The 72,089-nt window shown below is 31.9% G+C and overlaps 4 protein-coding genes and 1 long non-coding RNA gene across 7 annotated transcripts in view; 1 reads left to right on the top strand and 4 right to left on the bottom strand.

Annotated features, from left to right (window-relative positions):
* LOC117691337 (uncharacterized) overlaps nt 1-1,431 on the top strand; it is a 4,741-nt gene extending 3,310 nt beyond the window's left edge. Inside the window, exon 2 of the long non-coding RNA XR_010710140.1 lies at nt 1-1,431. This exon is cut by the window's left edge and continues 30 nt beyond it. This is a non-coding gene — a long non-coding RNA (uncharacterized lncRNA).
* An 11,530-nt stretch (nt 1,432-12,961) lies between these two features.
* LOC105331245 (tripartite motif-containing protein 2-like) lies at nt 12,962-31,250 on the bottom strand. Of its 3 annotated transcripts, none has more exons than XM_066073460.1 (2): nt 31,146-31,238; nt 12,962-15,362 (listed from the first exon to the last, which is right to left on the bottom strand). In XM_066073460.1, the coding sequence occupies exon 2, from the start codon at nt 15,326-15,328 to the stop codon at nt 13,667-13,669; it is 1,662 nt and encodes a 553-aa protein (XP_065929532.1). In that variant the 5' UTR covers nt 15,329-15,362; nt 31,146-31,238; the 3' UTR covers nt 12,962-13,666. The 3 variants fall into 3 exon arrangements, with proteins under 3 accessions (XP_065929532.1, XP_065929531.1, XP_034309663.2); XM_066073459.1 differs by lacking the exon at nt 31,146-31,238 and adding an exon at nt 15,581-15,703 and having other exon boundaries at nt 12,963-15,362; XM_034453772.2 differs by lacking the exon at nt 12,962-15,362 and adding an exon at nt 28,297-30,931 and having other exon boundaries at nt 31,146-31,250.
* Nucleotides 31,251-35,088: 3,838 nt separating this feature from the next.
* Nucleotides 35,089-38,353, bottom strand: LOC136272526 (tripartite motif-containing protein 2-like). Its single transcript, XM_066074221.1, has one exon. The coding sequence runs from the start codon at nt 38,264-38,266 to the stop codon at nt 37,070-37,072; it is 1,197 nt and encodes a 398-aa protein (XP_065930293.1). The 5' UTR covers nt 38,267-38,353; the 3' UTR covers nt 35,089-37,069.
* A 5,718-nt stretch (nt 38,354-44,071) lies between these two features.
* On the bottom strand, nt 44,072-47,548 carry LOC136272466 (uncharacterized). Its single transcript, XM_066074074.1, has 2 exons — nt 47,471-47,548; nt 44,072-47,252 (listed from the first exon to the last, which is right to left on the bottom strand). Exon 2 carries the CDS (start codon nt 47,142-47,144, stop codon nt 45,828-45,830), a length of 1,317 nt encoding a protein of 438 aa, XP_065930146.1. The 5' UTR covers nt 47,145-47,252; nt 47,471-47,548; the 3' UTR covers nt 44,072-45,827.
* A 23,715-nt stretch (nt 47,549-71,263) lies between these two features.
* LOC117683833 (B-box type zinc finger protein ncl-1) overlaps nt 71,264-72,089 on the bottom strand; it is a 5,083-nt gene continuing 4,257 nt past the window's right edge. Inside the window, exon 2 of the mRNA XM_066072827.1 lies at nt 71,264-72,089. This exon is cut by the window's right edge and continues 3,392 nt beyond it. The gene's annotated coding sequence lies outside the window, so the exon portion shown is untranslated.

Here is a 72,089-nt window from a genome sequence, read left to right as displayed (position 1 = left end):
TGTGGCACCACCTCCATCTAGAAGCTTGAGGAGGAAAGACACACTTGACTATGCGTATGTCGATAATTCGAGAACTCTTTAAAACATGACCAGAGAGTAGTATCGGTGATTTTCTAAGAGATAATAATCAACGAATTATTGAAATGATGAATAGTGACGGTGACTAGTTTATTTACAACACCTACCATCGGTGGAAATCCTTATAATTTGCACCTAGGAGTTAGTGATGATAATTTTTGCTTTTATCTTTTATAATATAATTCTTTTCTGACATTGATAATCCCGTTAAAAAGGAAAACGTATTTTGACCCACAGAAAGAGTAGACTCCGACAAATCTATATTTTTATTTGACAGTGGTAAACAAAGTGTTTTTTAGAGATTTTTTTTTGTGTGTGCATGCACCAGCTATGTAATCTATTTTGGTTAATAAGACATCGTAGATCCACCAAGTATGTAAATCTAAAGTGAAAGTGCTTGTTTTTGGTGAGTCCAACAAGGTAAATTCATTTTACTTGTCTGCATCAGCGAAAACTAAAAATATGTTAATGTGATCTATCTGGTGGATTCACCAACTTTCTTGTCTTGTATAGAAGCTAAAATTTTCATCTTTTTTTGGTTGCCAAACCTGCTCTATTAAACACAGCGATTTATTAACAGCTTTTAATCTTTTAAAAATTCTTGGTGAGTCCACCAATTTGGAACTCTAGTTTCATTTCACATTTCGCACAATTTTATATTGGTGGATCCACCAAGTATTGAAATAGCGACAACATTTTTCAATTTGGACAAGTTCCTAAAATTTGTTCAGTGTGGTATTTATGTATTGACATATTATTGACATATTAGAAAATTTTACCTCTTTGACTATTGGTGGAATCACCAAACAATGTTTGCAAAATTGCATATTTTTAGGCATTCGAAAGTTTTTGTTTTTGTCATATGTTCTATCATTGCTTTGTTGGTGGGTGCACCAATTCTTTGAATAAAATACAAAACTGTATACAGACAAATTCACAATTGATTTTTAGTGGAACCACCAGGGTCCTGTGTGAATGAGATATTTTATGCTTTTCAAAATAATAGAATCGCCAATATCTTATTATTGGTGGACCCACCAAGTTTATTTGAAAGAGAGATAGTCGATGAATAAAATTGGTGGAATCACCAGGGTCCTGTGTATTTGATATATTTGATGCTGTTTTTAATAACAGAAACGCCATTATCTTATTATTGGTAGACCCACCAAGTTTTTCCATAAGTGAAACAATCGATGAATGAAATTGGTGGAATCACCAATATTATGACTGTCATTGTGGAATATGAAGGTTTAAAGATACTGTAAAATGTGCTTTTGTGTAAAAAAGATGGTGGGTTCACCAATTTATGTTGCGTTCAACGACCAAAATGAATAAAATTCATGTTCATTTCTGTTTTTGCATTGTGTTCATTTTTCATTTTGCACTGAAAAAAAGAGGACACGAATAGAAAATCCTCTTTCTTAATAGAAACAGTTATTTGTAACAATTGGTGTTGCTGTAAAAAAGAAAATAATTCATTGTCCATCTGAATCTTATGTCAGTATATAAGATGTCATCAGTGTGCATAACAGCTCCTTTTGGGGCTTTTTGTTTAGGTTTGAACAATAGAGAATAAATTATACATGTACACAACTCAGAAGTACTACCTAAAAATGATCTTCATAAACTATTAAAAGAAAGATCAAATTACATTTGGATAAAATTCAAGGAGTCTTGAGATTAATACGTTTTTAAAACCTGAATACTATGTTAAAAACGACTGTTTCAGTCTTTACTGTTTATGAAAATTGGTAGTTCTTTTAATTAAATTTCAATAAACAAACATGATCAAATACCATACTAAAAAATGAAATTAAAAGATGTTTCGGTTATTAGTATTGAGATTAAAGTAGACCCCTGATTTTGTGGAACTAAAGAAATTTACAAACATATTTGCTTACAGGTACCAGGATTTCTGGTAATACTTCTTAAATCAAAAAATCCTTTATTAAGTACAATTAACGTAATTAGGGTTTATTTAGGGTTTAAGATCCAGTGAAATTCCTGGTTACGAAAAGACTCTATACATTATCACTTACTATGTGTTGACAAAACAAAATCCTTTCTTTAGAAACAATGATTCCATGTTTTTAATGATTTTTATCTTTTAAAAATCCAACATCTGACATATTTTTTCCAGCATGAAGTATATAGATCAATGAAAAGTTAACAGTACAGGTCACAATTTTTACTCCTATTCATGATTGCTGAGGAAACAGAAATGGGATTTCTAAGCGTAGAATAACTCTGTTTATGTACTGGGTTCTCTAACTTTACATAGCAGTGAGCAAAAGTTAATGACTTCAGATTTTAGATAAGAGCAATGTAGAAATCCCTATGGTTGAAAGATACAGCGAATGGGCAGTGTATCGGCTATTACGTCGCACCGAAGGTTTCCGATCTCAGAGGCTTCAGATATGCATATTGAGTTCACGCGTTTTATCAGCTCAGTAATTCAGCAATAGCTGTGAAACAGATGGGAGTAGTAAGGAAAATTTTGCAGAAATTGTATCCCACTCACAATTCAACTTGTTGGTCAATGTTTTTGTCATTGTGTTACCTGTCCTTTAAGACTTTTCTTATTTAGGATGCCTTATTTTCCCAAAATACAAATGTGAAATAGCTTTGTGAATGCCTATAAAAACACATTTAAATAATTGTTATTGTATGATTATGTTACTAATGTGGTATTTGATCATTCATTGAGGATTGATATGTTTCAATAATCGTGATGATTTCGTATCGTCGATAACATCTTCATACTTCATTAACATGCGTGTCTAAAAATTATTAATATTAAATTTTCTCAAATTCTCAAATCACACATTCTAAATATCAGTGAGCGATGAACACCTTAAATAGAATCAATATTTTTCGGGACCAAGTTTCAAACACTCAAAACATTAGTTATAAGATCAAAATCAAACTATATAACTCCAAGGTAAGGGCAAGAAAAAATACATGAGAATTTTTAAAACTAAAGGAAAAGATACTGTTTCTACGTATATGCCTTTAAAACTGTACTGCCAATGGTATGTACAAGTCATACTGTGTTCATTGATTTAAAATTGCATCTTAGCAACTGCTATTGCTCCCATTTATTTAAAAAAAAACCAGTGTAGGCACGCTTTCCAAAAATAAATAATAAACATTTTCTTTCACAATCACCAATATTTCTATCATTGATTTGGCATTATATTCCAACATTATCCATCGCATATAATTTACGGGATTAAATACAAGCAGAAGCTACAAAAAGTTTAATTGGATTTAGAAATAGTTTATAAAATTGAAAACGGATAATCATATAAATTGTGGGTTTCAAAATTCATGCGCGGATCTAGCAGAGGGTCGGGATGTTACAAACTCAACCTTATTAACTTCACATATAGTAAAGTTACTGATCATAGGCCTTGAATACCATCCTTCGGAGCCACCTCTAAACACCCCCAATCTGGAGCAGCACAGGTTTACACACTTGAAAAATACATTATGTATTGCAGGGCGGCGTTTTATATATGCTGATTTTAATCATATTGGTCAAAATGACAAACGCCAGTCACTGTAACTTTTTTAAGGTTTTTGCGAAAGTACTTTTTGTAATCTACACGCATAGCTTAAGCAATTTAATACAACTTTCAGTTTTTAAAGTGCAACTTACAGAGATATTGCATTTCCTTAAATATTTTTTTCTGAATGAAGCATAGGGCAAAAAACCTTATTTGATAAATAATAAAGGTAAAAAAAAAATTGAATGTTGACTTCTTTGTCCTAATATGACGTAGTTTTCATGCACACGATTTCAACCAGCAATGAAATTAGTTAAAAGTCTCAAATTTTTACTCAAATTATTAAAGACTTGTCGGGAAAATCTTATCAATGAAGAAAAAATTATGAGTCATCTTTAAAAAATCATGTGCAATTTATCAAAAACACTATTTGCTAAATGATAAAAAACTATTTTGTATGTAAAGACCTTTCAAAGTAAAACTGACAAAAAGTTTCCACTGAAAAGCAGAACAAACCTTTACAAGTATAACCGATATACTCACTGACATGTTTCAACAGACATTATACAAACAATATAGGATCACAGGGGTTGTCACAATTCTTTATTGAATTTGTTTATTGATTTAATGCGTGAAAATAAGTTTAAGTTCTATTTGTTTTATCAGTATATACCATATCCCCACTTCTTGTTATCCCCACTTCTTGTTACTGCTATGCCATCTGCTCGGTTCCCTAACTTGGTTTGGATTGACTTTAACAGTCCTCTCTGGATGTTGTACAGTCACAAAATGTTGTCGTTACCATGAATCCAGATGTCGTCATCATTCAGACAAGACACATTTTCAGCACATTTATAATCGGTTTTGATGTCGGTGATGATCTGTGGCACATCAATAAGGAAACTCTTTTCTTGTAGAGTACTCAGTACTCGGATAATCCATTGTGTAGGTGGCAATCTTCTTTATTCCGCACTTCTGGATTAGTAGGCAGAGACAAGGCCCACGTCATCGGAATTTACAAATCTTCTCAAATCTGCAATTGTCCGTGTGATATGAGACAGCATATGTTTGATGTCAATGTCATCTTCATGCTTATTTCTGACAGTCAGGTATTTGGAGTCCATTTCTTCAAGATCAGATTTTAGTTTCTTGATAATTATATCTATTTCTCTGTGCTTTTTTTCTCCGTGCTTGCTGATATCCGAGGCAATTTTCTGTGAAGATGTATTAAGGGTAACTCTCTGAACCTGGATACTTAATGCAATCTCTTGATATTTGCGGAAAAGAAACTTCTCTAATTCTTGTAAATCTTTCTGAAATACTAACCTCTGTTTTTCCAGTATTTTCACTATGTAAACAAATGTATGCCCTTGATGTTGTGTGGAAAAAGTGCACTGCACGCAGATTGGAATTTCGCATTGTTCACAGTAAAGTTCACATATTTCTGAAGAATTATTTGGGCATTCGGTTGTAATATGCTTCTGTGTAAGCTACATGTTTCAAAATATTAGTATGCATAAAAAGGTATTAGATTTAAAAACAAAAGTTTCTTAATTAAAATATTGTAGATACATAATTAATTGTTACGATTGATTATTTTATTGTAATTTGATATTAATGAACATATTTACAATTGTAAATATTAGTTGGAATATGTGGATCAGGAGAATAGTCACCGCTTTTAATTATTCAAATTTAATATTGGTCTATTACATGTATACTGCTTGCAGCGCCCCTCTACTCATATAGCACAATCTACTTCACTAGTTAGTTTATGACATCACATGGTGATGCTTACCTGTCCATATCCAGGTGTAAAACACAGAAAAACTTACCTTTGTTTGCCCATATAAAATAAAAACTTCTATAGCTTTATGAAACAAAAAATATTTCTATAAAAATATTCATTTAGTACGATATATGAGTTTAACAATAAATTGATATTCAGAAAATAGGTATTTATTACTCCATTTCTGAATAAATGCGTTTGTAATTCATATAGAAACAGACACGACTGAAATCTCCACGCCCCTCTTCCATTTTTCACCAGTATATGAACTAAACTTTTGCAGTTATAAAGGTTTGATCGTAAAAATACAATCATTCAGTTTGATGTAAAAATTATATTAGCCCAATACTATCCAGTCCGTAGATTATGAATACTACTCACATTTAAGAAGGTTGTTCGCTGCGTTAAAAAAAATTTAATTGTTTTGGCAAAAGTACTTTTAGTAATCTGCACACATAGCTTAAGCATCTTAATTGACCTTTCTGTTCTCAAAGTGCAACTTACAGAGATATATTATTTTCCTTAATTAGTTTTTCCGAATGAATCATATGGCAAAAAACATTATTAAACTAAAAGAAATGGTAAAAAAAAATGTTGACTTTTTCGTCCTAATACGAGTTAGATTTCATGCACAAGAATTTAACCAGCAACAAAATTTGTTAAAAGACTTCAAATTTTACTCAAATTATTAAAGACGTGTCGGAAAAATCTTATTAATGAAAAAAAAATTAAAGGTTTGAGTCATTATGAAAACGTTGAATATCGCATAAAATTAACTAATTTTGTGCAAATCATTAAAAACACTGTTTGCTAAATGATCCAAAATATGTTGAATGTGCAGACCTTTTAAAGTACAGGTGACCAAAAATGTCTACCGAAAAGCAGAACAACCCTCTACATGTACAACCAATATACTCACTAACATGTTTAAAGCAGACATTGTACGAAAAATATAAAAACACAGGGGTTGACACAATTCTTTATTGAAACTGTTTATTGATGTAATGCGTGAAAATAAGATTTAAAGTAGATCCAGTGTTCTGTGACGTCATACTTTATTGTAAAACTTTGAATTCTTTAAAATTTGTGCAAGATAGTTTTATTTTTTTTATGTGAACATAATCTCATGGATGCATTTAGAATTATTGTCAAGTTCAAGATATTTTTGCAGCTTAATTTTATCCTAAATTTCCAATTTTTTATACATTTTATCTATGCTAAGGGGAAATAACTCTTTTTTCTGACTGTTCTCTCCGTTGTATGTCTAAATGCTGTAAATTTTCTTATCCCAACAACTAATTTTAAAATGTTTTCGTAGTTTTACTTTCCTGACACAGTTGACAATAAAATTAAACAAGATAAACAAATTTCTGCCTACAAATATTTTACTTTTAACAAAAAAAGTAGGGTTTTCTGATGCTAAATTATGCTTTAGTTCGTGTTTATCTGACATCTCAAAAAGTGTGATGACATGTATATTTTTTCTTATAATTGATGAAATTTTAGTCTATTAAACTGAAATCAGTTCTGTTTTCCAACTTTCATCAGAGGGTTTTACGAGTATGGAGTTACCATAAGGCGTACATGAATGTTATAAGCTACATTGTAAATAAAAACATAAATATTCAGTTCATTTACATTTTTCACATAAAGAGTTTAGGCTCAAACAAAATTGGACTTTTAGCGAAAGAGAAGAAATTCTGACTACATTTTTCAACCGTTGTTTCATTGAACTATTTTTGGCAGTACTATAAAATTAACAGGTAAATCAGTTATATTTAATCTTGAAAATATTTGATATGAAATCAAAGCTTTATGTAAAAATAATCATCAAAGTACATGTATTTAAGTTAGAGATAATTAGACTCAGCTTCGTTATTTTTATCTTACTCGAAAAAAAATGTCAGTATGGCTAAAATCATAAAACCACAACTTAGTAATGAAAACAATTTATAACTTTCATAAAACTTTCATATCTCAATATATTATTCATTTTATACGATATGTATACTAGTAATATATCAATTATAAATGGGTGGATAGTTAAGTCAGTTAAATTGATTAATAGAAGTACGTGATAACACATTAATTATTACAACAAGACTGATCATAAGGTATAGTATACTAGTACGTTAACACTAGCATAACTATGTGCTGACATGTTTTAAACATAAACATATTCATTGTCGTATTTTACGTTCCATATGTATATTTCTGGTCATTCAACATGCATTTGGAAAATATGAAAAATATCATTACTTGTAATATTGAATTTTCTTTACTTGACATGTTTTGCTATCAGCCACAAAGAGATTGTCCTTTGTGTCTACACATAGACCGAAAGGTTTCTCCAAATGGCAGTTGTCAATAAAACGGAGAAACTGACCGTCTCTATCGACAATGTGGATACCGTGGTTGACAGGATCTGCTATCAGGATATGACTTTGGCTGTCTGTAGTGATGCCATATGGATCGAATGTTTTCTTTGTATAAAAGGGAAGACCAGTGTACGTAAATCGGAATTTCCCTGCCTGGTTGACCACCACTACTGCACGGGCTTTCCAATCAGAGACACATATGTCTAGGTTTCTGTTCTCACTGATGTGTTTAGAATAACCACCAGATGAATAGAGAGCTTGTCCATTTTCATTGTACTGTATGCTTTGTTTCTCAGTGGAGCCAGAATAACGCACAACTTTTGATGGTGTGTACCAATCATCATTGTACATAGCAACCAGGATATCACCACAGGAGGTACTACAGACACCTAGAGGTGTCCATCCCTGTAATGTGACCAATGTTTCTATTTCTTTATTCTTTACTATGTTCACAGTTATATTTATTTCATCAGTATATACTAGATCCCCTCTTCTTGTGACTGCTAAGTCGGCTGCATGGTTCCCTGACTTGGTTTTGATCGACGTTAATAGTCCTCTCTGGAGGTTGTACAGTTTCAAAATGTTGTCGTTGCCCTGAATCCAGATGTCCTCATCACTCAGACAGGACACATTTGCAGTATATTAATAATCGGTGATTATCTCTGTGACTATCTGTGGAACATCAAAAAGGGATCTCTCCGCTTGAGAGTGCTCAGTTCCTAGTGTGAAGTTGTGTTCTTCTGTTTCGATAGATAATTCTGAAAGAGAGCCAAACTGTTTATATATTTGTTGTTTGTCAATTTTCTGGGGAGAAAAGTTTGGTAAAGTGACCGTCAGGTTAGGTGGCAATCTTCTTAATTCCGCATTTTTGGATTTGTAGGCAGAGACAAGACCCACGTCATCGGAATTTACCAATTTTCTCAAATCTGCAATTGTCTGTGTGATATGAGACAGCATATGTTTGATGTCATCTTCATGCTTATTTAGGACAGTCAGGTATTTGGAGTCTATTTCAGCAAGATCAGATTTTAGTTTCTTGATAATTACATCTATTTCTCTGTGCATTTCTTCTCCATGTTTGCTGATATCCGAGGCAATTTTCTGTGAGGATTTATTAAGGGAAACTCTCTGAACCGGGATACTTGATGCAATCTCTTGATATTTGGGGTAAATAGACTTCTCTAATTCTTGTAAATCTTTCTGTACAACTTACCTCTGTTTTTCCAGAATTTTAACAATGTAGACAAATGTATGACCTTGATGTCGCATTTTTCACAGTAAAGTTCACATACTTTTGAGGAATGTTTTGGGCATTTAGATGTAGATCCCCGCTTTTCAAAGGGTACAATTTTGTGTTCTTTGGCAAACTCGGAGAGATGTTCCCCCACACATGCTTTACATAGATGTAAGTGGCAAATGTCGCAGTACATAGGGGGAACCATTGTCTCGCAGAGATCACACCGTAACACATCCTGGGCGCTACGTCGAGGGTCCATGGTCAAGTACTGTAACGGGTATTTATTGAGAATTCTGCAAAAAAAACAAAAACAGAAATCATGAACAATCGAGTTATGAATTCAGAACATTTTACACAAAAAGGCTGATATAACTTGCAGCAAAAACCAGTAAAAAACGAAAGTAGGACGCAAATATGTTCAAGTTTTCGAGTTTGACCTTTTTCGTCAATAAATTGTTATCTTAACGTGTTATTAACTGATGAAAAGGTCGATTTTGTGATGAATTAATACACAGTTCTTACGTTTCATTTCCTCCACACCAATTCCTGAATCTCAAACATGGCTCCTATCGTTTTCCTGTTACATGATGACTGACGTATCTAACAATAGTATCACGTGTTCAAATTTAAACGCCCAAGATAGGGGTGGATCAATAAGGGCGTCACACCTCCTTTTTTAAAAGGGCCAACTTTACAATATTGGTAGATAAGGCATCCCACTTCTAATAGATTGTTCGATTTTTACATAAGAATAATAGTTATCTTTATTTCTGTAAATTGTTTGCCTTTATTCAACGTCTCAAAATATGTTTTTCACGTAACCCACTGTCTTTTATAATTTTTAAGAAATTTATTCAGTTGCCTTTACAAACATTGTTTGTTAAGTGATATAATATTTTCCTCTAATCAAGTGTGATGATAATGGCTCTCCTCTCTTCATAACAAGTGTTCTCTCTGCGAATATATAGATCTGCTACAACACAACTGAAGGATTGACACTCTGTTGTCAATTCTATAATTTCTTTTGAAAAGAATATGAATTTCTCAATTATGTAAAATTACTTTTGATTTTATTTAATCTCTGTTGTGACTGTTTAATGTTCATACCCTACATATTGAGGGGGCATGGTGTTTTAATTATTAGTGTCTTCTTTGACGTCTCCGTTACTACTTTAATTAGAGAGTTTTTTAAAAATGATATTCGGAGGACAATTCAGCGTCGCAACAACACAGAAGCTTATGACAATAGGAACAACCACGCTTATTTTAATAGTTGTACATGTAATATGCTTTAGTGTACGCTACATGTTTTAAAATATTTGTAGGCAAAATAAGGCATTGAATTTGTAAAAAGTTTCTTTATATATTGTAGATAAATAATTAATTGTTATAATTGAATATCATATTGTAATTTGATATTAATAAACATATTTGCAATTGTAAATAATAGTTGGAATATGTGAATCAGGTAAATGGTCTTTTTTAATGGTTTTTAAGTTATAATGGTGGATAATACTCCGTACGGCGGCCCTCTATTCATATATCCCCATCTACTTCACTACTTATCTTATGACATCACATGGTGATGCCCTACCTGTCCATATCCTGGTGTATAACACAGGAAATATTACCTTTGTTTGCCTTCATAAATTAAAAACTTCTATAGCTTTATGAAAAAAAAAATATTTCTATAAAATATTAATTTAGTGCGATATTACAACTTTTTAATATAACAACAATAAATGGATATTCAGTAGATAAGTATTTATTACTCCATATCCGAAAAAAATGCGTTTGTAATTCATATAGAAACAGACAAGACTGAAATCTCGAGATCCTTCTTTAATATTTCACCAGTATATATATGAAACTTTTGCAGATGAAAATATGCAGTCATTTTAACGTTATAATTTTCATTTATATTATAAAAAATTGGTTCAAATATTATAAAGATTTGATCGTACAAAATACAATAATCCAGTTTGATATAATATATAAAATTTATATGAGCCCAATACTATCCAGTCTGTAGATTATTAATACTACTCACATATAAGAAGGTTATTCCCTGCATTCAAGTTTTTGCGAAAGTACTTTAATTAATTCACACACAGAGGTTAAGCATTTTAATAAAACTTTCTGTTTTTAAAGTGCAACTTACAGAGATATTGCATTTCCTTAAATATTTTTTCCGAATGAAGCATATGGCAAAACAACCTTATTTGATTAATAATAAAGGGAAAAAAATTGAATGTTGACTTCTTTGTCCTAATATGACGTAGTTTTCATGCACACGATTTCAACCAGCAATGAAATTAGTTAAAAGTCTCAAACTTTTACTCAAATTATTAAAGACCTTTCGGGAAAATCTTATCAATGAAGAAAAAATTATGAGTCATCTTCTTAAAATTATGTGCAATTTATTAAAAACACTACTTGGTACAAATATTTGTATGTTCAAACCTTTCAAAGTAAAAGTAACAAAATGTGTCTACCGAAAAGCAGAACAAACCTTTACAAGTATAACAGATATACTCACTGACATGTTTTAAGCAGACATTTTACAAAAATATAAAATCACAGGGGTTATCACAATTCTTTGTTGAATTTGTTTATTGATTTAATACGTGAAAATAAGATTTAAGATATGCATGAATGTTATACAAACCGAAATAAAATATATTCAGTTCATTTACATTCTTCACATAAATGGCTAAAACAAAATTGGACTTTTAGCTAAAGAGAAGAAATTCTGACTAAATGTTTTAAACCTTGTTACATTGAACTATATTTGGCAGTACTATAAAATTAACAGGTAAATTAGTCATATTTAATCTTGAAAATAATTGATATCATATCAAAGCTTCATGTAAAAAAAATCACCAAGGTACATGTACTTCGGTTAGAGATAATAAGGCTCAGCTTCGTTATTTATATCTTACTCAAAAAAAACCCCAAAACAATTCAGTATGGCTAAAAGCATATAACTACAACTTATATAACAAAAACAATAACTTTTTAAAAACTTTCATATTTCAATAATTTCTTCATTTATACGATGTATTAACTAGTGATATATAAATTATTAATGAGTGGATAGTTTAGTCAGTTAAATTGATGAAAAGAACTATACGATAACACATTAGTTATTACAAAAAGCCTGATCATAAAGTATAGGATACTAGTACGTTAACACTTAGCATAACTACTGTAAATTCCTAATATTTCGCGAGTACTTAATTCCGCGATCCCATTGGTTTGTATCATATCGTGGGAACATAAAGTCGCGAACGTGGAACTCTTTTCTCCATTTCTTCTGGTTCTTAAGATCAATTCTATGTAAGAATCAAAATTCGGTGGCCACGCATAGTCACAGATTTTCTTCATACTTGACAATTTGATAGACTTTGGTGAGTAATAAAGCTAAACACCATTTATTTGTTGTTATGTGGTCCCGTTGCCATGGTACATGTAACCAAGGGTAAAGATGTAAAAATGGCATTTTCATGCTTTTTTGAGAACATATTGTTAGTAATGTGCACAACTTGGGGTGTCCAGAGTAGAATTAACTATTTAAAGCAGTTGTGATTTTTCAAAGGAAAGAAAAAAATTCATGGAGAAACGCATATTTTCAGAGCGTTTCCATGGTTACAAAACAGCAATTCTAAAATCTGTTTTCTTCATTTAATTTGAATAAAAAGTGCAAATTTTGGATTTTTTGGTAAACACTATTATGAATGTGCAATTAATAATTTAAATATGAAAATTGAGAACCGTTGCTATGGTAACAAGCTTAAAAATAAGGAAAACTATAATATATATTTATGCATCTTTGAATGGATATTATTCACATAAAATGAATAAATGTAAAAAATCAATTTGTAAGAAAAAATAAAGTATGTCCTTAATTTAATGACACTTGAAAAAAATCTGAAAATTTTTTTTCAAGTGTCATTAAATGTCATTAAGGACAAATTACTGCAGTTGCTATGGACTTTTCAAAAAGTAAGAATTTCTGTGTGATTTTCATGATAAGATATATATTGCATGGACACTGATATTGATGTAAAAATTCAACAGTTTCCCATTTCGGCTTAATAAAAAAACGCAAAAAACTGATTTCAAATACTTTTTACGGTTTCCATGGTAACATTTTAAAAGTTTTGGTTTCTCCGTCAATTGTGTGATATATTTAAAGAATTGAAATCAGGATAAAGGTTGTTTTATGTTATTGATAGTAGCCTATACATTGGTGGGCAAAACCTTCTAATATGGCTTGAAAGTAGGTAAGTTTTGCCATTTTTCCATCTTAAGCCTCGGTTACTTTGGCAACAGTTTCCCCTAGCAACCAACTTATAGTGGTTTTTTGCGTTTTACACCTCTGTGTGTCCATGTATGAAATACAAGGAAAAAGGTGTGGCCAGACCTTTTAAAAATCTTTGATTCTTACATAGAATTGATCTTAACTCTCAGAATATAATGGCGAGATTTTAAAATCTGCCAAGGGAGCTCTCGCAAAATTATGTGGATATTAATTCCTCGCGTTTAATTAGGAATCTACAGTAAATGCTGATATGTTTTAAACATAAACATATTCATTGTCACTTTTTTACATTCAATATGTATATTCCTGGTCATTTAATTGGCATGCAATTGGAAAATATGAACACTTTGTTTATTTTTGATATTGAATTTTCTTTACTATACGTGAATTGTTGTCAGTCACAAAGAGATTGTCTCTTGTGTCTACACATAGACCAACCGGTTTCTCCAAATCGCAATTGTCAATATATCGTAGAAACTGGCCGTTTTTATCGATAATGTGGATACGGTGGTGGTAAAGATCAACTATCAGGATCCGACTTTGGCTGTCTGTACCGATGCCATATGGATCGAATAGTTCCTCTGTAGAAGACGAAAGACCAGTGTACCTAAACCGGAATTTCCCTGCCTGATTGACCACCACTAATGCACGTGCTTCCCAATCAGACACACATATATCTAGATTCCTGTTTTCGCTGATGTATTTAGTATAATCACCTGATGAATACAGAGCTTGTCCATTCTCATTGTACTGTATACTTTGTTTCTCAGTGAAGTCAGAGTAACACACAACTTTTGATGGTGTTTTCAAATTATCATTGTTCATAACAACCAGGATATCACCACAGGATGTACTACAGACACCACGAGGTTTCCATTCCTGTAGTGTGACCACTGTCTCTATTTCTTTATTCTTCACTATGTTCACAGTTCTATTTGTTTTATCAGCATATACCAGATCCCCGTTTCCTGTCACTGCTATGTCCTCTGCACAGTTACCTGACTTGGTTTGGATTGACTTAAGGAGTCCTCTCTGGAGGTTATAAAGTCTAATGATGCTGATATCCTGAATCCAGATGTCTTCATCACTCAGACAGGACATATTTGTAACATATTCACAATCGGTGTTTATCTCTGTGACTATCTGAGGCACATCAATAAGGGACCTCTGTGGTGGAGAGTGCTCAGTGCTCGAAGAATCCATTGTGTAGTTTTGCTCCATTGTTTCGATAGATAATTCTGATAGAGAGCCAAAGTGTGCAGATATTTGTTGTTTGTCAATTTTCTGGGGAGAAAAGCTTGGTAAAGTGACCGTCAGTTTAGGTGGCAATCTTCTGAATTCCGCGTTTCTGGATTTGTAGGCAGAGACAAGGCCGACGTCATCGGAATTTAACATTTTTTTCAGATCTGCAATTGTCTGTGTGATATCCGATAGCATGTGTTTGATTTCTTCTTCATGTTTATTTAAGGCAGCCAAATATTTGGAGTCCATATCATCAAGATCAGATTTTAGTTTCTTGATAATTACATCTATTTCCCGATGCATTTCTTCTCCATGTTTGCTGATATCCGAGGCAATCTTCTGTGAAGATGTTTTAAGGGTACCTTTCTGAACCGGAATACTTGATACAATCTCTTGATATTTGGGAAAAATTAACTTCTCTAATTCTTGTAAATCTTTCTGTAAAACTGACCTATGTTTTTCCAGTATTTTCTCTATGTAGACAAATGTATGACCTTGATGTTTTGTTGAAGAAATGCACTGCGCACAGATTGGAATGTCGCATTGTTCACAGTAATTTTCGCATATTTTTGAAGAATGATTAGGGCATTTAGTTGTAGATCCTCGCTTTTCAAAGGGTACAATTTTGTGTTCTTTGGCAAACTCGGAGAGATGTTCCCCCACACACGCTTTACATAGATGTACGTGGCAAATGTCGCAGTACATAGGAGGAACCGGTGTCTCACAGAGATCACACCGTAACACATCCTGGGCGCTACGTCGAGGGTCCATGGTCAAGTACTGTAACGGGTATTTATTGAGAGTTCTGCAAAACAGAAATCGTAAATTATCAAATTATGATTTTGAAAACTTTTTACACAAAATAACTGATATAACTTCAGTAAAATCCAGTAAACTGAAAGTAGGACACACATATTGTTAACGTTCTTGATTCTAACCTTTACTGTAGATCAGTTTTTTTTACTCGACGACTGATAAAACTGTTAATTTTTATGATACTAAATATATTTACAAATTTCTTACGTTTCATCTCTTTCCCATCAGTTCCTTCATCACAAACATGGCATTACACCTCTGGTGTAACATGGCGACTGTCGAATTTATTCCAGGTCTATCGATACTATCACGTGTTCAAATTTAAATGCCAATGCTAGTGGTGGATCTATGGGAGCGATTTAGTTTTCTTTTAATAAGGACAACTATATCACACCTCTGATAATTTATGTATATCCGATTTTTAAACAAAAATAATAGGTATTTGACTGTGAATTGTTCACCTTTTTTTAACGTCCCATGACAAGTATTTAACACATTTTTTCCTGTTCATTTAACTCAAGATGTCCCCGATTATTCATTTTACTTCGGACAGTTTCTGGGATTTGTTTTTACATATTTTGTTAGATCATATATTATTTTACCATAATCCAGAGTGTTGATACCCCGCAATTTACACCTTTCCCTTCATTGTTATCTGGGCTCTTTCCTCGAATATATAAATGTGCAACACTTCTACATGTACGACTGAAATTATTTACACTTTGTTGTGGAACAAATTATCTGAAAAATATTCATTTGGAAAAATAAATTTCGATTTCTCTATTCAATGAATTAACCCTCGAAACCCTGTACGCTTTTTTATGTGACTGTTTAATGTTTATAAATTTGTACAAAAATGTTTTCAATGCTTCAGACGTTTCTTATGTAGAAAGCCTTATTTTCCCAAAATACAAATGTGAAATAGCTTTGTGAATGCCTATAAAAACATATTTAAATAATTGTTATTGTATGATTATGTTACTTATGTGGTATTTGATCATCCATTGAGGATTGGTATTTTTCAATAATCGTGATGATTTCGTATCGTCGATAACATCTTCATACTTCATTAACATGCGTGTCTAAAAATTATTAATATTGAATTTTTTCATATTCACCGATTCTAAATATCAGTGAGCGATGAAAACCTTTAAAAGAATCAATATTTTTCGGGACAGAGTTTTAAACACTCAAAACATTAGTTATAAGATCAAAATCAAACTATATAACTCCAAGGTAAGGGCAAGAAAAGATACATGAGAATTTTCAAAACTAAAGGAAAAGAAACCGTTTCTACGTATATGCCTTTAAAACTGTACTGCCAATGGTATGTACAAGTCATAATATTTATTTTGTGTTCATTGATTTAAAATTGCATTTTAGCAACTGCTATTGCCCCCATTTATTAAAAAAAACAGTGTAGGCAAAAAAATAAATAATATGCATTTTCTTTCACAATCATTAATATTTCCAACATTGATTTGGCATTATATTCCAATATAATCCACCGCATATAATTTACGGGATTAAATACAAGCAGAAGCTACAAACAGTTCAATTGGATTTAGAAATAGTTTATAATATTGAATACGGATAATCATATAAATCGTGGGTTTCAAAATTCATGCGCGGATCTAGCAGGGGGTCGGGATGTTTGAAACTCAACCTTATTAACTTCACAAGTAGTAAAGTTACCGAACATAGGCCTTGAATATCATTCTTCGGAGCCCCTCTAAACACCCCCAATCTGGAGCAGCACAGGTTTACGCACTTGAAAAATACATTACGTATTGCAGGGCAGCGTTTTATATATGCTGATTTTAATCATACATGTATTGGTAAAAATGACAAACGCCAGTCACTGTGATTTGTTTAAGGTTTTTGCGAATGTACTTTTTGTAATCTACGCGCATAGCTTAAGCATTTTAATAAAACTTTCTTTTTTTAAAGTGCAACTTACAGAGATATTGCATTTCCTTAAATATTTTTTCCGAATGAAGCATATGGCAAAAAAACCTCATTTGATTAACAATTAAGGTAAAAAAAATTGAATGTTGACTTCTTTGTTCTAATATGACGTAGTTTTCATGCACACGATTTCAACCAGGAATGTAATTTGTTAAAAGTCTCAATCCTTTACTCAAATTATTAAAGACCTGTCGGGAAAATCTTATCAATGAAGAAAAAATTATGAGTCATCTTTTTAAAATTATGTGCAATTTATTAAAAACACTATTTACTAAATGATACAAACTATTTTGTATGTTTAACCGATATACTCACTAACATGTTTAAACAGGGGTTGTCACAATTCTTTATTGAATTTGTTTATTGGTTTAATGCGTGAAAATAAGATTTAGGGTATGCATGAATATTATACAAACCTATATAAAACATATTTAGTTCATTTACATTCTTCACATAAAGAGTTTAGGCAAAAACAAAATTAGACTTATAGTGAAAGAGAAGAAATTCTGACTAAATTTTCATCAGTAAAAAAATAATCAAAGTACATGTACTTAGGTTAGAGATAATTATAATTAGCTTCGTTATTTTTATCTGACTCGAAAAGAAATTACAGTATGGCTAAAAGCGTAAAACCACAACCTATGTAAAAAAAACAACTTTTTTAAAACTTTCATATTTCACTCTATTATTCATTTCATACGATATGTTAACTAGTAATATATAGATTATAAATAGGTGAATTGTTTAGTCAGATAAATTGATTAAAAGGAGTACATGATAACATATTACATGTAGTTATTACAACAAGGCTGATCATATGGTATAGTACACTAGTATGTTAACACTAGCATAACTATGTGCTGACATATTTTAAACATAAAAATATTCATTGTCGTTTTTTACGTTCAATATGTATATTCCTGATCATATAACATTCATTTGGAAAATATGAACACTATCATTACTTGTAGTATTGAATTTTCTTTACTTTAAATGTTTTGTTTTCAGCCACAAACAGATTGTCTCTTGTGTCTACACATAGACCGAAAGGTTTCTCTAAATGGCAGTTGTCAATAAATCAGAGAAACTGGCCGTCTTTATCGATAATGTTGATACGGTGGTTGTCAAGATCTGCTATCAGGATCCGACTTTGGCTGTCTGTAGTGATGCCATAAGGATAGAATGATTTCTTTAAAGAAAAGGGAAGACCAGTGTACATCAACTGGAATTTCCCTGTCTGGTTGACCACAAGAACTGCATGGGCTCCATAGTCCGATACACATACATCTAGGTTCCTGTTCTCACTGATGTATTTAGTACAACTAGTTAATGAAAAGAGAGCCTGTCCATTGTCATTGTACTGTATACTTTTTTTTCAATGGAGCCAGAATAACGCACAACTTTTGATGGTGTTTGCCAATCATCAATTCCCATAACAACTAGGATATCACTGTAGGAGGTACTACAGACACCTTGAGGATTCCACCCTGTAGTGTGATCACTGTCTTTATTTCTTTATTCTTCACTATATACTAAATCCCAAGTTCTTTTCACTGATAAGTCCTCTGCACAGTTCCCTGACTTGGTTTTGACTGACTTCGACAGCCCTCTCTGGAGCTTGTACAATCTCAAAATGTTACTGTCACTCTGAATCCAGATGTCTTCATCACTCAGACTGAACACATTTTCAGCATATGTATAATGGGTTTTTATCTCTGTGATAATCTGTGGCACATCACTAAGGGACATCTCTGGGTAAGAGCTCGAAAAATCCATTGTGTAGTTGTGTTCCTTTATTTCGATAGATAATTATGATAGAGAGCCAATGTGTTCGTATAGTTGGTGTTTGTCAAATTTCTGAGGAGAAAAGCGTGGTAAAGTAACCGTCAGTTTAGGTGGCAATCTTCTGAATTCCGCATTTCTGGATTTGTAAGCAGATACAAAGCCCACGTCATTGGAATTTACTAATTTTCTGAGATCTGCAATTGTCTGTGTGATATGGCACATCATGTGTTTGATGTCATTTTCATGCTTTTTAGGACAGTCAGATATTTGGAGTCGATTTCATCAAGATCAGATTATAGTTTCTTGATAATGTGTTGTTGAAACGTCTTCATGTACGTCTCTGTAATCACTTTAATTACAGAGTTTTTTAAAGTGACAAATGAAGGACAATTACAGCGTTGCAACAACAGACCAGCTTATGACAAGAGAAATAAACATGCTTGTTTTAAAGATTTTCATATACTTCAGTCTAAGCTACATGTTTTGAAATGTTATAGTATGCATAATAAGGCATTAAAGAACTATATATGATATTAGTCAGATTTGGCCCCCATAATTCGCTATTTTTAAAGTGATTCAGGTACATTAATATGTTGTGTTATTTTATAAAAGAGTTGACATAAAATATGTTTTTCACCTATTATTTGATTTTTATGCACTCACTGGCAGTATACGACGTCAGAAATGACGCTATTTTCATAATTCAATTAAAATCAGTCAAAAATTGACATTTTTCTTATTATTTTTCGAATGGGAAATATAGAGCGACTCATTGAACAAGAACAAACTTTTTGTCAATTATAAATACTGGGGAGATACATCTTTGTTGAAAATATTTTGTTTGTTCAATCAGTCGCTCAATGTTTCATTGAAGAAAAACTGCTTCAAAACAAGCCGTTTTATGATGAAAATGAGAAAATGGCGGGAAAAGGTGAACTTTTTGATGTCATATTTTTAAATTGTGGGCACTAAAATCAAAATAAAATTAATGAAAAAACTTCAAATGCATATTTGTACAAAAAAATTAAGAATTACAGTAAAATGACAATGTTCATTTTAGGGGGCCATTTTAAGCTCAAACCGTATATAGTCCTTTGTAAAACTTTTTTTTAATATGTATTGTAGTTGTTTTATAAATTGTAGATAAATAATTAAGTGTTATAATTGATTATTATATTGTAATTTGATAATAAACATATTTGCAATTATTACTTTTATTGATACCCTCTGCCAAATCGTACATCTAGTTTTTTTGTTTTAGTACCGGAAACGGACGATCGGAAGTGAATAATGAAAATAAAAGCTGGTATTTCTTGTACGTTTGCTTAGTGTACATGACTGTTTATCAGGATAGATGAAACACCCAAGAAAGTCTGTTAAATTTGTTAAAAACATAAAATGTTTGAACCCTTTTGGTGAGTACTGGAAGTTACGGTTGACAAAATAAAACCCTTTAAACACATCTTCAATCAATTTTCTAACATTCATAAAAGTTTCGTGTCTCAATCACTTACAGTGACTAAAATCTTGCAGGTATAAAATTTGTAAAATGGATAGGTATATATTTGATATAGCTCATGGAAGCAGAATATGGTTGCTTTTTTAACATTGTATAGTTAACATATATAAGATCGTGTAATGATATACCAGTAATCATTCCATGTAAAAAAAAAAAAAGAAAAAGGGAAAAAATATTTTTTTAAGTGCTTCCGGTAACGACTGGAAGTGACGACGAGTCAAACAAAATGCTGTAAACACGGATACATACGTAGGGTTATCATCCAACAAAGTTTGTTTGTTCAACTCATCACTGTTTTTTAGATCTCGTGAAGTCATTGCTTTTTTGTCTCTTGACAGGAAACGGACCAACGGAAATGCTCATTGAAAATAAAAAGTTAGTATTTCTTGAACATTAGACACTCCTGTGCTTTATTGTTTACCAATTTTACTAAAATTGTCAAAGAAAAAGAGTTAAACATTCAAACAGCTTGACGATTGACAAAATGAAAGCGATTAAACGCATTTTCTATCGAATGTCTATTATCTATATAAGTTTCTTGTATTGATCACTTGACCTTCTGGGATTTCGTGGGTAAAACATTTAATTAAAAAAACGCTTTCTGAGTAGATTGTTTTGGCTTTTCTTAAACATCGGATACATGACATATGTCAGGATTATTACTAATATTTCAATTCTATATGTAACAAATTAAATGCAAAAGAAAAAATAATTTTTGAATTGCTTCCGGTGATGACCGGAAGTTATGACGAACCAAACAAAATAGTTTAAAGACAACTAGAACTATAGGTCTATAATCCTACAAAGTCTGAATGCTCAAGTCCTCATCATTTTTGAGATCTCAATGTCACAAGCTTTTTGTTGCGGGACAGGAAACGGACAACAGGAAATGAACTTTTATAAAAATGGAAACTGGATACTCAACACTTAAATTTTTTCTCTAACTCCTGAAATTTCAAAAAAAAAATATCAAGCAATCTCTAAGAAATAGTGTGCACAAAAAAGGGGAACAAAATTCGTACCCAAATTTCGAGCCATAGTGAGCTCTTAAGAATGGCGCCACTGCGTAAAACAAAAAGAACATAGGCACAACTTCAGACTACGGTCTACCTATACTGAAAATTTCATATTCAAATCTCTGACACTTTTCGAAATCAAGCGTGCAAAAAATGGGTCGTAAAAGCTAGAAAATCAGAGATAAATTGGTACCGGAAGTGAAGACGGCAAAAATATTAAAAACAAAATAGATCACTGTGAAAAAATGTTGTAAATCGGTTGGATAGTTTCCGAGAAGTTACGAGCAAAAAATTTGTGAGGAAAAAATAATAACTAGATGCAATCTCGTTACGAGTAACAAGTAGGTCTTCCGTTCAATGTTTTAAACGATACGATTAAAGGGACATGGCCACGATTTTGGTCAAATGTTTCTCTTTTTATTATTTGCAATGCTTTAAGAATGCATTTCTAATGATCAAATGAAATTTGGGTGCCAGTCGATGAGTTTTAAGCAAGATACAGTGCTCACAATTCTTCGTCATGTAAACAAGGCTCGTGCCCCGTTTACATGTGTTCAATATACCAGTAACAAATCATTTTTAAAGCGGATTTGTCTATCTTATTATTCATTTTAAGCAGAAATGAACAGTTCCTTAAGATTAATACATTTATTTTATGTCTAAAACTGGAATTTTCACTTCAACATTCGAAATGTAAACAAACGGTTAGTTTACATAGCGAAGAATTGTAAGTTCTGTAACTCGATTATATCTCATAAAATGACACTCAAATTTTGATTACCAATTAAAAATGCCTTACTGAAACATTGTAAACATTAAAATCGAAAAATAATTTTTGACCAAAATCGTGACCATGCCCTTTAAAATATCAATGAATTTTCAGAATACTCCCTCAGTCCCTCCCTTTCAGATAATGTATACGATTGTCAATATCCTTTAAAATGCTTAACAAAGTGTTTTGCTTTTTCACATACAGCACATTAAAGATTTAAGATTTTAGTCTCCTAAAATCCCTAATTACGTCATCAATGGATGTGGCAATTAGTTTTACAAACTGATATTGTTACGATCAACAACTTTGCTTCTATAATGCATTATAAAATTTTGATTGTTTTTAAGGTATTCGTAAGATAATTTACAAGTGTATTGGTCCCTAATTGAAGGGGGCCAGCCCCTTTTTTGAGATCATTTGAAAGGTTTCACAAATACTAACATTTTTTGTTCTTACACCTATCTAAAATTGTTAATTTTTTTTAGATACAAATGATGAAATATTTTAGGGGCCAGCCCTGTAGATCCTTAATGGGGACAGGCGTTGGTGTTTTGTTTAGTGGAATCGATTAGAATCATCAATGCAAACATTTTCTCTTCTACAATACATAACAAAATATGTCTCCCTCTCTGAATGTATTGCGTCAAAGTTCAAGTACTTTTGCCCCTAAAAATTCCTAATTACGTAATAAATGGGCGAGGCAATAATTTTTTCCTGATATAAATTGCTACGATCAACAACTTTACTTCTATAATGCATTACAAATTTTTTGTTGTTTTTAAGTCATTCGTAATAGAGTTTACGAGTGTCTTGGCCCCTAATTAAAGGGGTGAGCCCCTTTTTCTTGATTTTGTTGGAAAGAACTTTAAATTATCTACTACTTTTGTTTTATATTTCTTAACAAAATATCAACTGATAAGAAGATACAGATGAAAACGTATGAAAATTTTGAATGAAAATTCCTACACAATTTTAGTGCGTGCTCCAAGAAATGGAGCAACAGGCGTAAAGCAACTACATGCTGCACAACTTCAAACTATTGTTTACCTATCCTAAAAATTTCATAGTCATATCTCTCATGGTTTTCGAGTTTATGGCTGCACAAAATGAGTCAAAACTTACAAAATGGACGATAATTCAGTACCGGAAGTGGCTACGAAAAAATAACAAAAAAGTATGAAGTTTAGATCACGTTCAAATTAACATCTGTGAAAAAATGGCTAAAATCAGTCGAATAGATTTCGAGAAAACTCGTGCACAAAATTTGGGGGGAAAATAATAACAAGATTCTCGTTACGAGTTGTTTTATATGATACGATGAAATATCGATACTCTCTGCCAAATCTGAGATCTTGTTGAAACTATTTTTTTTGTCTCGGTACCGGAAATGGACGAACGGAAGTAAATAATGAAAATAATAGCTGGTGTTTCTTGCACGTTTGTTCGTGTACAACATTGTTCACCAGGCTGTTGAATTTGTTAAAAACGTGAATTGTTATAACCCTTCCGGTGAGTACCGGAAGTGAGGCTTGTCAAAATATAACTCGTTAAACATATCTTCAATCAACTGTCTATCATTCAGAAAAGTTTTCTGTCTCAACCACTTACAGTGACTAAAATCTCAAGGGTATCAAATTTGTAAAAAAGAAAGCCACCTAAGATATTTGAGATATCTTGCCGGAAGTAGAATATAAGTTTCCTTCTTTAACATTGTATAGTTTACATATACAAGATTTTATACTGATATATTCATTCCATGTAAAATAAATAAAATAAGAAAAAAATGATAATTTTTAAGCGCTACCGGTGACGACCGGAAGTGACGAAGAATAAAAAAAAATGCGAACACAGATACATACATAGGGTTGTTAACCAAAAAAAGCTTGGTTGTTCAAGTCGTCACTGTTTTTGAGATCTCATGGAGTCAATGTTTTTGTCTCTCGGCAGGAAACTGACAAACGGAAATGCTTAATGAAAATTAAAGTTAGTATTTCTTGAACATTTGACAGTTGTACTTTATTGTTTATTTATTTTACTAAAATTTTCTAAATAAAACCGTGAAACTTTCAAACAACTTGATTTGTTTGAACCCTTCCGGTGAGGACCGGAAGTGACGGTTGACAAAATGGGACCAGTCAAACGATTTTTTTAAATAAATGTTTATCATTCATGTTAGTGTTGTATCTTGATCACATGCACTTTCTGAGATCTTGCGGGTATAACATTTGTTTGAAAAAAGCTACCTGAGATAATTGAGATTTCACCAGAAGCAGAACTTTTTGGTTTATTCAAATCGCATATAATGACATACGTAAAGATTTATACTAATGTATTCATTGTACTATTTAAAATAAATTAAAGACGTAAAAAATAATTTTTAATAACTTCCGGTGACGACCGGAAGCTATGACGAACAAAACAAAATATCTTTTTTTACATTTACAGACAATGGTCCATCATCATATAAAGTTTGGTTGTTCAAGTCATTATCGTTTCTCAAATCTCGAGGAAACAAGGTTTGCGTAAAGAACATTGTATATTTAACATAGATAAGATTTTATACTGATATATTCATTCCATGTTAAATAGATAAAAAAAGGGAACACATTTTTAAGTGCTTTCGGTGACGACAAGAAGTCGCGACAAATCAAACAAGATAATGTAAACACAGATACATACATGGGGCTATCATCCCACAAAGTTTGGTTGTTTAAGTTGTCATCGTTATTGAGATCTCGTAGAGTCAATGTGTTTTGTCTAGGGACAGGAAACGGACAAGCGGAAGTTCTCAGTGAAAATAAAAGTCACCACTTCTTAAACACTTGATAACTAATTATTTGTTTATCAATTTTACTAAAATTGTCAAACAAAAGGAGTTAAAAAATTCAAACAACGTCTGTTTAGATCTGTTAAAACCCTCCCAGTGAGAAACGGAAGTGAAGATTGACAAAATGAAAGCGGTTAAATGCATTTTCTATCAAATGTTTATCATCGATGTAAGTTTGGTATCTAAATCACTTGTACTTTCTGAGATCTCGCGGGAAAATATTTGTTTAAAAAAGGCTATCTGAGATCTTTGAGATATCTCACCGGAAGTAGAATGATTTGGTTTATTTCACATTGCACACTTGACATATGTGTGGATTTATACTTATATCTAAATTCTATAAGAAAATAAATTAATGCGTAAAAAGATTATATTTGAAGTGCTTCCGGTGACGACCGGAAGTTATGACGAACAAAACAAAACAGTTTAAAGACATTTTCAATTATAGCTCTATAATCCTACAAAGCTTGAATGCTGAAGTCCTTATCATTTTTGAGATTTCGATGTCACAAGCTTTTTGTCGCGGGAGAGGAAACGGACAACAGGAAACGAATTTAAAAAAATTGAAAACACATCTTCGAGATATTATCATTTTATATCATTCCTGCAAATTTCAAGAAAATCTATCAAGCCATCTCTGAGAAATCTTGTAGACAGAAACAGGGGGGATTTTAAAAATCCTATCCAATTTTCGCGCCCAGGAGGGCTCCAAGTAATGGCGCCACTGGCTTAAAACAACATAATAGTGCACAACTTCAAGCTATATTCTACCTATCCTGAATATTTTGTATTCATATCTCAGATAGTTTCTGAGATCAGCCCTGCAAAAAAATAGGTCTTAAAAGAATAGCAAATCGGCGGTAAATCGATACCGGATGTGACTATTTCAAAATTTAAAAAAGTCTAGAATTATGACCTCTGGCAATCATCTGTGAAAAAAAATGACTGAAATCGGCTGAATAGTTTTCGAGAAATCGCGTGCACAAAATTTGTGGAAAAAAATAATAAAAAGAAACAGTTTGAAAATAATAAGGTCTTCCGTTGGAAACGGATGATATTAATTATAAGAAACTGTACGAAAACTATAAGGTCGTCCGTTGGAAACGGAAGACATTAAATATAAATATGTTACATTAAAGTTTTAAAATTCAGAGAATTTAAAACTATCTATAACAGTTATAATTTCTGAGTGTTAACTCAGCACAAGTTAATTTTTCTATTTTTAGCATTTTAGAGTTACAATTTTTATTTCAAAATCATTTAAATTTTACTTATTTTAAATGCTTTGTTTTTTCTCACTGTTAAAAGTTAAACTTTATTTCTTAATCGAGGAAATTTATTGGTAGCGTTTTACTTTTTAATTGTATAACCATGGCATCTAAATAATTTGACACTTTTCTGGAAATTATTTAGTTACGACAGATTGTCGGACAATAAGTTAATTTGTTAAATAAACTGACAAATTCCTCGTTCAGGCAAACCTTTGAAGATAAATTCATTGTGTTATCAGAGCGACACTTTAGCGACTCGCGAAGATTATTCTATTTTCATTACGTCAGAAAGCTTATTTACTCGTTTCGGCTTTACTTAATCTTCTCTTTGTTAACATACGTACATCGAAATTCATCTAATTGACTTTATCACCTTTTTGGCCTTTAGTAATCAGTGTCAGCTCGTAGAAGAAATTCTGTGAAAATTAGCCCGCTAGCATTTAAATCAAGTATCCTGATTGGTCAATGAGAGCAATTCCAAATTAAGCCGGATGGTTGGTGAATTTACTTAATTCACTTTCCATCCGACGTTTAAAGAATAAAGAACTTGTTTTAATTTTACGGAATTGTTTCTCTTTTCCATTAGGTAAGCTTGAATGAAATGTTATCTATTTTCAGTATTTAAGGTTTTCATTATATTATTTTATTATTTTTTTTTTCTGTTGCTAATTTTGATAAATTTTAGTTTGTTTTGTTTAAAATACTTAAGAACATTGATTAACTATATATTTCTTATTATTCGGCGGAACTATGAATTTGTCATTCCAGAATTTTAGTTTTCATTTCTATAAAAGATATTTCGCGTCATTGTTTATTATGCCATGATACATAATTTTGCTTCATTTCGTTTAAATGTGTGATTTTTATTATTGAATTTCTATGCTGTTAAATGCTGTTTTTATAAAGTTTGAATTCGCCGCGTAATTATTGTAAACCTGTAGTGATATTTGTAAGTTATTTCCTCTTTAATTATTTAATGACAACAGTTTATATTTTTTTTGTAGTTTTCTTGCATTTTATAAGCGTTATGCATTTTCATACTTATGCGGAATTATCGATCCTTAGATTATAAGCGTAAAAACGATCTCGCTTTCTCGCATTGCGGTATTTTACTACAGGGTGTTTCGAAATATGTTTTTGTTTTAATTCACTTTCCATCCGACGTTTAAAGAATAAAGAACTTGTTTTAATTTTACGGAATTGTTTCTCTTTTCCATTAGCAACCAGTAGAAAGCCGAGTGGCATCCTACCAAGCTATTCCCCAACTTAATCATATTCACAAACAGAGAAAGTCTCTGTGTGAAAAGTATACAAAATACATGTATCTATAAAAATATTTGTTTTCATTATTATAAAGGTTTGGTCGTACAAAATACAAATTAGACTCAGCCTCATTAAAGTTATTCTCGAAAAACAAAATGGCAGTAGAGCTAACAGCATAAAACCATTGCTAATGTAATAAAAAAAAAGTTTTTAATATATATTTTTGATTTTGTAGAGAGTGTTTATAAGTACTATTTGGAGCATAATTGGATGGATAGTTTAGTCAGTTAAACTGATGAAAAGAATGTGCGCGGGGGTGTTAAGGAAGCATATGGGCAATATGCCGTCTTATTTGACTGTTGTATTCAAAATCGTGAAATAAAATAATTATTTTAAATAAGATCAAAAACTTAGTATTATCCTTTAAAATAGATGTCAGTGCAATGAAATCGGGTAGTACATCACTGCCACATTGGTGCATTATTACGTGACACCTATTAATATTTACGTATATTCCTTAACATAAAACGAGATAGAACAATACTACCTCGCGGTTTCCAAAATAAAATAAACATACCAAGTGAAGGCAAAACATCTCAGTTTAATCAAAACCGCTGCTAGAATCCTATGTGTTTCCTTATTAAAAAGTTATTCATCCGGTTCTCGTAAAACCTTCTCAACTTTTATAAAGTTTGCACGGAAAACGGCAAATTGCATTTAAACAATACACACCATGGGATTCTAGCAGCACTTTTCAATTTAAGCATTGATTAAACTAACGATACGTATACAATTTCAAGTTCAATATACACGGGGTAGTGTTGTTCTAATCGGATTTTTATATCGTAAACAACGACAGAGGAAAGCCTGGCAGAGAAATAAAAGAAAATTTACATACCTTTTAGCGAATGATTGATAAAACTAACATCTCCCCCAGTATCCTTATGTTCAATTCTCAATAAATCACACCACAATACTTTATTAGAGTTCTTAGATTAGTTATATTTTGAATATGTTTACAATGCTTTTCGATCAAATTCACACGACATTCAACTTTTAGTCATGACGTCATCAATGTGTAAATCTACGTAATACAAACTAATTTCTGGCAAAAATTGTCTTCAATATTTTTTATTTGTTTTTGGTCTACGTTTCGTTGCTTATATATTTGAATATGTACATAATAACTAAGATTTGTGATTTCACGGAATTACATGTTACTCAGATTCCATATGCTTCCTTAACACCCCCGCGTGCACGATAACACATTAATTATTACAACAAGCCTGATCATAGTGTTTGTAGTATACATACATAATAGAATTATAATGTGTTGACATGTTTTGAAAATATTCATATTCATTAGTGTTGTATTTTACAATTAGTATAATTATTCATGGTTATTTAGTTGACATGCATTTGAAAATTATGAACACTTTGTTTACGTGCAGTATTGAATTTTCTTTATTTCACATCTACTAATTTCACTCACAAAGAGGTTGTCTCTTGTGTCTACACATATACCGAATGGTTTTTTTAAATGACAGTTGTCAATGAATCGGAGGAATTGTCCATCCTGATCCAGGATATGGATACGGTTGTTGTAATTATCTGCTATCAGGATTCGACTTTGGCCGTCCGTAGTGATGCAATGTGGATAGAACAATACCTTGGTAATAGATGGGTTGCCATTGTATGTAAACCGGAGTTTACCAGCCTGATTGACAACCACTACTGCATGGGCTTCCCAATCAGAGACACATATGTCTAGATTTCTGTTCTCACTGATGTATTTTCCACAAGCACCTGATGAATAGAGAGCTTTTCCATTTTCATTGTACTGTATGCTTTGTTTTTCAGTGGAGCCAGAATAACGCACAACTCTTGATTGTGATTGCAAATAATAACTCTCCAAAACAACCAGGATATCACCAGAGGAGGTAGTACAGACACCGGAAGGTGTCCATCCCTGTAGTGTGATCACTGTCTCTATTTCTTTATTCCTCACTATGTTTACAGTTCCATTTGTTTTATCAGTATATACTAGATCCCCGTTTCCTGTCACTGCTATGTCCTCTGCACAGTTACCTGACTTGGTTTGGATTGACTTAAGGAGTCCTCTCTGGAGGTTGAAAAGTCTAATGATGCTGATATCCTGAATCCAGATGTCTTCATCACTCAGACAGGACATATTTGTAACATATTCACAGTCGGTATTTATCTCTGTGACTATCTGAGGCACATCAATAAGGGACCCCTGTGGTGGAGAGTGCTCAGTGCTCGAAGAATCCATTGTGTAGTTTTGTTCTTTTGTTTCGATAGATAATTCTGATAGAGAGCCAAAGTGTGCGGATATTTGTTGTTTGTCAATTTTCTGGGGAGAAAAGCTTGGTAAAGTGACCGTTAGTTTAGGTGGCAATCTTCTGAATTCCGCATTTCTGGATTTGTAGGCAGAGACAAGGCCGACGTCATCGGAATTTAACATTTTTTTCAGATCTGCAATTGTCTGTGTGATATCCGATAGCATGTGTTTGATTTCATCTTCATATTTATTTAAGGCAGCCAAGTATTTGGAGTCCATTTCATCAAGATCAGAGTTTAGTTTCTTGATAATTACATCTATTTGTCTGTGCATTTCTTCTCCATGTTTGCTGATATCCGAGGCAATCTTCTGTGAAGTTGTATTATGGGTACTTTTCTGAACCGGAATACTTAATGCAATCTCTTGATATTTGGGGTAAATAAACTTCTCTAATTCTTGTAAATCTTTCTGTAAAACTGACCTCTGTTTTTCCAGAATTTTCACTATGTAGACAAATGTATGACCTTGATGTTGTGTGGAAGAAGTGCACTGCACGCATATTGGAATGTCGCATTGTTCACAGTAAAGTTCACATATTTTTAAAGAATGATTTGGGCATTTAGTTGAAGATCCCCGCTTTTCAAATGGTACAATTTTGTGTTCTTTAGCAAACTCGGAGAGATGTTCCCCCACACATGCTTTACACAGATGTATCAGGCAAATGTCGCAGTACATAGGGGCAACCGGTGTCTCACAGAGATCACACCGTAACACATCCTGGGCGGTACGTCGAGGGTCCATGGTCAAGTACCGTAACGGATATTTATTGAGAGATCTGCAAAACAGAAATCAAATTATCAAAATAAGATTTCAAAACTTTTTACACAAAATAACTGATATAACTTCAGCAAAATCCAGTAAACTGAAAGTAGGACACAAATAGTGTTAAAGTTTTTGATTCTGACCTTTTTTGTAGATTAGTTGTTTTACTCGACGACTGATAAAACTGTTAATTTTTATGATACTAAATATATTTACAAATTTCTTACGTTTCATCTCTTTCCCATCAGTTCCTTCATCACAAACATGGCATTAAACCTCTGGTGTAACATGGCGACTGTCGAATTTATTCCAGGTCTATCGATACTATCACGTGTTCAATTTAATGCCAAGGCTAGTGGTGGATCTATGGGAGCGCTCTATTTTTCTTTTTTCCAACTATATCACACCTCTTATAATTTATGTATCTCCGATTTTTACACAAAATTAATAGTTATTTGACTCTGAATTGATCAACTTTTTTCAACATCCCATGGCAAGTATTTAACACCCCTTTTCCTCTTCATTTAACCTAAGAATGTGCCTGATTATTCATTTTACTTCAGACAATTTCTGTTGGATTTTTTTAATACATATTTTGTCAGATCATATATTATTAATATTTTGCCATAATCAGGAGTGTTGATACACCGCAATTTACACATTTCCTTCATTGTTATCAGGGCTCATTCCTCGAATATATAAATGTGCAACACTTCTACATGTACGACTGAAGTAATATACACTTTGTCGTGGAACAAATTATCTGAAAAATATTCATTTGGAAAAATAAATTTCAATTTCTCTATTTAATGAATTTACTCTCGAATCCCTGTAAGCTTGTTTTATATGGCTGTTTAATGTTTATAATTTTGTACAAAAAAATATCAATCTTTAAAGGACAGGTGACACAAAATCATTTTCTTCTAAAAACATTTTCTATGATAAATATAAATCAGTTTATAACAATTTTTCTATTTGACTAGCAGCAGATAAGAACACACAGCTCAATTAAGTGTGCTAAAAATCCCAGCTGCAACAGATCTCCGAGTTTTGCCGATCTTTAATGAGATAAGAAACCCCTGTGCGTTATTCGTCAAAGATGACATAGTCAGCTATCGGCTACATAGTAAACAGAGCAATGGACGATGATTTATTTACACGTACAGGATAGTGTATTTGTGTTGCAAATGATGCTTTTGAAATAAAGTGAATTTATTAAAAGCATATTTTATTGAAAAGTTTAGTGTATGAACCCTCTCCTGAAAACAAAGTAGGAAGATTACAGAATGTACAAGATTACATGTTGTATTATTGGTTAATGGAGTTTTTGAGAAATTTTGTGTACATAAGATAGTGGTAATAGAAATTGAAAAAAAGTAATTAGATTAGAATGAATCTGAAGATTCTGTGATTGATAATCATTTATAGCAGATTATTAGCCAGACAGGCAACCACTTGTTCAGATTGACAGTATTCAGTTTGAAATAAATTGTTTGAATATGTATATTAATCCAATCATGCAGATCCAAAACATTGATTTGAATAAGTTGATATTAATCTAAATATTTTTTCTTTAAAAAAAAACTCAACTGGGAGGACGATGAGTTAGATTTTTATTATACTACAGTCATATAAATCCTTTTTTGTGTACTATTTGTAACAATTGGTGTTGCTGTAAAAAAAATAATTCATTGTCCATCTGAATCTAATGTCAGTATATAAGATGTCATCAGTGTGCATAACAGCTCCTTTTGGGGCTTTTTGTTTAGGTTTGAACAATACAGAATAAATTATACATGTACACAACTCAGAAGTACTACCTAAAAATGATCTTCATAAACTATTAAAAGAAAGATCAAATTACATTTGGATAAAATTCAAGGAGTCTTGAGATTAATACGTTTTTAAACCCTGAATACTATGTTAAAAAACGACTGTTTCAGTCTTTACTGCTTATGAAATTTGGTAGTTCTTTTAATTAAATTTCAATAAACAAACATGATCAAATACCATACTAAAAAATGAAATTAAAAGATGTTTCGGTTATTAGTATTGAGATTAAAGTAGACCCCTGATTTTGTGGAACTAAAGAAATTTACAAACATATTTGCTTACAGGTACCAGGATTTATGGTAATACTTCTTAAATCAAAAAATCCTTTATTAAGTACAATTAACGTAATTAGGGTTTATTTAGGGTTTAAGATCCAGTGAAATTCCTGGTTACGAAAAGACTCTATACATTATCACTTACTATGTGTTGACAAAACAAAATCCTTTCTTTAGAAACAATGATTCCATGTTTTTAATGATTTTTATCTTTTAAAAATCCAACATCTTACATATTTTTTCCAGCATGAAGTATATAGATCAATGAAAAGTTAACAGTACAGGTCACAATTTTTACTCCTATTCATGATTGCTGAGGAAACAGAAATGGGATTTCTAACCGTAGAATAACTCTGTTTATGTACTGGGTTCTCTAACTTTACATAGCAGTGTTCAAAAGTTAATGACTTCAGATTTTAGATAAGAGCAATTTAGAAATCCCTATGGTTGAAAGATACAGCGAATGGGCAGTGTGTCGGCTGTTACGTCGCACCGAAGGTTTCTGATCTCAGAGGCTTCAGATATGCATATTGAGGTCACGCGTTTTATCAGCTCAGTAATTCAGCAATAGCTGTGAAACAGATGGGAGTAGTAAGGAAAATTTTGCAGAAATTGTATCCCACCCACAATTCAACTTGTTGGTCAATGTTTTTGTGATTGTGTCCTTTAAGACTTTTCTTATTTAGGATGCCTTATTTTCCCAAAATACAAATGTGAAATAGCTTTGTAAATGCCTTTAAAAACACATTTAAATAATTGTTATTGTATGATTATGTTACTAATGTGGTATTTGATCATTCATTGAGGATTGATATGTTTCAATAATCGTGATGATTTCGTATCGTCGATAACATCTTCATACTTCATTAACATGCGTGTCTAAAAATTATTAATATTAATTTTTTTCAAATTCTCAAATCACACATTCAAAATATCAGTGAGCGATGAACACCTTAAATAGAATCAATATTTTTCTGGACCGAGTTTCAGACACTCAAAACATTAGTTATAAGATCAAAATCAAACTATATAAGTCCAAGGTAAGGGCAAGAAAAAATACATGAGAATTTTTAAAACTAAAGGAAGAGATACCGTTTCTACGTATACGCCTTTAAAACTGTACTGCCAATGGTATGTACAAGTCATACTATTTATTTTGTGTTCATTGATTTAAAATTGCATTTTAGCAACTGCTATTGCCCCCATTTATTTAAAAAAAAACAGTGTAGGCACGCTTTCCAAAAATAAATAATAAACATTTTCTTTCACAATCACCAATATTTCTATCATTGATTTGGCATTATATTCCAACATTATCCATCGCATATAATTTACGGGATTAAATACAAGCAGAAGCTACAAAAAGTTTAATTGGATTAAGAAATAGTTTATAAAATTGAAAACGGATAATCATATAAATTGTGGGTTTCAAAATTCATGCGCGGATCTAGCAGAGGGTCGGGATGTTTGAAACTCAACCTTATTAACTTCACATATAGTAAAGTTACTGATCATAGGCCTTGAATACCATCCTTCGGAGCCACCTCTAAACACCCCCAATCTGGAGCGGCACAGCTTTACACACTTGAAAAATACATTACGTATTGCAGGGCGGCGTTTTATATATGCTGATTTTAATCATATTGGTCAAAATGACAAACGCCAGTCACTGTAACTTTTTTAAGGTTTTTGCGAAAGTACTTTTTGTAATCTACACGCATAGCTTAAGCAATTTAATACAACTTTCAGTTTTTAAAGTGCAACTTACAGAGATATTGCATTTCCTTAAATATTTTTTCCGAATGAAGCATATTGCAAAAAAATCTTATTTGATTAATACTAAAAGTAAAAAAAAATTGAATGTTAACTTCTTTGTCCTAATATGACGTAGTTTTCATGCATACAATTTCAACCAGCAATGGAATTTGTTAAAAGTCTCAAACCTTTACTCAAATTATTAAAGACTTGTCGGGAAAATCTTATCAATAAAGAAAAAATTATAAGTCATCTTTAAAAAATCATGTGCAATTTATCAAAAACACTATTTGCTCAATGATACAAACTATTTTGTATGTACAGACCTTTCAAAGTAAAAGTGACAAAAAGTGTCAACTGAAAAGTAGAACAGCCCTCTACAAGTATAACCGATATACTCACTAACATGTTTAAACGGACATTATACAAAAAATATAGAATCACATGGGTTGTCACAATTCTTATTGAATTTGTTTATTGATTTAATGCGTAAAAATTAGATTTAAGGTATGCATGGATATTATACAAACCTATATAAAACATATTCAGTTCATTTACATTCTTCACATAAAGAGTTTAGGCAAAAACAAAATTGGACTTTTAGCGAAAGAGAAGATATTCTGACTAAATTTTTCAAATGTTGTTTACTATAAAATTAACAGATAAATCAGTCATATTTAATCTTGAAAACAATTGATACGATCTCAACTCTTCAGGTAAAAACATAATCAAAGTACATGTACTTAAGTTAGAGATAATTAGACTCAGCTTCGTTATTTTTATCTTACTCTAAACAAAAAAAAATGTCAGTATGACTAAAAGCATAAAACAACAACCTATGTAATGAAAACAATTAATAACTGTTTCAAAACTGTCATATTTCAATATAATATTCATTTTATACGATATGTTTACTAGTAATATTCAAATTATAAATAGTTGTATAGTTAAGTTAGTTAATTGATCAAAAGAAGTACAAGATAACACATAAGTTATTACAACAAGCCTGATCATAAGTTATGGGATACTAGAACATTGTACCATAGCTTGACGAGTTTTCTATTGTTAAAAGTGTGGGTTATATGTACATACCACACACTTTTTTTATAGCTCCGCCCACTATCTCGAGAAAAAACAACATCAACAAGTTGTTTTTAGCGCGTCCATATTACTCCACAGTAAGAGCTTCCTCCAGATCAAAATGGCCAAAACTCAACACGGATAAATAACTCGACTAACATACATGTAGTTCGTCAAATAAATCTCATTTTTAGCTCGAAACAAAACAATATCGGCAATGGCTTTGTCAGAAAGACTCTATTTTAATATTCCTCTCCATGTGTTTGGACAAGCAGAGAAACGCGTGTTAAATGAAATAGGGGTATCCCGTTTAAAGGTTTTATATAAAGTCAATCACGTGATAGGAAAGCGTTTGAATAGAAAACTTGTTTTGTGGACAGAGTGAATAGCGGTAGCCAATCGAATTCGACATTAACCATTTACGGTTTCGCGGCATGCATTTCTCAAATAATTTTTTTTTTTGCTTATTGATTTTGATCAAAATATATATGTACATGTTTTTCAGCCACTTTAAAAAACATACATTGATACAGAGTATCAAATAAGATTTTAAAAACTAATTACCTTCATCAATTTAAATTTAATTTCAATCGTTTAAACAGAAGCATTGCACAATTTACGGTTCGTACATATGAAATTGTGTTAATAAGTTTACTTCTTTGAAGCAAATATCGATACTATAAGTCGGAAAATGAATGAACATGAAATAAAAATATAACAATGAGAAGTCGATATATTCTTTAGGGCTATATTTTTTTTTAAATGAAGAATAATTAATCTTTGTCGGGGATAGAAAGTCATTTTGGAAATTCACGCAGTACAATGTACATATATAAAGACCAATGCATTGGCACTGTATTGTTAAGAGGCAAATGCACTCCCAATATTACTATGATAATAAGATATAATGAATAATCGTAAACTATGGTACAAGTAACTTACCCCATATAATATTGTTGATTATGTGCAGATACCCGCTGGGCGTGGTCATAACGACACTTGGGAGCTACGCTCCCTTGTGTCATTATGACCACTCCCATCGGGTATCTGTACATAACCAACAATATTATATGGGGTAACTACTACTTATCACTAGCATAACTATGTGCTGACATGTTTTAAACATCAACATATTCATTGTCATATTTTACATTCAATGTGTATATTCTGGTCATTTAACATGCTTTTGGAAAATATGAACACTATGATTACTTGTAATATTGAATTTTCTTTACTTTACATGTTTTGTTTTCAGCCACAAAGAGATTGTCTCTTGTGTCTACGCATAGACCGAAAGGACTCTCCAAATGGCAGTTGTCAATAAATCGGAGAAACTGTCCGTCTCTATCGACAATATGGATACCGTGGTTGTCAAGATCTGCTATCAGGATATGACTTTGGCTGTCTGTAGTGATGCCATATGGATAGAATGGTTTCTTTGTAGAAGAGGGAAGACCAGTGTACGTAAATCGGAATTTTCCTGCCTGGTTGACTACCACTACTGCTCGTGCTTCCCAATCAGACACACATAAATCTAGGTTCCTGTTCTCACTGATGTATTTAGTATAACAACCTGATGAATAGAGAGCTTGTCCATTATCCTTGAACTGTATGCTTTGTTTCTCAGTGAAACCAGAATAACGCACAACTTTTGATGGTGTTGCCCAATCATCATTGTTCAAAGCAACCAGGATATCACCACAGGAGGTACCACAGACACCTCGAGGTGTGTATCCCTGAAGTGTGACCACTGTCTCTATTTCTTTATTCTTCACAATGTTCACAGTTCTATTTGTTTTATCAATATATACTAGATCCCCGTTTCCTGTCACCGCTATGTCGTATGCACGGTTCCTTGACTTGGTTTGGATAGACTTCAGTAGCCCTCTCTGGAGGTTGTACAGTTTCAAAATGTTGCTGTTACCCCGAATCCAGATGTCATCATAACTCAGACAGGACACCGTTTCAGCATATTTATAATCGGTCTTTATCTCTGTGATGATCTGCGGCACATCAATAAGGGACCTCTCTGGTGGACAGTGCTCAGTACTCGAAGAATCCATTGTGTAGTTTTGTTCTTTTGTTTTGATAGATAATTCTGATAGAGAGCCAAAGTGTACGGATATATGTTGTTTGTCAATTTTCTGGGGAGAAAAGCGTGGTAAAGTGACCTTCAGTTTAGGTGGCAATCTTCTGAATTCCGCATTTCTGGATTTGTAAGCAGAGAAAAGACCCATGTCATCGGAATTTAATATTTTTTTCAGATCTGCAATTGTCTGTGTGATATCAGATAGCATGTGTTTTATTTCTTCTTCATGTTTATAAAAGGCAGCCAAGTATTTGGAGTCCATTTCATCAAGATCAGATTTTAGTTTCTTGATAATTACATCTATTTCTCTGTGCATTTCTTCTCCATGTTTGCTGATATCCGATGCAATCTTCTGTGAAGCTGTTTTAAGGGTACCTTTCTGAACCGGAATACTTGATGCAATCTCTTGATATTTTGATATCTTGATATCACACCTATGGGAGCGCTCTATTTTTCTTTTTTCCAACTACATCACACCTATGGGAGCGCTCTATTTTTCTTTTTATAAGGCCAAAAGGATAAGGTATCACACATTTGATAGTTTTTGTATATCCGATTTTTACACAAAAATAATAGTTACTTGACTCTGAATTGTTCACCCTTTTTCAACGTGCCATGGCAAGTATTTAACACCCTTTTTTCTCTTCATTTAACTCAAGGATGTCCCTGATTATTTTTTTTACATATTTTGTCAGATCATATAATATTTTGCGATAATCAGGAGTGTTGATACGCCGCAATTTACACATTTCCCTTCATTGTTATCTGGCTGCAACACTTTTACACGTACGACTGAAATAATGTACACTTTGTCGTGGATTAAGTTATTTTAAAAATATTCATGTGAAAAAAATTAATTTCGTTTTCTCTATTCAATAAATTTGCTCTCGAATCCCTGTAAGCTTGTTGTATGTGGCTGTTTAATGTTTATAAATTTGTACCAAAAAATTTCAATCTTTAAGACGTTTCTTATTTAGGATGCCTTATTTTCCCAAAAATACAAATGTGAAATAGCTTTGTGAATGCCTATAAAATCATATTTAAATAATTGTAATTGTATGATTATGCCACTAATGTAGTTTTTGATCATCCATTGAGGATTGACATGTTTTAATAATTGTGATGATTTTGTATCTTCATACTTCATTAACATGCGTGTCTAAAAATTATTAATATTAAATTTTCTCAAATTCTTAAACCACCCATTCTAAATATCAGTGAGCGATGAACACCTTAAATAGAATCAATATTTTTCAGGACCGACTTTCAAACACTCAAAACATTAGTTATAAGATCAAAATCAAACTATATAATTCCAAGGTAAGGGCAAGAAAAGATACATGAGAATTTTTAAAACTAAAGGAAAAGAAACCGTTTCTACGTATACGCCTTTAAAACTGTACTGCCAATGGTATGTACAAGTCATAATAATTATATTGTTTTCATTGATTTAAAATTGCATTTTAGCAACTGCTATTGCCCCCATTTATTAAAAAAACCCGCGTAGGCACGCTTTCCAAAAATAAATAAGATGCATTATATTCCAATATTATCCACCGCATATAATTTACGGGATTAAATACAAGCAGAAGGTACAAAAAGTTCAATTGGATTAAGAAATAGGTAATAAAATTTAAAACGAATAATTATATAAACTGTGGGTTTCAAAATTCATGCGCGGATCTAGCAGGGGGTCGGGATGTTTGAAACTCAACCTTATTAATTTCACATATAGTAAAGTTACTGAACGCCTTGAATATCATCCTTCGGAGCCCCCTCTAAACACCCCCAATCTGGAGCAGCACAGGTTTACGTACTCGAAAAATACATTACGTATTGCAGAGCAGCGTTTTATATATGCTGATTTTAATAATATTGGTAAAAATGACAAACGCCAGTCACTGTGATTTTTTTTTGATAGATATATGATTGTTGTTAAAAAAAACCCACCTGACTTGGATTGTCTCTAATTCTTCAATACTGAATTTTAGGGAATTAATACGGTGAACAGACCAAGGTCTTTCTTATAAAATAATAGACCTTGCAAATAACAGGCCGAGTGCAGTTCAAGTGCATATGACTATTCATCAACTGTAAAGGAACTCTAAGGTGAATGTATATCATATCTTTGCCATTCGGCCACTTTTCAAGACCTTCCAGTTAACATTTAGTTCACTCAATCGTACATCAATCAACATTAGATTAAACAGATAAAATGCTACAATGGCACTATCGATAGCAACATGGTATTGTAATGCTTTGTATGCATCCCTGTAAGCTTGTTTTATATGGCTGTTTAATGTTTATAATTTTGTACAAAAAAATATCAATCTTTAAAGGACAGGTGACACAAAATCATTTTCTTCTAAAATCATTTTCTATGATAAATATAAATCAGTTTATAACAATTTTTCTATTTGACTAGCAGCAGATAAGAACACACAGCTCAATTAAGTGTGCTGAAAATCCCAGCTGCAACAGATCTCCGAGTTTTGCCGATCTTTAATGAGATAAGAAACCCCTTTGCGTTATTCGTCAAAGATGACATAGTCAGCTATCGGCTACATAGTAAACAGAGCAATGGACGATGATTTATTTACACGTACAGGATAGTGTATTTGTGTTGCAAATGATGCTTTTGAAATAAAGTGAATTTATTAAAAGCATATTTTATTGAAAAGTTTAGTGTATGAACCCTCTCCTGAAAACAAAGTAGGAAGATTACAGAATGTACAAGATTACATGTTGTATTATTGGTTAATGGAGTTTTTGAGAAATTTTGTGTACATAAGATAGTGGTAATAGAAATTGAAAAAAAGTAATTAGATTAGAATGAATCTGAAGATTCTGTGATTGATAATCATTTATAGCAGATTATTAGCCAGACAGGCAACCACTTGTTCAGATTGACAGTATTCAGTTTGAAATAAATTGTTTGAATATGTATATTAATCCAATCATGCAGATCCAAAACATTGATTTGAATAAGTTGATATTAATCTAAATATTTTTTCTTTAAAAAAAAACTCAACTGGGAGGACGATGAGTTAGATTTTTATTATACTACAGTCATATAAATCCTTTTTTGTGTACTATTTGTAACAATTGGTGTTGCTGTAAAAAAAATAATTCATTGTCCATCTGAATCTAATGTCAGTATATAAGATGTCATCAGTGTGCATAACAGCTCCTTTTGGGGCTTTTTGTTTAGGTTTGAACAATACAGAATAAATTATACATGTACACAACTCAGAAGTACTACCTAAAAATGATCTTCATAAACTATTAAAAGAAAGATCAAATTACATTTGGATAAAATTCAAGGAGTCTTGAGATTAATACGTTTTTAAACCCTGAATACTATGTTAAAAAACGACTGTTTCAGTCTTTACTGCTTATGAAATTTGGTAGTTCTTTTAATTAAATTTCAATAAACAAACATGATCAAATACCATACTAAAAAATGAAATTAAAATATGTTTCGGTTATTAGTATTGAGATTAAAGTAGACCCCTGATTTTGTGGAACTAAAGAAATTTACAAACATATTTGCTTACAGGTACCAGGATTTATGGTAATACTTCTTAAATCAAAAAATCCTTTATTAAGTACAATTAACGTAATTAGGGTTTATTTAGGGTTTAAGATCCAGTGAAATTCCTGGTTACGAAAAGACTCTATACATTATCACTTACTATGTGTTGACAAAACAAAATCCTTTCTTTAGAAACAATGATTCCATGTTTTTAATGATTTTTATCTTTTAAAAATCCAACATCTTACATATTTTTTCCAGCATGAAGTATATAGATCAATGAAAAGTTAACAGTACAGGTCACAATTTTTACTCCTATTCATGATTGCTGAGGAAACAGAAATGGGATTTCTAACCGTAGAATAACTCTGTTTATGTACTGGGTTCTCTAACTTTACATAGCAGTGAGCAAAAGTTAATGACTTCAGATTTTAGATAAGAGCAATTTAGAAATCCCTATGGTTGAAAGATACAGCGAATGGGCAGTGTGTCGGCTGTTACGTCGCACCGAAGGTTTCTGATCTCAGAGGCTTCAGATATGCATATTGAGGTCACGCGTTTTATCAGCTCAGTAATTCAGCAATAGCTGTGAAACAGATGGGAGTAGTAAGGAAAATTTTGCAGAAATTGTATCCCACCCACAATTCAACTTGTTGGTCAATGTTTTTGTGATTGTGTCCTTTAAGACTTTTCTTATTTAGGATGCCTTATTTTCCCAAAATACAAATGTGAAATAGCTTTGTAAATGCCTATAAAAACACATTTAAATAATTGTTATTGTATGATTATGTTACTAATGTGGTATTTGATCATTCATTGAGGATTGATATGTTTCAATAATCGTGATGATTTCGTATCGTCGATAACATCTTCATACTTCATTAACATGCGTGTCTAAAAATTATTAATATTAATTTTTTTTCAAATTCTCAAATCACACATTCTAAATATCAGTGAGCGATGAACACCTTAAATAGAATCAATATTTTTCTGGACCGAGTTTCAGACACTCAAAACATTAGTTATAAGATCAAAATCAAACTATATAAGTCCAAGGTAAGGGCAAGAAAAAATACATGAGAATTTTTAAAACTAAAGGAAGAGATACCGTTTCTACGTATACGCCTTTAAAACTGTACTGCCAATGGTATGTACAAGTCATACTATTTATTTTGTGTTCATTGATTTAAAATTGCATTTTAGCAACTGCTATTGCCCCCATTTATTTAAAAAAAAAACAGTGTAGGCACGCTTTCCAAAAATAAATAATAAACATTTTCTTTCACAATCACCAATATTTCTATCATTGATTTGGCATTATATTCCAACATTATCCATCGCATATAATTTACGGGATTAAATACAAGCAGAAGCTACAAAAAGTTTAATTGGATTAAGAAATAGTTTATAAAATTGAAAACGGATAATCATATAAATTGTGGGTTTCAAAATTCATGCGCGGATCTAGCAGAGGGTCGGGATGTTTGAAACTCAACCTTATTAACTTCACATATAGTAAAGTTACTGATCATAGGCCTTGAATACCATCCTTCGGAGCCACCTCTAAACACCCCCAATCTGGAGCGGCACAGCTTTACACACTTGAAAAATACATTACGTATTGCAGGGCGGCGTTTTATATATGCTGATTTTAATCATATTGGTCAAAATGACAAACGCCAGTCACTGTAACTTTTTTAAGGTTTTTGCGAAAGTACTTTTTGTAATCTACACGCATAGCTTAAGCAATTTAATACAACTTTCAGTTTTTAAAGTGCAACTTACAGAGATATTGCATTTCCTTAAATATTTTTTCCGAATGAAGCATATTGCAAAAAAATCTTATTTGATTAATACTAAAAGTAAAAAAAAATTGAATGTTAACTTCTTTGTCCTAATATGACGTAGTTTTCATGCATACAATTTCAACCAGCAATGGAATTTGTTAAAAGTCTCAAACCTTTACTCAAATTATTAAAGACTTGTCGGGAAAATCTTATCAATAAAGAAAAAATTATAAGTCATCTTTAAAAAATCATGTGCAATTTATCAAAAACACTATTTGCTCAATGATACAAACTATTTTGTATGTACAGACCTTTCAAAGTAAAAGTGACAAAAAGTGTCAACTGAAAAGTAGAACAGCCCTCTACAAGTATAACCGATATACTCACTAACATGTTTAAACGGACATTATACAAAAAATATAGAATCACATGGGTTGTCACAATTCTTATTGAATTTGTTTATTGATTTAATGCGTAAAAATTAGATTTAAGGTATGCATGGATATTATACAAACCTATATAAAACATATTCAGTTCATTTACATTCTTCACATAAAGAGTTTAGGCAAAAACAAAATTGGACTTTTAGCGAAAGAGAAGATATTCTGACTAAATTTTTCAAATGTTGTTTACTATAAAATTAACAGATAAATCAGTCATATTTAATCTTGAAAACAATTGATACGATCTCAACTCTTCAGGTAAAAACATAATCAAAGTACATGTACTTAAGTTAGAGATAATTAGACTCAGCTTCGTTATTTTTATCTTACTCTAAACAAAAAAAATGTCAGTATGACTAAAAGCATAAAACAACAACCTATGTAATGAAAACAATTAATAACTGTTTCAAAACTGTCATATTTCAATATAATATTCATTTTATACGATATGTTTACTAGTAATATTCAAATTATAAATAGTTGTATAGTTAAGTTAGTTAATTGATCAAAAGAAGTACAAGATAACACATAAGTTATTACAACAAGCCTGATCATAAGTTATGGGATACTAGAACATTGTACCATAGCTTGACGAGTTTTCTATTGTTAAAAGTGTGGGTTATATGTACATACCACACACTTTTTTTATAGCTCCGCCCACTATCTCGAGAAAAAACAACATCAACAAGTTGTTTTTAGCGCGTCCATATTACTCCACAGTAAGAGCTTCCTCCAGATCAAAATGGCCAAAACTCAACACGGATAAATAACTCGACTAACATACATGTAGTTCGTCAAATAAATCTCATTTTTAGCTCGAGACAAAACAATATCGGCAATGGCTTTGTCAGAAAGACTCTATTTTAATATTCCTCTCCATGTGTTTGGACAAGCAGAGAAACGCGTGTTAAATGAAATAGGGGTATCCCGTTTAAAGGTTTTATATAAAGTCAATCACGTGATAGGAAAGCGTTTGAATAGAAAACTTGTTTTGTGGACAGAGTGAATAGCGGTAGCCAATCGAATTCGACATTAACCATTTACGGTTTCGCGGCATGCATTTCTCAAATAATTTTTTTTTTGCTTATTGATTTTGATCAAAATATATATGTACATGTTTTTCAGCCACTTTAAAAAACATACATTGATACAGAGTATCAAATAAGATTTTAAAAACTAATTACCTTCATCAATTTAAATTTAATTTCAATCGTTTAAACAGAAGCATTGCACAATTTACGGTTCGTACATATGAAATTGTGTTAATAAGTTTACTTCTTTGAAGCAAATATCGATACTATAAGTCGGAAAATGAATGAACATGAAATAAAAATATAACAATGAGAAGTCGATATATTCTTTAGGGCTATATTTTTTTTTAAATGAAGAATAATTAATCTTTGTCGGGGATAGAAAGTCATTTTGGAAATTCACGCAGTACAATGTACATATATAAAGACCAATGCATTGGCACTGTATTGTTAAGAGGCAAATGCACTCCCAATATTACTATGATAATAAGATATAATGAATAATCGTAAACTATGGTACAAGTAACTTACCCCATATAATATTGTTGATTATGTGCAGATACCCGCTGGGCGTGGTCATAACGACACTTGGGAGCTACGCTCCCTTGTGTCATTATGACCACTCCCATCGGGTATCTGTACATAACCAACAATATTATATGGGGTAACTACTACTTATCACTAGCATAACTATGTGCTGACATGTTTTAAACATCAACATATTCATTGTCATATTTTACATTCAATGTGTATATTCTGGTCATTTAACATGCTTTTGGAAAATATGAACACTATGATTACTTGTAATATTGAATTTTCTTTACTTTACATGTTTTGTTTTCAGCCACAAAGAGATTGTCTCTTGTGTCTACGCATATACCGAAAGGACTCTCCAAATGGCAGTTGTCAATAAATCGGAGAAACTGTCCGTCTCTATCGACAATATGGATACCGTGGTTGTCAAGATCTGCTATCAGGATATGACTTTGGCTGTCTGTAGTGATGCCATATGGATAGAATGGTTTCTTTGTAGAAGAGGGAAGACCAGTGTACGTAAATCGGAATTTTCCTGCCTGGTTGACTACCAGCATACTGCTCGTGCTTCCCAATCAGACACACATAAATCTAGGTTCCTGTTCTCACTGATGTATTTAGTATAACAACCTGATGAATAGAGAGCTTGTCCATTATCCTTGAACTGTATGCTTTGTTTCTCAGTGAAACCAGAATAACGCACAACTTTTGATGGTGTTGCCCAATCATCATTGTTCAAAGCAACCAGGATATCACCACAGGAGGTACCACAGACACCTCGAGGTGTGTATCCCTGAAGTGTGACCACTGTCTCTATTTCTTTATTCTTCACAATGTTCACAGTTCTATTTGTTTTATCAATATATACTAGATCCCCGTTTCCTGTCACCGCTATGTCGTATGCACGGTTCCTTGACTTGGTTTGGATAGACTTCAGTAGCCCTCTCTGGAGGTTGTACAGTTTCAAAATGTTGCTGTTACCCCGAATCCAGATGTCATCATAACTCAGACAGGACACCGTTTCAGCATATTTATAATCGGTCTTTATCTCTGTGATGATCTGTGGCACATCAATAAGGGACCTCTCTGGTGGACAGTGCTCAGTACTCGAAGAATCCATTGTGTAGTTTTGTTCTTTTGTTTTGATAGATAATTCTGATAGAGAGCCAAAGTGTACGGATATATGTTGTTTGTCAATTTTCTGGGGAGAAAAGCGTGGTAAAGTGACCTTCAGTTTAGGTGGCAATCTTCTGAATTCCGCATTTCTGGATTTGTAGGCAGAGAAAAGACCCATGTCATCGGAATTTAATATTTTTTTCAGATCTGCAATTGTCTGTGTGATATCAGATAGCATGTGTTTTATTTCTTCTTCATGTTTATAAAAGGCAGCCAAGTATTTGGAGTCCATTTCATCAAGATCAGATTTTAGTTTCTTGATAATTACATCTATTTCTCTGTGCATTTCTTCTCCATGTTTGCTGATATCCGATGCAATCTTCTGTGAAGCTGTTTTAAGGGTACCTTTCTGAACCGGAATACTTGATGCAATCTCTTGATATTTGGGGTAAATAAACTTCTCTAATTCTTGTAAATCTTTCTGTAATACGGACTTTTGTTTTTCCAGAATTTTCACTATGTAGACAAATGTATGCCCTTGATGTTGTGTGGAAGAAGTGCACTGCACGCAGATTGGAATGTCGCATTGTTCACAGTAAAGTTCACATATTTTTGAAGAATGATTTGGGCATTTAGTTGAAGATCCCCGCTTTTCAAATGGTACAATTTTGTGTTCTTTAGCAAACTCGGAGAGATGTTCTCCCACACATGCTTTACACAGATGTATGTGGCAAATGTCGCAGTACATAGGGGGGGGGGGGGGACAGGTGTCTCACAGAGATCACACCGTAATACATCCTGGGCGGAACGTCGAGGGTCCATGGTCAAGTATCGTAACGGATATTTATTGAGAGTTCTGCAAAACAGAAATCATAAATTATCAAAATAAGATTTCAAAACTTTTTACACAAAATAACTGATATAACTACAGCAAAATCCAGTAATCTGAAAGTAGGACACAAATATTGTTAACGTTCTTGATTTTGACCTTTTTTGTAGATCAGGTTTTTTTTACTCGACGACCGATAAAACTGTTAATTTTTATGATGCTAAATATAATTACAAATTTCTAACGTTTCATCTCTTTCCCAACAATTTCTTTATAACAAACATGGCATTAAACTTCTAGTGTAACATGGCGACTGTCGAATTAATCCAGGTCTATCGATACTATCACGTGTTCAAATTTAAATGCCAAAGCTAGTGGTAGATCTATGGGAGCGCTCTATTTTTCTTTTTTCCAACTACATCACACCTATGGGAGCGCTCTATTTTTCTTTTTATAAGGCCAAAAGGATAAGGTATCACACATTTGATAGTTTTTGTATATCCGATTTTTACACAAAAATAATAGTTACTTGACTCTGAATTGTTCACCCTTTTTCAACGTGCCATGGCAAGTATTTAACACCCTTTTTTCTCTTCATTTAACTCAAGGATGTCCCTGATTATTTTTTTACATATTTTGTCAGATCATATAATATTTTGCGATAATCAGGAGTGTTGATACGCCGCAATTTACACATTTCCCTTCATTGTTATCTGGCTGCAACACTTTTACATGTACGACTGAAATAATGTACACTTTGTCGTGGATTAAGTTATTTTAAAAATATTCATGTGAAAAAAATTAATTTCGTTTTCTCTATTCAATAAATTTACTCTCGAATCCCTGTAAGCTTGTTGTATGTGGCTGTTTAATGTTTATAAATTTGTACCAAAAAATTTCAATCTTTAAGACGTTTCTTATTTAGGATGCCTTATTTTCCCAAAAATACAAATGTGAAATAGCTTTGTGAATGCCTATAAAATCATATTTAAATAATTGTAATTGTATGGTTATGCTACTAATGTAGTTTTTGATCATCCATTGAGGATTGACATGTTTTAATAATTGTGATGATTTTGTATCTTCATACTTCATTAACATGCGTGTCTAAAAATTATTAATATTAAATTTTCTCAAATTCTTAAACCACCCATTCTAAATATCAGTGAGCGATGAACACCTTAAATAGAATCAATATTTTTCAGGACCGACTTTCAAACACTCAAAACATTAGTTATAAGATCAAAATCAAACTATATAATTCCAAGGTAAGGGCAAGAAAAGATACATGAGAATTTTTAAAACTAAAGGAAAAGAAACCGTTTCTACGTATACGCCTTTAAAACTGTACTGCCAATGGTATGTACAAGTCATAATAATTATATTGTTTTCATTGATTTAAAATTGCATTTTAGCAACTGCTATTGCCCCCATTTATTAAAAAAAACCCGCGTAGGCACGCTTTCCAAAAATAAATAAGATGCATTATATTCCAATATTATCCACCGCATATAATTTACGGGATTAAATACAAGCAGAAGGTACAAAAAGTTCAATTGGATTAAGAAATAGGTAATAAAATTTAAAACGAATAATTATATAAACTGTGGGTTTCAAAATTCATGCGCGGATCTAGCAGGGGGTCGGGATGTTTGAAACTCAACCTTATTAATTTCACATATAGTAAAGTTACTGAACGCCTTGAATATCATCCTTCGGAGCCCCCTCTAAACACCCCCAATCTGGAGCAGCACAGGTTTACGTACTCGAAAAATACATTACGTATTGCAGAGCAGCGTTTTATATATGCTGATTTTAATAATATTGGTAAAAATGACAAACGCCAGTCACTGTGATTTTTTTTTGATAGATATATGATTGTTGTTAAAAAAAAACCACCTGACTTGGATTGTCTCTAATTCTTCAATACTGAATTTTAGGGAATTAATACGGTGAACAGACCAAGGTCTTTCTTATAAAATAATAGACCTTGCAAATAACAGGCCGAGTGCAGTTCAAGTGCATATGACTATTCATCAACTGTAAAGGAACTCTAAGGTGAATGTATATCATATCTTTGCCATTCGGCCACTTTTCAAGACCTTCCAGTTAACATTTAGTTCATTCAATCGTACATCAATCAACATTAGATTAAACAGATAAAATGCTACAATGGCACTATCGATAGCAACATGGTATTGTAATGCTTTGTATGCATCCCTGACAGCTTGTTTTATATGGCTGTTTAATGTTTATAATTTTGTACAAAAAAATATCAATCTTTAAAGGACAGGTGACACAAAATCATTTTCTTCTAAAAACATTTTCTATGATAAATATAAATCAGTTTATAACAATTTTTCTATTTGACTAGCAGCAGATAAGAACACACAGCTCAATTAAGTGTGCTGAAAATCCCAGCTGCAACAGATCTCCGAGTTTTGCCGATCTTTAATGAGATAAGAAACCCCTGTGCGTTATTCGTCAAAGATGACATAGTCAGCTATCGGCTACATAGTAAACAGAGCAATGGACGATGATTTATTTACACGTACAGGATAGTGTATTTGTGTTGCAAATGATGCTTTTGAAATAAAGTGAATTTATTAAAAGCATATTTTATTGAAAAGTTTAGTGTATGAACCCTCTCCTAAAAACAAAGTAGGAAGATTATAGAATGTACAAGATTACATGTTGTATTATTGGTTAATGGAGTTTTTGAGAAATTTTGTGTACATAAGATAGTGGTAATAGAAATTGAAAAAAAGTAATTAGATTAGAATGAATCTGAAGATTCTGTGATTGATAATCATTTATAGCAGATTATTAGCCAGACAGGCAACCACTTGTTCAGATTGACAGTATTCAGTTTGAAATAAATTGTTTGAATATGTATATTAATCCAATCATGCAGATCCAAAACATTGATTTGAATAAGTTGATATTAATCTAAATATTTTTTTCTTTAAAAAAAAACTCAACTGGGAGGACGATGAGTTAGATTTTTATGATACTACAGTCATATAAATCCTTTTTTGTGTACTATTTGTAACAATTGGTGTTGCTGTAAAAATAATTCATTGTCCATCTGAATCTAATGTCAGTATATAAGATGTCATCAGTGTGCATAACAGCTCCTTTTGGGGCTTTTTGTTTAGGTTTGAACAATACAGAATAAATTATACATGTACACAACTCAGAAGTACTACCTAAAAATGATCTTCATAAACTATTAAAAGAAAGATCAAATTACATTTGGATAAAATTCAAGGAGTCTTGAGATTAATACGTTTTTAAACCCTGAATACTATGTTAAAAACGACTGTTTCAGTCTTTACTGCTTATGAAATTTGGTAGTTCTTTTAATTAAATTTCAATAAACAAACATAATCAAATACCATACTAAAAAATGAAATTAAAATATGTTTCGGTTATTAGTATTGAGATTAAAGTAGACCCCTGATTTTGTGGAACTAAAGAAATTTACAAACATATTTGCTTACAGGTACCAGGATTTCTGGTAATACTTCTTAAATAAAAAAATCCTTTATTAAGTACAATTAACGTAATTAGGGTTTATTTAGGGTTTAAGATCCAGTGAAATTCCTGGTTACGAAAAGACTCTATACATTATCACTTACTATGTGTTGACAAAACGAAATCCTTTCTTAAGAAACAATGATTCCATGTTTTTAATGATTTTTATCTTTTAAAAATCCAACATCTGACATATTTTTTCCAGCATGAAGTATATAGATCAATGAAAAGTTAACAGGACAGGTCACAATTTTTACTCCTATTCATGATTGCTGAGGAAACAGAAATGGGATTTCTAACCGTAGAATAACTCTGTTTACAGTACCCGCAACGTTATTTTTTACAATCCTGTCCTATCGTATCGTGTATCAATCCTATCGTATCGTGCGTGTATACTGTTCTTACGTGCGTTAATCCTATCCTATCGTGCGTGTATACTGTTCTATCGTGCGTTAATGCTATCCTATCGTGCGTTAATCCTATCAGGTTTATCGTTCAATTTTAACAGTTTTTCCGTTTATCATATCGTGTTAATCGTTTCGTGCCTTTTCATAAGCAAGTAAATTAATATATTTATTTCAAAGCTGCAATTCGCTCAGTGCGCCGTATACGAAAATTTATTGAACAAGAATTGTAAAATCCTTTTCAGCAATCTATTATGATACTAATTTCTTAATTTTTTAGATCAAAATTAACCAATATTACTTGTAAATCATATCTGTAATAATTAAAAATGAAAACTTAATGTAAATTATCGAGGTTCTTATGAACGAGGTAACATATTTACCTGTATATCGAATATTTTAAATCGTACGCGAGTGTATACTTGCGTAAACATTAACTTTTATGCAATATAATGTGTGTTTTATGCAAAATGTTTTACAGAAACAAAAGTACCGGTATTTATGATACATGTATAATTTATATTTAATTAAAACCAGAGCTGAACCTGTTATTTTCTGTGTGATAGTTGATTTTGGGCTGAAATTTTCTCGGCAATCGGTGTGTGGTAATGAAAATAATGTTAGCAAATCGTACGCTGAAAGTGAACCTGCGGAAATATTTATCTAATTTGTATGTAATATAAATCGTTTTTAATGCATCATTTTCTTACACAGAAAGAAATGTATTTATGACAAATGTTATATTTACTTATTATTAAACAAGAGTTTGATTTTTATAATTGAACCCGCTATTTTCCGTGAAATTTGATCTCGGGCTGAAATATTCGCGGCGATCGGCTAGGGTGTTCGGTATTGAAAACAACGATAACAATTCAGAAGATTTATTGATTATTTAAGCTCATAATTTTAGTGAAAAAAATTAACTGGTCATTTTTATACATTCTATAAATAATGCAGCGATGATTAACAAGTCGGTAATTGTTACTAAATAGAATTTCCACGTAAATCTTTATTCGTGCGTGTTCTATCTCAAATTCTGCCATTAACAGATTATTCGTGTAAATCGTTTAAAGCGATTATATGTTTATCATGAACATCGTTTATCCTTTCCTATCGTGTATCAATCCTATCCTATCGTGCGTGTATACTGTTCTATCGTGCGTTAATCCTATCCTATCGTGCGTGTATATTGTCCTATCGTGCGTTAATGCTATCCTATCGTGCGTGAATCCTATCCTATCGTTTATCTTGAAAAAAATAACGTTGCGGGTACTGTATGTACTGGGTTCTCTAACTTTACATAGCAGTGAGCAAAAGTTAATGACTTCAGATTTTAGATAAGAGCAATTTAGAAATCCCTATGGTTGAAAGATACAGCGAATGGGCAGTGTGTCGGCTATTACGTCGCACCGAAGGTTTCCGATCTCAGAGGCTTCAGATATGCATATTGAGGTCACGCGTTTTATCAGCTCAGTAATTCAGCAATAGCTGTGAAACAGATGGGAGTAGTAAGGAAAATTTTGCAGAAATTGTATCCCACCCACAATTCAACTTGTTGGTCAATGTTTTTGTGATTGTATCACCTGTCCTTTAAGACTTTTCTTATTTAGGATGCCTTATTTTCCCAAAATACAAATGTGAAATAGCTTTGTGAATGCCTACAAAAACACATTTAAATAATTGTTATTGTATGATTATGTTACTAATGTGGGATTTGATCATTCATTGAGGATTGATATGTTTCAATAATCGTGATGATTTTGTATCGTCGATAACATCTTCATACTTCATTAACATGCGTGTCTAAAAATTATTAATATTAAATTTTTTCAAATTCTCAAATCACACATTCTAAATATCAGTGAGCGATGAACACCTTAAATAGAATCAATATTTTTCGGGACCGAGTTTCAGACACTCAAAACACTAGTTATAAGATCAAAATCAAACTATATAACTCCAAGGTAAGGGCAAGAAAAAATACATGAGAATTTTTAAAACTAAAGGAATAGATACCGTTTCTACGTATACGCCAAGTCATACTATTTATTTTGTGTTCATTGATTTAAAATTGCATTTAAGCAACTGCTATTGCCCCCATTTATTAAAAAAAAACAGAGTAGGCACGCTTTCCAAAAATAAATAATAAACATTTTCTTTCACAATCACCAATATTTCTATCATTGATTTGGCATTATATTCCAACATTATCCATCGCATATAATTTACGGGATTAAATACAAGCAGAAGCTACAAAAAGTTTAATTGGATTTAGAAATAGTTTATAAAATTGAAAACGGATAATCATATAAATTGTGGGTTTCAAAATTCATGCGCGGATCTAGCAGAGGGTCGGGCTGTTTGAATCTCAACCTTATTAACTTCACATATAGTAAAGTTACTGATCATAGGCCTTGAATACCATCCTTCGGAGCCACCTCTAAACACCCCCAATCTGGAGCAGCACAGCTTTACACACTTGAAAAATACATTACGTATTGCAGGGCGGCGTTTTATATATGCTGATTTTAATCATATTGGTCAAAATGACAAACGCCAGTCACTGTAACTTTTTTAAGGTTTTTGCGAAAGTACTTTTTGTAATCTACACGCATAGCTTAAGCAATTAAATACAACTTTCAGTTTTTAAAGTGCAACTTACAGAGATATTGCATTTCCTTAAATATTTTTTCCAAATGAAGCATATGGCAAAAAACCTTATTTGATTAATAATAAAGGTAAAAAAAAATTTGAATGTTGACTTCTTTGTCCTAATATGACGTAGTTTTCATGCACACAATTTCAACCAGCAAAGAAATTTGTTAAAAGTCTCAAACCTTTACTCACATTTTTAAAGACCTGTCGGGGAAATCTTATTAATGAAGAAAAAATTATGAGTCATCTTTTTAAAATCATGTGCAATTTATTAAAAACACTATTTGCTAAATGATACAAACTATTTTGCATGTACAGACCTTTAAAAGTTAAAGTGACAAAAAGTGTCAACTGAAAAGCAGAACAACCCTCTACACGTGTAACCAATATACTCACTGACATGTTTAAACAGACATTATACAAAAAATATAGAATCACAGGGGTTGTCACAATTCTTTATTGAAACTGTTTATTGGTTTAATGCGTGAAAATAAGATTTAGGGTATGCATGAATATTATACAAACCTATATAAAACATATTTAGTTCATTTACATTCTTCACATAAAGAGTTTAGGCAAAAACAAAATTGGACTTTTAGCGAAAGAGAAGAAATTCTAAATTTTTCAAATGTTGTTTACTATAAAATTATCAAATAAATCAGTTATATTTAATCTTGAAAAATAATTGACACGATCTCATATCTTCAGGTAAAAAAAATAATCAAAGTACATGTACATAGGTTAGAGATAATTAGACTCAGCTTCGTTATTTTTATCTTACTAAAAAAAAAATGTCAGTATGGCTAAAAGCATAAAACCACAACCTATGTAATAAAAACAATTAATAACTTTCATAAAACTTTCATTTTGCAATATAATATTCATTTTATACGATATGTTAACTAGTGATATATAAATTATAAATGGGTGGATAGTTTAGTCAGTTAAATTGATTAATAGAAGAAGCACACGATAACACATTAGTTATTACAACAAGCGTAATCATAAGGTATAGGATACTCTAGTACATTAACACTAGCATATCTATGTGTTGACATGTTTTAAACACCAGCATAATGATTGTCGTTTTTTTACATTCAATATATATATTCCTGGTCATTTAACATGCATTTAGAAAATATGAACATTATGATTACTAGTAATATTGAATTTTCTTTACTTTATACGTTTTCTTATCAGCCACAAATAGATTGTCATTTGTGTCTACACATAGACCAAAAGGTTCCTCCAAATGGCAGTTGTCAATAAAACGGAGAAACTGACCGTCTCTATCGACAATGTGGATACCGTGGTTGTGAAGATCTGCTATCAGGATATGACTTTGGCTGTCTGTAGTGATGCCAAATGGATCGAATGGTTTCTTTGTAGAAGAGGGAAGACCAGTGTACGTAAACCGGAAATGGCCTGCCTGGTTGACCACCACTACTGCACTGGCTTTCCAATCAGACACACATATATCTAGGTTTTTGTTCTCACTGATGTATTTAAAATAGTAACCTAATGAATAGAGAGCTTGTCCATTGTCATTGTACTGTATACTTTGTTTCTCAGTGAAGTCAGAATAACGCACAACTGTTGATGGTGTTTTCCAATCATTGTTGTACATAGCAACCAGGATTTCACCACAGGAGGTATACAGACACCGCAAGGTCTCCATCCCTGTAGTGTGACCACTGTCTGTATGTCTTTATTCTTCACTATGTTCACAGTTCTATTTGTTTTATCAGTATATACCAGATCCCCACTTCTCGTTACTGCTACGTCATCTGCTCGGTTCCCTGACTTGGTTTGGATTGACTTTAACAGTCCTCTCTGGAGGTTGTACAGTATCAAAATGTTGTCGTTACCATGAATCCAGATGTCCTCATCATTCAGACAGGACACATTTTCAGCATATTGAAAATCGGTTTTTATCTCTTTGATGATATGGGCACATCAATAAGATACTTCTCTGGTGGATAGTTTTCACTACTGGGAGAATCCGTTGTGTAGTCGTGTTCTTCTGTTTTGACAGATAATTTAGACAAAGATCAGATTTTAGTTTCTTGACAATCATATATATTTCCCTGTGCATTTCTTCTCCATGTTTGCTGATATCCGAGGCAATTTTCTGTGAAGTTTTATTAAGGTTAGCTTTTTGAACCGGAATGTTTGATGCAATTTCTTGATATTTGGGGATCATAGAGTTCTCTAGTTCTTGTAAATCTCTCTGTAAAACAGATTTTTGTTTTTCAAGAATATTTACTATGTAGACAAATGCATGACCTTGATGTTTTGAAGAAGAAGTGCACTGTGAGCAAATTGGAGTGTTGCATTGTTCACAGAAAAGTTCACATATTTTTGAAGAATAATTTGGACATTTAGTTGTAGATTCTCGCTTTTCAAACGGTACAATTTTGTGTTCTTTGGAAAAGTCAGAGAGATGTTCCCCAACACATGCTTTACACAGATGTAAGTAGCAAATGTCGCAGTACATAGGGGGAACAGGTGTCTCACAGAGATCACACCGTAACACATCCTGGGCGTTACGTTGAGAGTCCATGGTCATGTACCGCGAAAGGTATTTATGAAGAATTCTGCCAAAAAAGAAAAAGAAATCATAAACCATCAAATTATGATTTCAGAACATTTTACACAAAAAAGCTGATATTACTTGCAGCAAAAACCAGTCAATCGACGATAGGTCACAATTATGGTAAACGTTCTTGATTTTGACCTTTTTGTAGATCAACGTTATTTAACAACGTGTTATTTACTGCTATAAAGGTCGATTTTGTGATAAATAAATACATAATTCTTACATCTCATCTCATCCACACAAACTCCTTAATCACAAATATAGCAGAAACCTTTATACTGTTCAAGCATATGGCGAATGTCGTGGGCTTCCGAATGTCGTATCGAAGTACGATATATACTATCACGTGTTCAAATTCCGACACCCAGGTTAGTGGTGGATCTATGGGGCGCCCCACTTTCTCTTTAAACAGTACAAATATTACAATAAAAGTAGATAAGACATTCCACCGGCCTCTGATTATTTGTGTCCGATTTTCACACAAAAATAATAGTTATTTTATTGTAAATCGTTTCTAGAAAATTATTGCTTAATCTTAGTAAATGACACCCTCTTTCTTTTATTATACTCAAAATGTACTTAAAGGGTTATTTTCATTCATTCAGTTGCTTTTTTTAATTGTTGCGCTTCATAATTTATTTTCGCATTATCATGCGTGTTGAGACCCCGTAATTAGCATTCCTTACTTTATTGTAATCTATGCGCGCTCCGCGAATATGTAAATATGCGACAACACAAACAAAGAAATGTACACTTTTCCGTGGATTATAGTCCCAATTTATGTTGCACATTTGGACGATTTTTAATAAAGTTTACATACCCGTGAAAGATGTGCAATTGAAATCGATGAAAGGGAATATATCTAAGAAAAGTTTTTTTTCACGCATTTTCATTTTTCCATCTTAAAATTCACAGGAACGGAAACAGACCTCGAACGAAAAATTTTCATGGAGAATGTTAATATCATTTTTCTATTCGGAAGTCACTCGCAATACCTCGAACAAATTTCCAATATAATCATCCGGGTACCTTCATCTCCATTAATTAAAAATATCCGTAGACTTTTTATTTTATGCTTTGTATTGAAACCTAACAATTTTTAGCTAAAGGGGTGTTTTGAAGGGGGAAATTTGGGGAAATGTTCCTACTATTGAATGAACATCGTTACAACCCGAGAAGCATTTATAAATATCGAGTAATTTTAAAAATATATGCGGCAAAAATATCTTTAGATAGACTATAAGTATTTTAAAAATATTCCTTTGGTAAACTAAATCAGAATTTGTCTACTATATAAATTTGTTTTCAATTTCATGTAAGGTGGTCTCATCTGTCTGTTTAATGTTTATACCCCTATCGACTTGGAGAGGATGGCATGTTGTTGTTCATCATTTTTAGTGTTTAAATGTACATGTGTACATCTTTCAAATTAATTTTATAATAAAACCACTGACACGGGTTTTTTTTGCAAGATATTTGTAAGACAAATTTTTATTTTCATGCATTCTAATTAATGTTACTTCAGATTTATTTTGTTCACGAGTATTCTAAGTAGAACAATACACATATGTTCCTGATTAAAATCCGTTGAAATATACCCCATCCTGACAATTTTTATATCATTCTTTGTAGCACTACATATCACATGTTTTTTATTTATATAAGTGATACTCCTGTAAAAAATTTGTTAACAGCCGAACCTAATCTTTCATACACCAATATCTGGAACAATTTCATTGTTATTCATATTGTATGCATTGAATGTATTTTAAGTGTGACATGGCTTTCGGAATTAATCAAAAGGGTATCCAAAGAAATATCATAAAGTCCACCACCACATCATAACACTCCATTACTATATAATAAAGCCATTTTGTTTATCATATGGAGCTTTAATTTATGATATTTAGTTTATATATACATCCTCGATATCTTAGTTCCAACATGCCCACACCTGGCGGGTGCCCTAGCCAAGGTGCTACAGGAAAGTCGTTCGTGTTCCAGTCTGTGTGAAAAGAGGAGGCAGGAAAATAGCTTCCAGATTACTACTCTTTTTATTTAGATATAACATTTTAATATGGAATTTTAACAAGAAATATTAATATTAATTACAATGAATTTTATTAACATTAATATTCATTACAAAAATTTCTGAAAATAAAATATTAGTTGAACCCCCTGAATTTATTTACTTTACGTTTGAGAGAGTGCGCAAGTGTTATAATTTATCTTACCTTAAGTTTGTAATAAGAGGAGGCTTCCAAATGACTACTGGAGAGCTATGTTTTCTGCACCCCGCACACAGATTTTAAACGCACAGACAATCCTCTACATCATTCTCTTTTTAATAAGTAAAAGCGATCAAGTGCGTACTTATGATCTGACGCACCGTGGTCAGTTGTATCATTATTGTTATTGCTTTATTTCTTTTTCCCTTTTATTATTTTTTTTTTCTTACGCTTTTTTGTTCAAGCGATTTCTTGAAACAACTCGACCGATTTTCGTGAACATTTCAGATCTTGTAGGAATTGATTAAAACCTTACATATATTTTTTTATTTTAATGACGTCATTCGGAAGATATTGACGTTTTAGCGATTAAGAGAGTCAGTTTGTCCTGCTATCTCCTCCTAAACGAAAAGAGATATTGAATTTAAATTTCAGGGATTGTAGACGAAATATTGTAGATGTGTTTAAAGGCATTTATGGTTGTCTGACTTCAAAGGCGTCAAAGCTCGCCTGGACCCGAAAATCGAGTTTGAAAACACGACGTGATTTTGAATGGTTTTCGTTCTGTATCTCCTTTCCTAAAAATATTTTAACTTAACATATTGCACAAATAAATTTTATATTTACAAGAGCTTTCGTTTGATATCAAGAAAAAGCGGTTGCTTCTTCAAAGAAGGGGCCATAAGAGCTCTTAAGTCTTTCTTCCATAGCACTTACTGAGAAATATTTTGTAATATATTTAAGAAGCAAAAATGTCCATCTTTCACTTATAAAACTATACATCATACAATTTTTATCATGCGTTACGTAATTTGGGGTTTTAAGGGGCCAGAAGTCCAAAACTTTGATCAATTATATTTTAAAAAGGACAAATATTTTGAAAAGCAATATAGAATAAAAGATTCTTAGAATGATGTTTCAAACAATATTCAATCATAAAAGTTTCGTTACCTGTCCCCAATAAGGAGAAAAGGGGTCGGCCCCTAAAACGTCCTATCCCAGATAGCTAAAAAAAAAACGGCAAAGAGTTTCTTAACACTTGTTGAACAAAATATGTCTAATATCAAAAGACCTTTCATATTGTAGTAGATGTGTTTTTTAATTAAAAAGTAATAAATAAAGATATTATATAAATGTAAGTAAATAAAATTTTATCAAATTAAAATAAAATAAATTCTAATTCTTTCTTCTACTAACAATGTATTTAGTTAGAGCCTTCCACCCCTTTAGATCCACACAAACACACACTCTAACATTCTTCATTCATTGGTTGATACTGAAAATTCTCGGGTTTTATTGGTCAAGAGTTTTCATTGTCTTGTGAACAGTATTTAGGTAGAACACTCTCAGACTTTGACAGAGAAGTTTATTTTGTCAAATATTCTATTCCTTTTATTCTGAAGACCTGAAGACATCCAGACAATGTACGTTTCTATTTTAACCATTTACTAATATTATAGAGAATAATTGAGTTTATATTATGAACTATCAGGATTAAGAATTTAGAAAGAATTACTTTGTTAATATTGTATATATCAGATGTAGATAAATCTGATAAGTAAAATTGTATTTTATCATTGTGTCGGATGTAGATAAATCTGATGGACATGCATATGAAATGCAGCTTAATATATAATAGTAAATATTTCTAAGGAAATAGTTAAGTGTTTTACATTGTGAATAGGAAATGTATGTAAGGAACATGTATTTAGATATATATTTAATATTCAGATCAATTAACATCAGTAATTGAAGATAATTGAACGGTGTTTCCATAAATTGGTATGATTTATAATTGTGTATTTTAATATTTTATTGTAAAAGAAAGATAACTTTTGTATGTTGAAATTGATAAGAGTTATTTCCCTTAATTGTGTCTTTCTGATATTGGACTGAATGAAATTATATGTATATGGAAATGATGAATTGTGTATATTTCAATGGAAATGTATTTAAAGATAATTCGATTGCAATAATGTATAAATGTATTTTATGACTTATTATACAATTATATTATATTTATTTTATCATAATATATTACAGAGTATAAAAATATAACATCATTAAAGAAATTTGGAGAAAGGATTGTCTTCATTATTGCTGGGAAATCCCGTTCCAATATGATGTCAAGAAAAAGGGGCTGATCCTTCAATTTAGGGGCCATAAGGGCTCTAAAGTCTTCCTTTCATTGCACTTTAATGAGAAATATTTTGAAAAGTAATATTGAATAATAAATGCTTACAATGTTACGCTTGTCAATATTCAAGCATCGTTTTGTCATATGGCCCCAATAAGGAGATAAGGGATCAGCCCCTAAATCGGTCTTTACAAAATAGCTCAAAAGGGCATAGAATTTCTAAACAATTGTTAACAAAATATGTTTAGTATCAAAAGACCTATCTTTTTATTTTTAGGGGCCATAAAGGCTAAAGTCTTTCTTTTATACCATTTTACTGAAGAATATTTTGTTATTTGTATAGGAAGCAATAATGTTTATCTCACATTTATTTAACAATAAATTATAATTATGTTATCATGTGTTCCGTAACTAGGGTTTTTAAGGGGGTTTAAGGGGCCAGAACTCCAAAACTCTGATAATATATCTTAAACAGAACAAATATTTAAAAAAGCATCATGATTTTGAAAATCAATATAGAATAAAAATGCTGAGAATGATGTTCCTAACAGTATTCAACCATCAAAATGTTGTTGTTGCCACGATTAGGAGATAAAGGGTCAAATACCAAAGTCAAGGTCAAATAACCTTCAAAAAATCGCACAGACGACCTCCTCGTTGCTCGCAACGAGATCGTGTCGAGTTAATATTTTTTTTTTACCGATTTTGTGCACGCGATATCTCAGAAACGGCTTCATTGATTTACGTCATTTTTTTTTATAGATCTGATAGGTATTGATCTGAACCTTTTTAGATTTTTTTTAGTTGATGACGTCACTGCATGTCTTGAGATATCGTGGATTGATTGCTTTTTATAGGGGTATTTTGTCTGGAGAAGTCTTCTTTTACCATTTAAGATATTATTTTGAACTTTTCAGGGCTGACAGACGAAAGACTGAAATAGTGTCTAATGGTCTTTAATCATCTTTATGTCAAAAAGCGCTGAAGCTCGCCCGAACTCGAAAATGAAGATAAAAAAGGCGTCGTGATTTTTCTTGGTTTTCTTTGAATTCTCTTTTCTTAAAAGAATTTTGTTAAAACATGTAAAACAAAGAAACTAAATCAAGTCAAGACCTTTCATTTGACATAAAGAAAAGGGGATGGCCCTTCAAATAAGGGGCCGAGAGGGCTCTAAAGTCTTTTAGTAATAACTTTTAACTGTGAAATATTTTGTTATACGTTATAGAAACAATTGTGTTTAACGTTGTTTATCCAAACATGATAATTGTTTGCTCCTCTGTTACGTAATTAGGGACTTTTAGGGGCCAGAAGTCCAAAATTTTGATTATCAATATTTCAAAATGGAGAAAAATTTTGAAATGCAATATTGAACAAATGATGCTATAAATAATGTGCTAAACGATATGCAACCATAATTCTTTGTTATCCGGTCCCTAAAAGGAGTTAAAGGGTATGCCCCTAAAGCGATCTTTTCCAGATATCTCGAGAACGGTACATAATTTGTAAATACCTATTGAACCAACTGTGTTTAAAATGACAAGAGCTTTCATTTAACATCAATTAAAAAGGGGCTGGCCATTCAAATAAGGGATCAAGAGGGCTCTAAAGTCGTTAAGTAATAACTTTAAAATGAGAAATATTTTGTGATACGTTTTAGAAACAATTTTGTTCATCGTAACGTTGTTTATCAAAACATGATAATTGTTTGTACCTCTGTTACGTAATTAGGGATTTTCAGGGGCCAGAAGTCCAAAATTTTGATTATCAATATCTCAAAATGGAGAAAAATTTTGAAATGCAATATTAAACAGAAGATGCTATAAATAATGTGCAAAACGATATGCAACCATAATTTCTTTGTTATCCTGCACCTAAAATGAGTTAAAGGGTTGGCTTCTAAAGCGATCTTTTCCAGATATCTCGAAAAAGGTACATAATTTGTTAACACTTATTGAACCAAATGTGTTTGAAATGATAAGAGCTTTTATATAACATCAAGAAAAAGGGCTGACCCCTCAAATTAGGGGCAGAGAGGGCTTTATAGTCTTTAAGTAATAACTTTTAATTGTCAAATGTTTTTTGATCCTTCAAATTAGGGATAAAGAGGCATTGTCTTGTGAAATTAGTTTATAGCTCTTTTAGATCCCACCCCAATTTTGAGGATATGTCTTGTTAACGAAGATAAAGAGCAATATCATTTCACCTTCTAAAAATTGGACGGAAGACCTCCTCGTTGCTCGCAACGAGATCGTGTCTAGTTTTATTTATATTTCTGACCCGGCTTTGACAGGCTCATCAGTGGACACTGGCGCTTTTCTCACAAAGTTATATAGTTCGATGTCATGATTAAAATTTGATCTAAACAAAAGAGTATAAAGAAAATTAATTACAATGAAATAATGTTAGATATTTTTCTTTGAATATGCAATTTGGCTCAAACAAAAATGGACATGTAGTAAAACAAAGAAAATTCGGACTAAATGTGTCAGATTTTTTTTTTCCGTTTAAACATGTTAGGCAGTACTATAATAATAATGTATATTGTTTTATTTGTAAATCGCGATAATTTTGCATATTTTCTGTTGGTTTTATCTCACTTATTAAATACGTAAATCATACACCACGCTATTAAAAACTATTGAAAATGCTTCAAAGCGATGAAAGAAACAAAATATCAAAAATTTTATAGAGGAAATTTAAACTGCAATATTTTTAAAATCTGTTGATAAAGCCTAAATGCTTTGTAACTTTTTAGGCCTTTGCCATTCATAAGATATATTCAAGTTTTAAATGAGTTTACAAGTAATATTTTAAGAAAATCTTAATTCTTTGTAGACTTTTAAGAAACATTTCTTTTATTTTTTAAAACACACATGTATTCAATGCCATTAACGCAAAAAGTAGACCATTCACCTAATTTTAGGAGAGTGAAAAAAACAACACTACAATCAAAGGTCTTTGACATTTAAAAATGGCTTTTAATTATCATCAGTTGAATAGTTTTCATTCTTAGACAACATCATCTTTAAAAGTTATGAACACCTTTTTTACAAATAATATCGAACTTTCTTCATGGTACATGTTGCATTCTCAGTCACAATAAGGTTGTCCTTAGTGTCAATACATAAACCATATGGACGATGTATAACATATTTGGTAATGTAGCGGATAAACTGCCCGTCCTGATCAAGAATGTGGATACGATCGTTGTTACGATCTGCTATCAGGATATGACTTTGGCTGTCCGTAGTGATGCCGTGCGGATGTAACGATGTGTTGGTAGTAGTGGAGTTGCCCTTGTAGGAAAACCGGGATTCCCCATCCCGATTGACCACCACTACTGCATTGGCTGAAATATTCGACAGACAAATATCTAGATTCCTGTTTTCAGTGATGAATCTGAGGGTACCACGTGATGAATAGAGAGCTTGTCCGTTGGGTTCGTATTGAATACATTGTTTCTCCGTGGAGTAACGCACGACTTTTGAGTTTCGTTCATTATCATCACAGTACATGGTGACTAGGAGGTCACCAGAGGAGGTACTACAGACACCACAAGGAATCCACCCTTTTAATCTTATAACTGTTTCTATCTGTGTATTCTTCACAATGTTTACAGTCTTATCATTGTAATCAGTATAAACTAGATTCCCAGTCCTTGTCACTGCTATGTCGTTTGGCTTTTTACCCGATTCAGTTTGGATCGACTTTAATAAACCCGTCTGGAGGTTATATAATTTCAAAACGTTGTTGTTACCAAGCACCCATATATCTTCATCACTGAGACAGGACACGGTACATGCGTATTCATACTCAGTTTTTATCTGTGTGATAATCTGTGGCATATCCATTAGTTCTCTGTTTGGTCGAGAGGACTCAGCACCTGTAGCATCCATTTTGTAGCCTTGTTTTTCTGATTTATTTGAAAACGATGTCAGAGAACCGAACTGTTGGTAAATATGTTCTCTGTTAATCTTATGAGGTGTAAAATTTGGTAAGGTAACCGTTAGTTTAAGAGACAATCTTTCGGGATTTGTAGGCAAAGACATGGCCAACATCATCGGAATTTACTATTTTTTCCAAATCAGCAATGTTCTTTGTTATTTCGGAAATCGTTTGTTTGATTTCATCTTCATGTTTATTTAAGACAGCTAGGTGTTTGTGGTCCGATTTATCAAGATCAGCTTTCATTGTGTCGATGATCACATTTATTTCTCTATGCAAGTCTTCTCCATGTTTGTTGATAGCTGTAGCAATTTTCCTTGAGTTTTCAATAAAACGAGCTTTTTCAATTGAGATTAAACAAGCTGTTTCTTGATAATTAGGATATATTAAGTCTTTTAATTCTTGTAAATCTTCCTGTAACACAACCTTTTGTTTTTCCAAAATTTTCATGATGTCAACAAATACATGACCTTGGTGTTTTGTGGAAGAAGCGCATTGCACACAAATTGGAAGGTCGCATTGTTCACAGTAAAGTTCACATATTTTCGACAAATGATTTGAACATTTAGTTGAAGATCCCGGCTTTTCAAACGGAACAATTTTGTGTTCTTTGGAAAAGTCTGAAAGATGATCCCACACACATGCTTTACACAGATGTAAGTGGCAAATGACACAGTACATAAGAGGAACCGATGTCTCACAGAGATTACATCTTAACACATCCTGGGCGCTACGTTCAGGGTCCATTGTCAGACGCCTACACTAGTATTTTTGAATAATTCTGCAAAAGACAGGATTTATTAGCTATCAAATTATGTATCCATTACAATTTTACATGATAAGCTGAAATACAAATTGCAGCAAACAATCTTGCAAGTACACAAATAAAGTTCATGTACTTGATTTTGACCTTTTTGTAGATCAGTTTTTTTTATCTACTAATATAAAGATTTTGTGTGAATAAATACACAATACTTACGTTTAATCGCTTCAACAACTATTCCTAAATAACGAACATGGCATAGACCTTTATACTGTTACATGGCGACTGTCGTATCTAACGATACTATGACGTGTTCAAATTTAAACGCCCAGGTTATTGGTGAATCTATGGGACATCGCATTTTCTCTTTAAATAGAGCCGACGTTACACTAAGGTTAACCACGTCTGATAATTTTATCTTATTGTACATCGTTCTCCTTCATTTACCGTCCCTAGTAATTGACACCCCCTTCTTTACCATATTTAAATGTGCGACCACACAACAGAAGGTATGTACACTTTATCTTTGATTAATAAATTTAAAATATTTCTTTGAAAATAAAAGCCAGTTGCTGTATTATATGAATTTACTTTCGATTTCTTTTCAGCTGGACTCTTGTGTCTCTTTAATGTAAGCACAGTGAAGTTTAATGCGTAAACTGCCCTAACCCTTCAAATTCATATTAATTGAGTACTTACTGAAATCATTCCAGAAGTCAAGTGAAATTGTGACTTTTAAAAATATAATTGATCGACTGTAATATTAATCCAAATGATAAGATCATAGTTTAATAGTATAATAAATTAACAATTTAAGTCTGTATAATTTGGTTAAAGAAATAGCAATTTTTAAATTATTTCTCAAGAAATTGTTTTTTTTTCTCCTCAAATATTAACATCAATTCTCTGTAAAAACCAAAGTTTTACTATAGGGTCATGGCACGCATGATCTCAGATTTTTATGAACCTTTCTCAGGTGATTGATACTCATAAGGTATGACATTATCCACCGTAAAAAATATGCGTATTACCTTGGTTGCCATGGTAACCAATTTCATTCTTTTAGGGCCCAAATACACAGTTTATGAGTTGGAAAATAAGGTAACCTCAAAGTTACAGGACAGGCTTATTTATAAATTTTCAAGATATCTCACACATAATATACATAGTACAAATATAGATGTATATGATGCAAAGGAAAAAAAATCTCAATATCCTTGTTCATTTTAGTGGCTCAAAGATGGCCAAAATTTCTAAATTTTAATATTTCAATTTTCACCCTGTTTTTTTTTAAGTCTCTCAAAAATTGCAGGCAAAGAAAAAATAAATCAATTGCAAATTTTAAAACATCATATTTATACAAAATATTATTTATAAAAACAAGAGCGGGTATCTTTTTCGTTTTTGTTTATTTTACTTCCAAAATTTGTTAATTTGTCACCTTCCCAACCCCCTCAAAAATGTTATCAAATATTTTTTAAACAATAAGTTGATCATAAAACTCCTCTTAAATACTTTTTCTGCTTAAATAAATGAGAAACTGATTAAATATTTCAAAATATTTTAAATTCAATGTATCAGGATAATTTAATTTGGCTTTATAAGAATTGTTTCTATATATTTTTTGCAAAGGGCAGATAACTCCAAGCAAGAAAACCTTATTAAATGAGTCTTAACAAATAATAATAGAATGAAATTCTGTTTTTAGATATTTTCCATTAATGAAATAGGTTTACTGCTTGAATAGATAACAATATTTATGATTTTTACCACTTTAAGAAGGCTTAAATTGATTTTTTTTGTATGATAAAGGGCAGATAACTCCAAATATCCGCACAAGGGGAAAATGATATATCTTTTCAATGCAACTCCAGAAATAAAAATCAACACTTACTTAAAAACTAAAAAATAATTCTTCAAATTAATATTCAAAATATATTCCAAATCATGTAAATGATATAAAAATACACAACACAGTGACATAAATTAATGTTGAATTGCTCAATATTTTAGCGAGTTCAGTTTGTTTATTATTTGTTCATCTAGCATTGTATGTCTGACTGTTTTGCTGGTTTGGGTATTCTGTTCTGATCATTTTCCTCAACACTCTGCAATGTTGAAAAAGTAAAATATTACATGTATGGATCATTAAATTAAATCATTAACATGTATGTATTTCGCATAAAATACCAGCATGTTCAAATTTGACTGAATGTTGTTTTTTTTCAAAAAAGAAGACAAATCCTGATGTGTTTATGTTTACATGTACAAAATTTCAAAAGTGAAAAAGAGGAAATGGCTTTTAATTATTATCTCAAGTTATATTGATTAATGTTTTTTTCACTTGGAATATTAGTCAATAGCTGCATGCACTAATTAATAGCTGCAACTGAATTAGATATAGCATAACTGGGCCTGCCATTAACTAAAATATTAACCTGTTCTTTGGGCAAGTTGCTTACTTGTGAAAATGCTATTTTAAATTGTAATTTGTCATTGAAAAGTATGGAAAATTATGAATAGCATATGAAATAAATGATAGAAATTGATAAGAGGTATGGTATGGTATTGGTATGGTTGGTCTCCATATTATTTACTGTCACAAAATATTTCATTAAAAATTATCCTTATTGTTGTTGTTATCAAATGCAGTGTATCTCAGTACTGGGTCAGTAAAAAAAATCTTCTTAATATTTAAAATAAATTATTAAGATTTAAAACATATCTGATCACTCAAGAGAGGAATATTCTACTCAATCTGCTGGTGTGTTCTAGTGATATGACAAAGACAAGTAGATTTAGAACATTTATTTCAATAACTAAGCTTCTCTATAGTTTGGATATAGGTTTTCAACCTTCACTGAAATTTCATATTTCTTTTTTTTTATACTTAAAGTTTGATCTGTTCGATTACAAAGAAAAAAAATGTTTTAATTTTTCATGACATTTTTTTTTTCTATCATCATAATGATTCGAGAAAAATGAACTGTAAACCAGACAAGTGTTTGTGTAGATTGACTTGTCCAAATACAAAAATCAGCTGGACACAGAAACTGGACAAGTGTAACTGTTGATCACTGCATGATAGATAATATACTATCAGCTGATTTGAATATCTAAATGTGACATCACTTTTTGATTAATTTTGTTTAAAATCATCAACTCACATTTCCTGTTCTATGTCTCCCATTTGACAGACTCTCGCTGTTGTGATGACAAGAGCTAAATTCATTTATTTCTGCAGCATACACTTAATCCTACAATTGTATTTTAATATATTTACAGCAAATTTATAACAAAATGAATCATTTTAAACAAATTCCCAAATTACCTTTACCTTAACATTTACTTTAATGCTGTTAACTTTACATGTATGTTAATTAATCTTAATTAAGAAGTCTGTTCCAAATTGCATTTCCATCACTGTTTGCTTAATTAAGATGGCTCAAACAGCAAAAAAAAAAAAAAACAGCCCCAAAACAACTTAGGAATGAAATGTAACATGATGCGAAAGAAGAATATAAATCAAAAAGGTGAAAAACATTTTTTTTGGAGGGGGGGGGGGAGTATTTGTATTTTCTATTATTTAAGTATCAATATACAGACAACCTTGAATTGTCAACTTAAAAAAAATAATAACCACTGAAATTTCACATTGCGAATAACATGAAGAACCTGGGTGATACTGTTAACGATTGGAGAGGGTGTTTGGGGGGGGGGGGGGTAATTGTGTTTGCCAGGGGAATCTGATGCCTGATTTTTAAAATTAACTCTGTATTTAGACCTGAGGTGTATTCATTGAGAAAATCAACAAGCGATGGAAGCTTGAACAGACTATAAGATTGGTTGAAAATTATTTGATTTGGATGTGAATATACATACCTTGACCAGTTGGAATAAAGACATGGACTGCATCTTATCTCCATAGACTGCCTTTTTATGATCCTATTGTTTCGCTTGTTCATGAGATTTTAAGCATATATATTCCAGAGATTTGGGGTTAATTTAATCAAACCACATCACTGACACCAGATCTGACTTTCACATAAAATGCATGGCAATGATGGATTTCTGTAATCGCTGTGGGTACCTCAGAACTATGCTCGTCATGGGTTGACACTCTAGAAGAGTACAGACTGCGATTCTTCCCATCTTGGACCACACCATCAGTCCAGGGTGGGGGTGTTTAATAGTATTCGAGTGATATAGCTAAGAATGTGTTTATAGATTTAAAGATACAAGTATCATCGAAGCATGTTTCTGTTGTATGATAAATCGGAATTTAAGGTTTCATTGATTGCATGCGATGTTTTGTGCACTCTACAATAGTCATACATACATGGCCATTTATTTTGAATTGTGTGATTTGCTAGTAGGTCGAGTTTCGTTATATTTGCTAATTTACTGGAGCATAAGTGAAAATATTGTTTACAAGACACAGGGCATATATTTACTGGAGTGACATTTGTCCTATGCTGAGTGTGATTTGTTTATTTATTAATAGCATCAAAACTTATGTATTATTTCTTTGTATTTCCAGTTAATCACATCAAGTCTGGTCATCATGTTATAAATAAGCATACTAGCTTTTCAATGATTGATTAAGATGTGCATTAGTAACAAGTTGCCTCTTCATTGATGGTAGTCAGTACAGCACGTTTGGTGTTTATCAAACACTTCGGCCAGAACTATTTTTAAACACAACTAATTAGTTGTTCCAAGACTTTGATGACCTATATTTCATATTTTGTCATTATGTATTGTTCATACCTAGCCTGTTATTTTTAATTGCAAAAAAAGATAAAAGGGTTTTAATGTATACCGGTATTTGCATAAAAAATGAAAATGTAAATGTGAATTTTTTTTAAGATAGTCAATCACGTTAGTGTAGAAAAATTAGGTAAATCGTGACAACAGAAAGTCTAACCGAATGCATAATATACTGTATTTTGGAATCGTCAAATATTCACTTACTGAATTAATTATCAAAAGACCACATTTTTTCCCAGATGAGTACAAATCGAATTTCAAAATATTTAACTTATAAATGATAAGCTTAGTTCTATTCAGTCAGATTTACAACTGCCTTTCGTTCTAATAAATTTAAACCATCGAGCGTTCACAACATTGTGTGCAAGAAAAATTTAATTTAACGTTACTGTGCATGCATAACTAGTAAGTGTTTATTATATCATTAAAATGGGAAATTATTAAGAAAATGCATTGAACGATGAATACTTTATTTCAAGATATGTTTCACTTAATATTAAACAAGTACACGATCTTTGGAAAGACGTTCTTCCCTGCATTGCGTGAAGTCATAATAATTGCACAACACGGCGTTGCATCATTTAGTGTTATAGAAAAAAAACCAAGTCGTGCTTTTCTTACTAACTTAGAATATCAATAATATTTTTTTCTGTTATTTTATATGATAGTAAGATCATATGAAGATAATTTTTTCCCGTGAAGAATTTTCAGAGCGGAGCTACTGTCGATGTGTTTGTCGACTCCAGAGAAAATAGTCGTAGAACCTGTATGTCTAATTTATTGTTACTATATACTCGGAGAGAATTTAGAATTAAAATATTTTGAACGTAGAATTTTATATTTGAACATTACTAAATAATTGTTGGTCTATTATGGTCTAGTTCTAAATTCTTACTAAATTGGAATGCCTAATACAAATTAATCAACTCATTAGAATCAAAAGCAATGTTTAAGGTGGAAAAAATAAGAATGTAGTAACAAAGAGTTTTAGGCCCAACTTCATTTTATTATTTTACAAAACGTATGTAAATTGCATAATTATACCCAACATAATTATAATATCCATTATTGAAAGCATGACAAGATAAATACACACTGCAAAACAAAGTAAGGGATCGTAGATATATTTCAAAGACCAATCATTGCTTATGAATTAGAATACAATAGCATGGCCAACGAGTCGTGAAGCTTGGACATTGTATCATCTGATGGACACAACTGTGATCGGCCGAAAAATTTCATCATGTACTTATATTAGTTTCATATGTTCCTTTGACTATATTTTGTCGTATGGTACGGTATCTGTATTATTGTGTACTGCATATAGGGAACATAGAGACACGCTAATAAAAGGTTGGACTTGATAATGCTTGTAATTAATACAAATTCTTTTTATAGTAAAAGGATGGACTTTGCTTACTTTCAAGGTCAATTCAATTTTATACTTCAATATATGCGGTAACGGTTGTCCTAGACTTTAATGTGAGCTACAGTGTTTGAAGTTTTACTAGAATCAAATGGTTCACTGGCACTTAATTAACAAAAAAATAACGCGTTCTTTACCTATAGATAATTACATAGTAAGTGTAGGTTATTATTTTTAAATAAGGGAGCATCTTTGCAAATCTTGTGAAGCTGTTTGAGTGAAAATCAAGTGAGAAATGTTGAAAATATTTTTAACTTTTGATATTATACCAAGTGCGTTTCTGTATCTAAAAACAATAAAATGCTTTCTTTGGTGAATAATGCCGGATATGGAGATAGTTATATTATATTTAAAAAAATCGTTGGCGGGTTATAAAAAATATTTTCTACAATGATTGCTA

Source organism: Magallana gigas, chromosome 10 (assembly GCF_963853765.1).
Source record: "Magallana gigas chromosome 10, xbMagGiga1.1, whole genome shotgun sequence".
NCBI classification, from domain to species: Eukaryota; Metazoa; Mollusca; class Bivalvia; order Ostreida; family Ostreidae; genus Magallana; species Magallana gigas.
The sequence above is the reverse complement of the archived record's forward strand: the minus strand, read 5'-3'. Positions and strand labels throughout refer to the sequence as shown.

What these genes read in the sequence shown, in the direction of transcription:
- LOC105331245 (XM_034453772.2), bottom strand. Translation starts at nt 30,897, where the DNA reads ATGGACCCTCGACGTACCGCCCAGGATGTGTTACGGTGTGATCTCTGT.
- LOC136272526 (XM_066074221.1), bottom strand. Translation starts at nt 38,266, where the DNA reads ATGCACAGAGAAATAGATGTAATTATCAAGAAACTAAAATCTGATCTT.
- LOC136272466 (XM_066074074.1), bottom strand. Translation starts at nt 47,144, where the DNA reads ATGTACTGCGACATTTGCCACATACATCTGTGTAAAGCATGTGTGGGA.